Source organism: Rhyacophila brunnea, unplaced genomic scaffold (assembly GCF_057557595.1).
Source record: "Rhyacophila brunnea isolate RB1 unplaced genomic scaffold, BYU_Rbru_1.0 scaffold_13, whole genome shotgun sequence".
In the NCBI taxonomy this organism is placed as follows: Eukaryota; Metazoa; Arthropoda; class Insecta; order Trichoptera; family Rhyacophilidae; genus Rhyacophila; species Rhyacophila brunnea.
In genome coordinates this window covers 18,364,672-18,436,760 of record NW_028232785.1, presented here as the reverse complement: position 1 = coordinate 18,436,760, position 72,089 = coordinate 18,364,672, and the positions used below count along the sequence as shown (strand labels likewise).

Genomic DNA, 72,089 nt, shown 5'->3' with positions numbered 1-72,089 from the left:
ATCGACAGGTTGCATGATAACTTGTCTCGCGTTGGTTTGAAAATCAACGCGAAGAAAACGAACGTTTTATGCAACAGCACCTGTATCGGTCCAAATTTCCCTCTGATAGCGAGGGGCAAAGCATCAAGAGCGTCGACAGCTTCAAATACTTGGGGGTACACATCACGGGAGAAGGCATTTTGCAGGGAGAGCTCGCTATCCGAATAAGAATGGCTGGAGCAACATTCAACTCAATGTGGAGTGTCTGGGACTCACGATTGTAATCGGTCAAAACCAAATGCCGCATATTCGACGCTTGCATTCTGACGGTGCTGCTTTACGGTAGCAAATCATGGCACCTTACGAAGACTCAGAGCAACCGTATACTGAGCTTCGAAAGCAGATGTTTGCGACGGATACTGGGTGTGCGGTAATATGACTAGTAGCTACGAGGAGATAAGAGAGCGTTCCAAGCAGCCTCTCATCACGCTGAGAATAAAGAGGCGGCGTTGGATTTGGCTCGGCCACGTGCTGCGGATGCCACAAGAGAATTTCGTCCTGGCTTGCTTGTTCTTCAAGCCAACGGATTCCGGCATCCTGGAAGGCCGCTAAATACTATCTATATAGTGTATACGGCGGAGCTACGGGATGCTAGTTTGACATAGAACGATGCAAGAAGACTGGCGAGCGCCACGGATTCTTGGAGGCGCCTCGTGGTGTCCATATGCTCCAACTAAGGGAAGGATATGGCCGAAAAAGGAAACATTATATAAACATAAATTTAAAAAAATCTTTAATAAACGATACAGTTTCCATAGCATAGGATAATAATATGATAAACGTAAATTGAACGCTTTACAATTCGCTGTATTTTTTTACATTTCGATGGCCGTATAAAACTGAGATTTTAAAAATAACACGTTTTTTGTCTGAGCATTGCAGACAGTAATGTTCGATTTTTTATTACAACATTTTTATTAGGTCGTATTCTTGTTTGTCCGGTGGTTGTTTATCCAGTACAAATCTTGCAATCGATTTTTAACTAACTTCCCAACTAGCTAGACATTTGAAACTTTTAGAATATATCGGACACGATGCCCAACGCATTCTTTTAATACTTTTAGCCATCTTTAAGTAGAATTGAATTCATTTTCAGTTAATTCTCCTTTGTATTCAAAGTAATTTCGGAAGAAATCCGTAAAAAGTAAAACACTATTATTGGTTGCTAGGGGTCTGGGGTTACTATGGAAATCAATATGAATATCTATATTTGAGGCGCCGAGTCGCTAAACTGGCTCCTGGCGATTTTTCGATAAAATGAGTTTTGAATGTACTTAGATGCTCTATCGATAGATCTATCGACTTTTCCAGTTGAGAGTTTCAAATTCCTCCCAATTTCATCAAAAAATCAAAATGAATATTGACGTGAGTCGCCAAGCGCGCTCTTTGAAAAAATATGGAGTCGCTAAATTGTCTCTTCTTAACCGACCAATCAGACGCCGCCATTCAAATACTGATTTCAAACGTACGGTAAAATCTCTATACAACCGCGTCAAACCGTTCGCGTCTGTGCAGTGAGAAAGCCTCGATTTTGCTTCGTCTATTTGATTGTTTTTACTAATTAATAATGGATGTTTCATTAGTAAGTGTAACGGAATCTCTACCAGGAGAATCAAGGAAGCATTTAAGAAATCCAGCTGGCTGGAAATGTAACGTGTTACGCCAAGAAAGGTATTTAAAAATTGACATTCCTAACATTAATTTTTGCTATAGATGTTTCAATAATCCAGTGGTGTTTCATAATATTATTTTTTGTTTCGTACGCTTTTTTTAAATTATGCCGTAGATACATAATATTGTATATTTAGCGTGATGTAATTATTATGAGATCTATAAGTACAGATTTTTAACATATTTTGCTTGTTTCAAAAAATAATATTGGGACCTTTAATAATTGGACATTATTTTTTAATCACTTGATGACTTATAATAAATTGATTTAAGATAACCGCCATAAATCTCATTATATATATAACATATTTTGCTTGTTTCAAAAAATAATATTGGGACCTTTAATAATTGGACATTATTTTTTAATCACTTGATGACTTATAATAAATTGATTTAAGATAACCGCCATAAATCTCATTATATATATTTACATAATATCTAAGTATAGTCATTATTTTATACTTTTGTATATATATTTTATTAACCTCTATCTTTACTTTTTATTTTCAAAGTTATTAATTATTGTATTTTTCATAATTTGTTGCAGATATTCATCTAAAAAATTGCCCGAGTATCCTCAGTGTAATCATGACACTAAGAACTTCAAGGGCAGTTCATTAACTGGAACTGATATTAGATATTTCCATACTGCATTTTATGGAAAGGCAGTGAAACTTGCTCAAGATACATTTATAGTGAAGTATTGTAAAGGAGTTTCAGTGATGTCACACAGTGGGGCTGAAAGAAAAAAATCTTTTTAATTTTATAGTGACCTACCTACTTATCCTCTATCCACCTTGGAACAACTAGATCATCAATGATTATGCTTTATATGTATGTGTTATTGGGACCATCACTTATTCACATATTTGGTATACTTGCGTTATTTCTTGCTCGCTTCTCATTATTAAACACGATTCTTTATTTTGAAAAAATGTTTTTTTTCTATGTACATACATACATACCTACCGCTATAAATGCTAAAAAGATGCAATGTAAAAAAGGATTTACCGTGTAGTAGGTAAGTATGGTGAGAAAATATTTGTTTGGCAAAATAAATTCTAAAATATCTATATTAATTGAAATAAATACGGCCCGCTACTGAACAGTCATTTCCGGCCGACCTTATTCCATAATAGTGCCAAACTCGACTCTATTGACATGTAACGTCAAAGTGTGAGTCACAAATTTGGCTCCTTGTGACAGCGAGTGATGCAAGTGTGCTCTCCGGACAATTAAAATGCATTTATTTGGAATATTGGCGCATATAAATTGAATTTGACGTATTAATTTACTATTCCATATAAACCGGAAACTAGAAAATAACTTAAATTACACTTAAAGTTATCACACTGCCCATAACAGTTTTTCGTGATTTACTCAAAACTCAAAAAACCCCCAGGAGCCAGTTTAGCGACTCGGCGCCTCATTTATTCAGTATTTCTATCAAGTACAAATTTTTTTGATCGTTTAATAAAAATGACACTCACTTTTTTGTCGGGTCTGCCGAATGGCATAATCTGTTCTAACGCCATTACAATAAAGGTGATATTGCTATAAATTCCTTATGCTTTTTGTTGGGTCTGCTGAACGGTTCGGTTCGAACGGGTTCGCTCAAATGAACATTGACACTAGAAACACTGTTCTAACGCCATTACAATAAAGGTGATATTGCTATAAATTCCCGATGCGTGATATCGCATAATGGAAATTTCGTGACGTATACATGTGCGAATGTCACTGTGCGTGAATTTACTTACTAGCTACTGTATTGAATGTCTTGTCCATTAATAATGTCATTGGTTTAAGCTAGTCAATTCAAGTATATATGATTCAACAGAAATTTTAAAAGCGTTGTATATAAAAAGTTCTTTTTATCTTGTATTTATTTAGATTGAAGATAGGAACATTAATTTTGATAGTGATTGGTATCCAATATCTGATAATAACTGCATCAGAGATCAGTTATTTGATAGGTACAACTTGATACTTACGATCGCCTACCATAATTTTATATAAATATATAATATGATATTATGACCATGGCCCCCACAAGGGGGGGCTGACAAGGCTCTAGCCTGGGGACCCGACGTGGCGAGTCGACCAGATATGTGAGATAAACACACATCACAAAGTTGCTTTAATTGTAAAAAAAGTCGCTACAGCCTAATTTTACTGAATACACCATTTAAAAAAACACTACTGTAAAGCGTCACACCTACTTTACCCGATAGATAGGGGGGCCTGCCAAAGATCCTAGCCTAGGGGCCAGCTTCAGGATGTGGGGGCCATGATTATGACTATTTCTAATTTATCTTTTCTTGCTGTGGTTTTGACTGTTTAATTTAGACATGAATTTGCCATCCATAGGCCGTATATTGCCGATATAACAACTCACAATTATTAATATTCTACGGCCAACTGCATACGTACACATTTTCGGACTCAAGTTATTAAGAGCGTACATAAGTGAAACGGCAAATAATTTTCAACACTATGTGGAACGAAATTTGGGCCATTCGGAGAGTTTAGTCGACGTTTTCGCACGTCAATTTCTTTTGTGATGGAATCGGATGAATATATTCTTAAATCGTGTAAAGATGACTAAAAAACGTTCCGCATGTACTTGAAAAAGAAAACATGTCAGTGAATATACTATTATTATTACGCATATAATAATAAACATAATATAAAAAGGACGCATGTTGAACTTTTATGATAAATTATATTTCGTTCGGCTCGCGTCATTTGCACAATCTGCGCATCGCCTAGTCACGATCTTTTTAGACCATGCCTCAGCTGAGGTATAAGTCTTAAAGAGAAACCGTCCTTATAATTGGATAATTAAAATATTTATGTAATAATATGCTTATTAATTCGTAAACAGAATTGAAATATCACAATATGTTGTATGTCGTTACCTCTGTAGTGTCCTGATTGTCATATTCCATGGGAAGCACTTCCTGTTTGACAAATAATACGTCACGTCGACTGACAATTGTATTATCTTCATTGTGGGTGTCATTACAATAACCCCATTGATTTTCCCTATCGATTGCTACTTCTGCGAGTTGATCGGATGACAGATCATCTGTAGGTTCTATTTTTATATCCATTTTGAGAGTAAATCACGTAATAATTACGTTAGAAGCTACCATGACATATGTGCACGTCCGATTCCAAGCTACAACTGAGACTGTCACTGAGAAGCAGTGTTGCCATATTTTGAAAGTGGAATTATAGTACAGAGCCTACAAAATTATAGTATTTGGAGATAAAATATAGTACGCGTTGTCATCTGTTGAAAATGAAAATTTTCCCAATTTTTCATAGTCGGCTCGTTTTTATTAGGAAAAATATTTCGTCGCGGGCCGCAGGTTCCCGATTTTTCATAGTCGGCTTGTTTTTTTTGGGAAAAATATTTCGCCGCGGGCCGCAGATTTCCAAATTTTCGAAGACCACTCGATTGCGAAATGGCAAATGCAGAATTATAGTACTTTTATATAAAATTATAGTACGATTTTCAAAATTATAGTATTTTGGGCGTACTATACCCGTTTTATATCGTACATAGTACGCGGACCAAAATTATAGTACAAATACTATAATTATAGTACGGTTGGCAACACTGCTGAGAAGTGAGAGGAGTCAGAGTTGCCATCTTTTCAAAGTGGAATTATTGTAGTACAAAGCCTCCAAAATTATTGTATTTGGGGAAAAAATATAGTACGCGTCGTCATCTGTTGAAAATGTATAGATTTTTTGTTTCTCAGAAAAAAATAACGGAGAATTTGAGAAACTCTGGGACCCCTTTTTATTTAGGTACCTCTTACAAACAAAAATGCTTACCATAGAATTCAAGAAATTTTCTTTTAAACCAAAATCAACGGATTTTTTTACGTTTTTCGAGCAATTTTTTTTTCAAGTTCTCCAAATCTTTTTATATTGTGAATTTATAGTATCTACTTTGCACCAATTTATCGAACGAAATTATCAAAATTTTAGTAGTTTTTACATAATAATATGTTTTCCGATTTTGGGCGTAGGTACTATACTTGTTTTATATCGTACATAGTACGCGGATCAAAATTATAGTACAAATACTATAATTATAGTACGGTTGTCAACACTGTCTGTGATTGTTCTTAGAGATTTGTTTTGTATGTTTTGCAGGATTAGCATACCCCCAGACGGGGGCAGGCAGCATATATAAATCATAATGGGATGCAGCGACGTCCCGTGGGGGTAGGCAGATTGAGCGTCACTTGGGGGCGGCAGTAAATATCTTTCCATTAAAAAAATCAGCTTACTGGTTGGAAACAAAATGTATTTATTAGGTACTAGAAAAGTTTTAACAGGACTCTTTTGTGCGATGTCTAGTTTACTTCCGTTGTCCTTGGACATCACGTTCTTGGTGACACGTGCATACCTAATTTAAAATTTATCCAAATATGTTTGGCAGTCACTTGCGAGTTTTGGAAGTTGTCAGCTGTAACCTATCTGAAACCATAGACTCGAAATATTATCTATTAAAGCAGAAATGGCATTCAAATTAGATTTCGTGGCATATATCTTGTTAGTAATGTATCTATACAACACATTTCTTAGATATTGGATTAACGAAATGATGATAAAAAGTAATGTAGGTATAAAAAAAATGTGGCGGTATTTTGGCACTGCCTAGGGGCGCCATATTGTCTAGGGACGTCACTGATGGGATGGGTGATCGCAGTATAGAGAATAAGTTTGCTTTTCTACCTATCATGGGGCGTAGCCTGACGTTCTTGACTTGAACTTGGCGCTTTTTGATTTCAAAATGTTTATTAAATCTAAATGTCAACATAGAGTTAAACCCTAACCCGTCTACATTGTACTTGCAGCGTCATCTGTGGGTTTCTTTTTGAAGTCACGCCGCTTTAATGTATAATTTGTTTATCAGGTTTGTCTAATCGCTGTTTTTCATTTAAAACATATTAGGCCGACTATAGGCAGACCGGCGCACTGAATTACGATGGTAGTGGTGGTTAGTGTTTATTTTCGAATCAATGAAATAAGTTCTTTGCGGTAACGGGGAAATGATGATATTCCGCTGTATATTTCGTTGAAATTAATTATTAACGTGTTACCATTTATTTCAATACCTACAATCGTCCCCTGATTAACACAAAAACGTATCGACAAAAAATGCGTTTTTGAGTTAAGTACTTATGCAGTTTTACTCAGAATTCTTTATTTTTACCATTGATGGTATTTTATATTTTTTATTTTTAACTTTATTTCTAAGAAAACTATATTAATAATAGCAATATATATAGTTTTAAAAATAAACAAACTTGAAATAAATAAATATTGATTATCATTTTTGAAACCTTATTGCTTATCCAGTGATGGACTGAATATTTGTTGGTAACACGAAAACGTAAGTCGGTCGACTTTTTTTAAAACCAGATTTTTAAATATATATGTATTATATACTTATATAAAAGAAAGCCGGGTTAGTTACACCATTTATAACTCGAGAACATCGGAAAAATTCACGGAAAAGAAAATTATGAATAAAATTAATTTTCTCATACATTTAGACATTTTGAACAATGAACCATTCGCGCATTCGAAAATAAAAAAAAATCACAAAAAATTTAAATCCGTATACAACGTTATCTCTGATACATGACAGAAACAACGAACAAGAAACAAACAAACAAAAGAAAGAATGATAGGTAGGTAGTCGAAATGTCTAACTGTCAATGGTGTAGTGTGCCCAACATTTCGTGCTTCATGTCAACAGCTCAATTTGCTTGAAAACGATACTCATTGCGATATGACAATCGCTGAAGCAATTGTTTCTGCATCTCTAAGTCAGATACGCACTTTATTTACTATCATTATTTCGACATGCCTCCCATTGAATCCACCTAAACTGTAGAACAAATACAAGGATGACATGTCACAAGACATTTTACATCGAATTCGTCAGTTCAGGGAATCCCGATCTCGAGGTGAATGAGGAGATACATAACCAGGCTTTGCTTTTGATCGAAGACATGTCCTCACGTGCAGCAATTTGTTAGTTAGGAATGCTAACGCCACATCGTGGAATGTACAACGCTTTCAATCGAGAATTGGAACGTGAATGTGATTATTACGATCGAGATGCATTGAACCAATCAGTTCGAACGAATGTACCACTGTTGAACCCCCAACAGAAAGAAGTGTACGATACATTAATGAAGGCAATTAATGATGGAAATGGTGGCTTATTTTTCCTCGAGGCGCTCGGTGGAAGTATGAAGACATTCCTCATGTCATTGATATTGGATACTGTTCGTGCGAGATCCGAAAATGCTGTAGCAGTTGCTTCTTCTGGGATAGTGGCCACGTTGCTAGAATGATGCCGAACGCCTCATTCAAAGTTGAAATTGCCCTTAAACCTGCAAACTACTGAAAAACCGACATGCAACATTGCAAAACACTCAGCAATGGCTAAAGTTTTGTTAGCAAGTAAAATCATCACCTGGGATGAATGCACAACGGCGCACAAACGCGCATTGAAAGCACTTAATCGAACTATGAAAGATCTGCGTAATGAGTCGAGAAGTTTTGGAAGCGTAATGATTCTACTATCTGGCGATTTCTGCCAAACACTACCAGTCATTCCAAGATCGGCCGTTGCCGATGAAATAAATGCTTGCCTCAAATCATCGACTCTGTGGCGGCGCTATGTGAAGAAACTTCAGCTGACGACAAACATGCGAGTTGCATTGGTAAACGATCCATCTGCCGAAAATTTCTCCAAGCAATTGCTGACTATCGGTAACGGCCGATGAATCGAACGGATTGATTTCGTTTCCGCTGAATTTTTGCAATTTCGTCTCAACTAAGGACGAACTCCTCAACAAAGTGTTACAACATCATTGCTAACCACAAAAATCACAATTGGTTGAGTGAACGAGCAGTCTTGCGGCAAAGAACAAAGATGTGGATCACTTAAACTGCACAATTCAAAATCAAATCGTTGGTCCACTGCATTCCTTTAAATCTATCGACTGTGTAACAAACGAAGACGAAGCAACCAACTATCCAACTAAATTTTTAAACTCATTGGATCTGCCTGGCTTGCCACCGCACAATTTACAACTGAAGGTTGGCTCGGTAGTCATTATGCTTTGAAATCTGAACCAACCAAAACTATGTAACGGAACGCGTTTGGTGGTGAGAAAACTCATGGGCAATTTGATTCACGCGACGATAATTAAAAGAATGTTCAAAGGTGAGGAAGTTCTCATTCCGAGAATTTCGATGAACCCAACCGATATACCATTCAAGTTTAAACGAATTCAATTTCCAATTCATCTTGCATTCGGCATGACGATCAACAAATTACAAGGCCAATCCTTGAGTGTTTGTGGCCTGAATCTATAAAATGAATGTTTCTCTCACGGTCAATTGTACGTAAAATGTTCATGTGTCGGAAAACCATCTGCTTTATTCGTTTTTTCACCTGACAACAAAACGAAAAATGTCGTATATCACAAGGTGTTTCAATGAAGGGAATCGACCTGAGTGCAACCCATCCATTTCGTTTTCGCTGAATTTTTGCAATTTCGTCTTCATCATCATCATCAGCTGGGGTCAATCCACTGCTGGATGAAGGCCTCCCCAAGCTTTCTCCAACTCTCTCGGTCCTGTGTCGTTCGCTGCCATGTATTTCCGCCAAACTTTACCAGTTCGTCAATCCAGCGGCTTTTTTTTTTAAATTCGAAAGCAATTCGTCAATTCAATTCAATTCGAAAGAAATTCGAAAGCAATTTCGTCTTAACTAAGGACAAACTTATCAACAAAGTGCAACCCATCCAGCAAATAGTTTAACAGAAAGTAGTGCAACAATGCTACGCGAATCATTTCGATTCGCTTCAATAAAGCAAATGCCTTGCTGCCACGTGAATTACATTCTTTTTTTTCTTTTGATAATGTCCGATCCTAATAGAATCATATGGGCCTCCACAGAGTGGAGGTTTGTATTAACAGATTTTAATTTTACGAGAAATGGATGTCAGCCACTTGCTCAACGTATTAGGACCATACGCTGACTCATGCACAAATTGAAAAACAATATGTGAACTTGCCAGACCCAGGATTCGAACCTGGGACCCTCGACACTATAGACCGGCGCTTAATCCACGCGGCCATCGTGGGTGTACAGTTCAATGTAATTAAAATACTTTTCATTTTAATTTGATTTTTGCACATTTATTGAACTTATTCATTTTGAGTATTCATTTTAACTCAATAAAAAACTGAATTTAATTCAGCTAATAAGTTAACACAAGATTATTGATTCTGAGGCGGTACAAAGTTCGCCGGGTCAGCTAGTAATGAAATAAAAATAACATAAAAAATTTAATTTATAGAGAAATGATCATAGATTAAGACAACAAAAATTTCAATTCTCTACGATTCTTAGTTTTGCTAAAAACCTTGTTTGAAAAAAAAAAAAGTTTGTTTTGCCTCCTGAAAAATCGACTTTTTGTTGATACGTTTTTGTGTTAATTAGGGGACGCAATAATCATTGTCATTCGCAATAAATGCCTACAGATTTTCGATTGTATATTTCTTTCAAATTAATTAAGTTACAACATGAAACAATCATCATTGTCTGCCATCAGTTCACCATATTGCATATTAAGTACGAGCAATAACGATTAGGTACCTATTACCACGTTTGTTCAGCTAGTACCAGTAATAAATTTGAATTTAACACGAATTCAAAATCTAGAAACCTCTCTAATCGTGAATATGATCAGTCTCCAACCATTTCCCGTAAAGTACCATACGTGGAATACCATACATACCAGAAGTGGAAGCAGCTTGAAGAGGCCTTCATCCAGCAGTGGATAGATTCAGGCTGATGATGATGATGATACAAACGCGAGTACATACTACAGATGACGAGGATAACAGGCCGTTTGGCATTAGTGCCTCATATTACACCTATACATAATTGAATTGAAATTGTAATTGATATCTCTCACAGATCTCTGTCTTACAGCCAGTCCGTTTAGTCTGATTAGCTCTGACCCTTTTGATCATACAGGTCCTCTATTTTGAGAATAAGCACCTTACACTATCAAGATTGGTTTCTAATTATAAGTGTGATATCTAGATGTCAAATGTGGTACCTACCTGAACTGAACTAATCCTTTGCCAAGTTCATATGGTTATTTGGTCGAGCGAGTCATCTTATATCTTATTAATCTGTTTTCGTGTACCGTTTGGAGTATTCTCTCTTATTCAGTTTAATTTTCAATTTTAAATTTATTTATTTTTAACATATTGTGGACATTACAAATTATAAGTTTAAGAGTTTCACAACATGACATTTAGAAACAAAGATATATAAAACAGTATTACATAAAAAAGCGATAGATCAGTAGATAAATTAGATAGGTACAAGGAAGTACACCAGATGAGTTAAGCAGACCCTATTTTAAGAATTTATAAAACAGCGTCCACCTAAACTCATTCTCACGTAGGTGGAATATATCAACACCCGAAGCAATTTCGTTGAACATAGTTATCGCCCTCCCAATTGGCATTACCAGTAGCAGGTTGGTTCTGCACCTTGGGAGAATAAACAACTGATGGTCTCTATTTCTAAGATAGTTATCAGGGACACACAGGTCAACACTGCCCAGAATGGCAGAGTTCTCATTTATTACCTCGTAGTAATAATACGTAGCTAAATAAAGATTTCTTGTAAATTGCAGACTGCAGTATGTAAGCATGCCTAAGAGAAAGTCAATTGGATAAAGCCATGAATAGTATCCATACAACCTCAAGTAAAGGAGTCTCAAGAATTCTTCTGTACCCTCTCCACCATAAGGCCATACTTCAACTGATGCGGTGCCCAAATAATAGACCCACTCTCAAGTTTTTAAATTCTCAAGAATTAAATAAAAGTTTTAATTAGTGTTGGTGTATCTCTGTGATTTCGGAATAAATACTAAAACCCGGAAGGGTGTCTATTTCATAAATAAAACATACCATAATTGGCGACCAACGTAGGCACAAAGTATTTCTATTTTATAAATAAAACCATCCTTAAAAATCAAACATTATATTATTTTTGTATTTTAACCAATGAATAAAAATGGTGATTTTAATTCTATATTATTTACAAGTTTTATTTCATAGAAAGGCATCCGTGGATTCTGTTAACATAGGTTCATTTAAATTTGATTGGATCGATGCGTGCATTTTCATTTTATGTCTATTCAAATCGCTAGACTGTTTGCATTTATAATCACAAAAATTGCATTCAAATGGTCTTTCGCCAGTGTGAAACCTTTCATGTCTCTTCAATTCGACTGATTGTTTGCATTTGTAATCACACAATTTACATTTAAATGGAGTGTCGCCTGTATGAATAAACATATGTCGTTTTAAATATCTGGGTTGGTTGCAGATGTAATCACACAAAGTGCATTTAAATGATTTTTCGCCACCGTGAATCATTTTATGTATTTTCATCGAACTAGACGTTATGCTTTTGTAATCACAAAAATTGCATTGAAAACTTTTCTCGCCAGTGTGAATCTTGCTATGTCTCTTTAAAACAAAATCTTTATTGCATTTATAGTCACATAATTTGCAACTAAATGGTTTTTCGCCACTATGAATTAATTGATGTCTCTTTAAATGACTGGGTTGATAACATTTGTAATGGCATAGATTGCAACTAAGTGGTTTTTCCCCACTATGAATAATTTTATGTATTTTCATCGAACTATACGTTATGCTTTTGTAATCACAAAAATTGCATTGAAAACTTTTTTCCCCACTGTGTATCTTGCTATGTCTTTTTAAAACAAAAGCTTTATTGCATTTATAGTCACAAAATTTGCAATTAAATGGTTTTTCGTCACTATGAATCAATTGATGTCTCCTCAGAAGACTGGGCTTATTGCATTTGTAATCACATATATTGCAACAAAATGGCTTTTCGCCACTATGTTTGATTTTATGTATTTTCAAAGAACTAGATGTTATGCATTTGCCACTATGAATTTTGTTATGTTTCTCCAACTCACCGTAATGATTGCATTTGTAATTACATAACCTGCACTTCAGCGGTTTTCCCTTACTATGAATCATTTTGTGTCTCTTTAAAAGAAAGGCGTGAATACATTTGTAGTCACAAAGATCGCAATAAAATTGTTTTTCGTCAACCGTTCTGTTTCTCGTGCCTTGTATCAAGTTACATCGCTTTTTGTGGTGAATTAATATGTTTTCAGCTGAGAAAACTGAAATGCACAAATTACATACAAAATTTCTCTCGTGAAAAACGGATCTATAAATTTCCAGTCGAACTTCTTTTTGGGATGATACAACTATCTCTTGCTTTACGTCATGTCTGTCAATTTGAATTTCTTCATTTGATCGCGTGGATTGAAATTCGGATTTGTCATGTTCTTTACCACTGTATCCAGCAATTGATGCACCAGTCGATGATATACAATCATAACGGTTCGAATTGTCCACAACTTCAACCTTTATATGGCGTGATGCACAGTCAACATCATAAAAAGGCGTTTTTAAATCGGCATCACCCGCATCAGAAGTCATATTACGGTTTATGAACGAATCCTGTAAAAAACAATAGTTTTTTTTCAAAATTTTACCTATTAATATATAACTAGGAGCTTAATGTATTGGCTAATTTATACATATACATATCCATGGGACACGACATGGGACGTTGCTAAGTATATCCTCATTTTGAACGCATAATATGAACATTTCCGTCACCTCTTCCTGAAATATCTTTAATCCAATTGCTAAGGTTACAGGATAAGATATGTGCTGTTCAGAGGAAGCATTGGAGGTCTCAAACTGATGCAACGATGACATCCACCATTGTGTATCGGTGCATTGTTTTAAGATATTGTCAGGAATTGTTAAATTTTTCACGTGCACCGTGGGTTCTTGTATCAGAAATAGATGGTCGTATAATATTGCAATCATATGTATCAAATAGGACCATATCAATTTATCAAAAACATTACTGAATAAACAATTTTTATTTCAATGCAACAATGCCATCTCTTTCAGCAACGACATCTCGACTTGTGCTTGGAATCAATGTACCTACCTACCTAATAGATTGAACAAGTGGCTAACATCCATTTCTCGTAAATACAAACCTTCACATGTGGTGGCTTTCTTATGATCTTATTAGGATCGGATATGGACAAAAATATCAAAGAGCTCGGCGCGCCACAGCGTACAGTTTGAATACAACGGATTTAATCTAATGTTTTATCAAAAATTTCAAATTAATTGCCAATGGCGAATAAAGCAAAAAATAATAATATTTGAAAACTGAGTCTGAAGGGAAAAAATAATGTTTTGTTAGTGTCATAATTTTATTACAGGTAATAATTATTATCTCGGGCCATGGGACAAAACTATAAAACACGTACTCACATCCAAAATTAAAAATTAAGCAATCACTTACGTGACTCGTTGAGGCCCCTCCAGAGCATGAGTAATCCGGACTATTTTTAGTTACGTTATCTTTGCTGTTTTGAAATTGACTTTCGACTTCTGATTTGATGTATTTCGTGTCAATGAAAACATTCTAAAAACATAAATTTAAAAATCTCTAATAATATGACGAGCTTCCGTATCTCTCCAATATATGATACCAATGTCTGATGCCATCATTTTTATCAGTTATTTGATAGATTCGTCTCAATACTAAGGTACGAGTCCCCCAACTCAATTTTATATAGGTACCTAAGTAAATATAAATACCTAAGTATATGATATAATTGTTTTATTTACGTATTTTCTTCACACGCTTTCCCTTGTAATCGGGTGGTTTTAATTGTGTATTATAAAGTACCTAATTAATTTAATCTCAATACTATAATACATACAGCCATATATTTCCAAAATAAGAGGTCACGATTAACTGTGATTAGGGATTCCAATCCCGGGATCCCGAACTATTTTCGATACCTATGAATCCCGGGATTGGTAAACATAATCAAGAAATTTTCGGGATTGATTTTTTTATTTATGATTTTTTTTTTAAATAAAATAAAAACGAAAATATCAAAGAAAAAAATACTTTTAATAACATATAACTACATTATAAATAAACTGAGTTTGAATGAAGTTTGATTTATTACCCCTGTGTAGCCAATTCATTTTATTTTTTCACATAAATTAATAAAAATAAGAAAGATTGGAAAAAACAATGCTTCGCAGTAAACCATTGAACCAAACCAACCAAAAAAATGCTATTCTTGGAGACCCAATTGTCACGGGGGAATAACCAGATGAAAAATAACCATTTTTGCTGCCTTACGCAATCGTAACAACATCAGAAAAATTATAAATCAGTTTATTTAAATGAATTTAGAGGACGAAAAATATTAAAAAGGAAAAGTAGAGCTCGTTTAAGGTTTAATGAAGGTAAGATACATTAAAATCTGAACTCTATCGTAACATCCGGGGAAATTATTGCATTTATAAAAGTGTCATTAATAAAAACATAATTAAAATTATTATGTCTCTTTTTATAATAATAACAATTATTTATTGAAAATATGACGAATCAACAAAAAATCACACACTGCCTGATACCAAATTGAGATCCAGCTTAAATGACGAAACACTTGATGCTTTGGTATTACTTCGGGAATATTATTTTTCCTTATCTTTAATTTTTTTTATATTGTATTATTTTATTGTCAACACAATAGGTTTTTTTTTATTTTAATTGAACTTGTATTTGTTATCTTTTCATAAATAAATAAAACTGTTATACTTTCACATTATTATTTATATTACAATATTATTTACTCCATTAAACTTATGTATTTCCAAGATTGAACGTAGGTACACAATATTAACAATAAATGTCTTAAGTAGTATAAATTATACGAGATTTATTTGTGACCGTTTTTATCAACGTCATTTTTTTGTAAATATAACAAAATTTAATATCAACTAGGTATTGAAAAAAATGCCAAACCCGAAATCCCGGGATCAAGATTTTGGCTCGGGATTGGATTCCCTAACTGTGATACGACCAACTGCATACGTAGGTAGGTACACAATTTCTGGACACGAGATAAGAGAAACCGTCTTTATAATTGGATGGTTAAAAAAAAATTGTACTTTTAATTCGTACACATAAGTAAAATGTCACAATAATTAATAATTGTACCTGTGTAGTATCAAGTTTGTCATATTCCACGGGAAGCTCTTCCTGTTTGACAAATACATCATGCCCACTGACAGTTGTATTAACTTCATTGTGGGTCTCAGTACAATAATCCCATTGATTTTCACTATCGATGGCTACTTCTACGAGTTGATCCGTTGACAGATCATCTGTAGGTTCTATTTTTATATCCATATTGAAAGTTTATTTCGGATTTAATTAAAATATTACGTTGCCAACTACCATAACGCCTATATATTATAAACGTCAGATTCCAAGGCTACAACTAGGATTAGGGTGGTCAAAAAAGTATTGATATTTTTTAATCAATACATTGATACTTTTCATCCGATACTATTACGGTATCAATACTTTATCAGGTACTGTTCGGTTATACCGGAGGCAGCGGAAAACGCATTTTGAAAATAGCCGATAAACTGAATTATTTGTTAGGTTAACCTAACCAAACCTAACCTAACCTAACCTAACCTAACCTAACCCAACCTAACCGAACCTAAACTAACCCAAACTAACAAATAATCCAGTTTATCGGCTATTTTCAAAATGCGTTTTCCGCTGCCTCCGGTATAACCGAACAGTACCCTTTATCATTATTTCATCGATCCAGCGGCCTCTAGGTCTACCTTGCGGACGTTTTTTACTTCTTGGATACCACTGGATGACTAGATTTTGTCCAACGATTGTCTCTTCTTCGAAATGTGTCCAGCCCATCTCCATTTAAGGCTTTTAATAAACTCTATTACATAGCAAACCCTTGTCTGCTTCCTTATCTACTCTTTCCTCTTTTTGTCCTTTCGCGTTATGCCTAGCATGCACCTCTTCATACCACGTTGTGCTACTCTAAGTTTCTGGATCTCTCTTTTACTTAGGGTCCATGTTTCACTATACTTTTATATCAATATCTAATCGACGGTTTCTATTTCCTAATTGGAATATTTAAATAGGTTTATTGTGGGCCATATTAAAATAGTAATATGTGAAATTAATAAAGAGTATCCTACGATTGATCGCTGCCTTGAATACTGTTTCGCAGTGACGTCCCTAGACAAAATGCCGCCCCTAGGCAGTGCCAAAATGCCGCCACATTTTTTTATACAGTACCTTTTATCATCCTTTCATGACTCTAATATCTAAGAAATGTGTTATATGGATACTGAATTACTAACAAGATATATATCACTAAATTTATTTTAAATGCCATCTCTGCTTCAATAGACAATATTGCGAGTCTACGGTTTCAGATAGGTACATTTAAAAATACACTTGACAACTTCCAAAACTCACAAGTGACTGGTAAATATATTTATATAAATAATTTTAAATTAGGTATGCACGTGTCATTGCTGTTCACAAAAAACGTGACGTCCAAGGACAATGGAAGTAAACTAGACATCGTGAACCCGACAAAAAAAATAAAGTCCTCTTAAAACGTTTATGGTACCTAAGTACCTAATGAATACATTTTGTTTCCAACCAGTGAGCTGAATTGTGTAATGGAAAGATATTTCCGTTATTACTAAGTTTAGGTACCTAGCTATTTATACCTAATGATTCTCCTCGATTTGCCTCCCTTTGGGTAACTGCCGCCCCCAAGCGACGCTCAATCTGCCTACCCCCACGGGACGTCACCGCTGTTTCGCCTAGCCTTAAAAATAAAGTCCTCTTAAAACTTTTATAGGAGTACCTAATTAATACATTTTGTTTCTAACTTTACTAGTGAGCTGAATTTTTTAATGGAAAGATATTTATTTTCCGTTATTACTAAGTTTAGGTTGCTATTTCTATAAATACCTAATGATTCTCCTCGATTTGCCGCCCTTTGGGTAACTGCCGCTCCCAAGCGACGCTCAATCTGCCTATCCCCACGGGACGTCACTGCTGTTTCACCTAGCCGAGAGAAATCTTTAGCTAGGGCTGGCATTTTCTATAATACATATATATTATTAGGGGGCCCGAGTCCAATCTCTTTGGGTGGCCTGCAAAAATCTTTTTTTTAGTGTAGTTACTAAAAAATAATAATAGGTAGGTAGGTACTCTTTTTGGTTGCAAAACCATTATTATTTTCATTAAAATCTATTAGTAGAAACACATCGGGTGTTATTGACATTTATTAGGACAGGTGAAATAAAATCAATAGATTATTTCCAATTGTTTCTCATTTTTTATAGTACCTACCTACCTACCTACATATACTTACTGAGAAAATTAATTCTTAAGGGGGGACATGCTCGTCGAAGGTCAAAATTGAGTTTTTATTGTATTTTCAAACCATGATTCTGGACACTCCTTAAACGTTGTAGATAATCTATTTATATAATTTTGAAGCCTTATTATCTTTTATAGTTATTTTGAACATTTGATGACTGCATAAAGTATTTTTGTTACATAAAATAGTATTCTTTTAAACCTCTCGCTCTAATGTTTTAGAATATAGTCATATTTCGGTACATAACTGTGCAGTGGTGTTAAGATTTTTTACATTTATTAATTTTTAAACGCATTTATGAAACCATTAGTATAATTTATTACGAGATAATTTTTGTAAAATATTCACGATAAAAAATTATATTGATAATCTCTGTGATCCCAAATTTGACAAGAATTAGGCATTTTATTATTCAAAAAATCGGCAAGATTAACACATTTGAAGATAGTTTTAAAGATATTTTTTATAAGCTATGTTTTTGACCATTCAAGTGTGATAAACATCTTATGAATAATGATTGCTTTATAATAATTATTGACCTAAGAATAAGGTAGTGTTTTTTTGAAATACGCCATTTCTTTTGTCATTCCCCAGTAGTTAAGCTACAACATACGGCCGTAGCCATAAATTGACAAACTATAATTAAAGTAGGGAGTAAAATTATGTTAACGCGCGTGTTTGAACATGTACCTAACTGATTTTTTTTTAATTTTTTTTTAAATGGTACATGTTCAAACACGCGCGTTAATATCATTTTACTCCCTATTTCAATTATAGTTTGTCAATTTATGGCTACGGCCGTATGTTGTAGCTTAACCACTGGGGAATGACAAAAGAAATGGCGTATTTCAAAAAAACACTACCTTATTCTTAGGTCAATAATTATTATAAAGCAATCATTATTCATAAGATGTTTATCACACTTGAATGGTCAAATACATAGCTTATAATAAGTATCTTTAAAATTATCTTCAAATGTGTTAATCTTGCCGATTTTTTTGAATAATAAAATGCCTAATTCTTGTCAAATTTGGGATCACAGAGATTATCAATATAATTTTTTATCGTGAATATTTTACAAAAATTATCTCGTAATAAATTATACTAATGGTTTTATAAATGCGTTTAAAAATTAATAAATGTAAAAAATTTTAACACCGCTGCACAGTTATGTACCGAAATATGACTATATTCTAAAACATTAGAGCGAGAGGTTTAAAAGAATACTATTTTATGTAACAAAAATACTTTATGCAGTCATCAAATGTTCAAAATAACTATAAAGGATAATAAGGCTTCAAAATTATATCAATAGATTATCTCCAACGTTTAAGGAGTGTCCAGAGTCATGGTTTGAAAATACAATAAAAACTCAATTTTGACCTTCGACGAGCATGTCCCCCCTTAAAGCGATTGAAACTGTTTTGAATATACCCTTAGAAATCGGTTCAGAATCTAGAAGCTTACAGCTTTGCACATTTCTCTGCTGCAAGGCTTTTTTTGTAATCATTTCAAATTATTTAAATACTTCTGGTTGGGCCAACTATGGTGACCGTCATTCTTTATTCCCCACTTGCCTCACATCCTTATTTATTACTGTCACACAAGATCAGACGAGTCATAAAACAACCGCCATTGCCAATAACATTGAGTTATATTTATGGACAACAAGAAAGCGGTCGCGCTGCGGGTTTGTTACAGCTTAGCCGTCGTTAACTACTGAGTGACTCAAAACGCATGTTTGACCTTCGTTCCACTAAATCTGTTACGGTTTGAGTGAACGTCGCGTCTATATCATAAATCATGAACTTATCATCATTCATCAATCTCATATAGGTATCATCCATCAAAAGTGTATCGTCCGTTTACCAATGCGTGAGTGCGTGAACACCAAACCGGCCCCAGTGCGCGCCAGCCCTCTCAACACAAAGGTCAGTGTCTGGCATCATGTGTGAACCTCTCCCCCCTCCTAGATCCGTAATCCATCGTCCACCATATCTTCAAATTACAATCCACTGTTCAAAGCACCACCAACTTCTCATCCTTATCATTTACTGCCCGGAGTAACTCAGTGAAGCTGCGCTCGTACCAATCACAGAAGCTCATATGCTTCAAATTGCTGCGTCGTTCACTGCTTCACTCACTGTTGATTATTCCTTGTAACTATGACATATTATGCTATAAGTACTTATTTGTCCTCGCATAATATAAATACTATAAAGATTTAAGATATTATTACATATTCCTATTAAAAAACAATGACAGTAGTGTAGTGAAACAGTAGTACTTAGTAATAGAAATGATACAATCACAAATAACCTGTCTATATGAAAATAACATAAATAAAATATTGTGCCCTCATCTGGAATCAAATCCTGAATCCAGAATGAAAATCCAGCGCCTTACGCACTGACTAATGTGGCCGAGGTACCTACAGTCAATGACATTATTAATGGACAACGCACTCAGTACAGGAGCTAGCAAGTAAATTCGCGCATAGCGACATTCGCACATGTATAGGTAGACGTCACGCAATTTCCATTATGCGATATCAGGTATCGGGAATTTATAGCAATAACACATTTATTTTAATGGCGTTAGAACAGTGTTTCTAGTGTCAATGTTGGTTTGAACGAACCCTTTCGAATCGAACCATTCGGCAGCCGACAAAAAGCATCGGGAATTTATAGGAATATCACATTTATTGTAATGGCGTTAGAACAGATTATGCCATTCGGCAGACCCGACAAAAAATTGAGTGTCATTTTTTTTTCCAGATGCTTCTTCCATATTAATGTCATTGTCTACAGTAGTTTTCTAGTGTTGATACTACGCAAAAATTCTCGGTCCTTTCCGGAGAACTTCAAATTTTTTTTTCATCCGGTCAGTCTAACGAATTTTGAGGATGCGTCTATCCAGCCACATCTCAAAAGCCTTAACCCTCCCTGCCTCCATACTATGGTAAAGGTTTGATATAACATAACAACGAAACATACGCAGTCTCTGACCGAGATTGCGGTCACGATTGCTAAGGGGCATCTCATTTTGATAAAGGAACCCATTGCGATCTTAATTTTAGTTTTTAAGTCCTTATTCTTGAGACTGGTCGCATTTCTCTTTGACGTAGGTATATTCTTAATTATGAATAGTGGGCCAAACTTTCAATCAGTTCAATGCTTAATAATAATATTTGTATTGGTTTTTATTGCACTACGTCATATAAATAAATGAATATCACTTATATTCGGCTAGGTACCATAAATAAATTTGAATTCTAAATACGAATTCAAAATCTAGTAATATAGGTACAGACCTACAAACTTATCTGAAGAATGGGATGGAGGAGCCACTGTCGAAAACTACCCAATCAAGACTTGTAACTGGACAAAATCTGACATTTTTAAAATGGCGTCCTATGGTAGTTCGTAGTTCCATTTTAGACTATTCAACAGATAAGTTTGTAGGTCTGTAAGTGTTTTGAGAATGTTCCGCCGTCGTTAATTGCACAAGAACCATTGTGTAAGTATAGACGATTAGTTTGAGAAGTAAAAAACTTAGATCTCTTCATCGTAAAACATATCGATAAAACATGAGAGTCGATCGATGTAGTATTGTAATTATTGTAGGTTTCTAAAGCAAAAGTGACTATTTCCATTTTTGCACTTTTTCAGGAATAAACATTTTCTATGAGAGACCTTTAGAATTAAAATACACATTCAATTTAAAGACATTGTGTAGGTAGAGTAAATTTTAATATTTCCTAAAAAAAATTAGACCAGTCCATCAAACGTATTAATAGTTATTTAAGAAAAATCATTTTTTTTATTTCGAATTTTTCCAAAACTCACTATTTCCAGGAAATAGTCGGTTTTAGAATATAAGATTTCGTACTTATGCTCATAGTATTTTAACATTTTGGAATTTAATAGAGACAGTTGGTAGTAAAATAAGAACACAAAAATTACAAGGGTAAGTTATTTATGCTTTATTAGGAAAAATACAAAAATTAAAAAATGGCTTAATTATGATGAAAATAAAATAATTAATCTTCGTCTTCCGTCTTCTGTCTCAGGTAGTTCAATGTCAATTGGCGCAAGCCCCAAGATGTCATCATAAAATTAGTTCGCATTTGGAGGGATGGTGAAGAAATTCAGTTAGTAGCTTCATGACATCATGACAATATCATATTTTTTAACCTTCTTTACATGTCTTATTTTATTTAATATTTGAGCAGTATTGGTAGTCATAGTTTTGTTTCGTTTTAAAATCGTAGCTCCAACACAAGACCGAGCATACGTCTGTGAAACACCAACAGTCGACTTTTCCCCTTTAATATAACCATCACTTAAGAGCGTACCTACTTCAGTGAAACGGCAAATAATTTTCAACAGTAGGTGTGCGACGAAATTTCTCACTAGTCGCTAGTCGGAGACCGACAGCCGAGGTGTCCGCACGTCGATTTGTTTTATCATGGCGTCGGATGAAAATATTCTTAAATCGTGTAAAGATGACTAAAAAACTTTACGTATGTACTTAAAAAAGAAAACATGTCAATGAATACACTATTATTATTAGTAATATAACAATAAACATAACATCAAATGGACGCATGTTGGATTTTTACGACTAATTATATTTTCGTTCGGCACGCGTCATTTGCGCAATCCGCGGATCGCCTAGCCACGATCTTTTTAGACTATGCCTCAGCTGAGGTATAGCCTTAATGCTCTGGGATTTTGAAAGGGAACTTATTTAGAAGAGGTTTTATTGCAGATTTGTAGTCAAAAAAAAAATCTTTGCCATACACTTTCAATGTAGGTACAGTATTTTTTTTAAAACTCCGATTCACTCTTATTTGTATTTGATATGGGTGGCAGAATAACAATCGGTTCATTATTAGACGTAAGTATTTAATTGAGCACTGTCGAAAAGTAAAGGTATGTTCATATTTTCTATTGTGGAACTTCCTCCAACCAAACATCCAATGCATAATACGAAATGATTTCATCATTGTTAATACCTTGGTCAATATGGCTTGCCACTCTACTAAATTAAAAACACTTTTACTGACGAATGAACGAAGACAAATAAAATTTCGAACAATACTTTTATGAATCTGACGTTTCATAAACGAGGAATTAGTCAATTTTGAAGGAAATCTTTTTTCTATGGAATTAGTGCACTATGGAATAAATCGCGCGCTCTTAATGTTGTAGTTTAATGGAAAATAGTCAGTTTTGGCTACAAACACAAATAGTCATTTTTTAAATAAAACAGAATAATGTTCATACTAGAAATACCTAGTTCGTTTTGAAAAAAATCGCAATTTTCAAACAGCAAAATCATATGAAAATATCGCGATTTGGTCGAAAACAAATATGCCAATCGATTCCTGGCATACCAATGTATAATCGTGCATACTGAACTCATTTTCGTCAATAATATAATATATCATCATCATCAGCCGGGGTCAATCCACTGCTGGATGATGGCCTCCCCAAGCTTTCTCCAACTCTCTACGTCCTGTGTCGTTCGCTGCCACGTATTTCCGCCGAACTTTACCAGTTCGTCAATCCAGCGGCTTTTAGGGCGACCCTGTGGCCGTTTCGTACCCCTTGGGTACCACTGGATGACGGCATTTGTCCAGCGGCCGTCCTTTCGGCGAGCAATGTGCCCCGCCCATCTCCATTTCAGCTGTTTGGCAACGTCTATTACATCGCGTACTCTTGTCTGCTTCCTAACCCATTCGTTCCTCTTACGGTCCTTTCGTGTGATGCCCAACATGCACCTCTCCATGCCTCGCTGTGTGACTCTTAGCCTTTGGACATCTCTCGTGTTGAGGGTCCACATCTCGCAGCCATACGTGAGCACGGGTAGCACACATTGGTTGAACACCCTACGCTTAAGACATAATGGTAGGTCACTCTTGAAGATAATATTCTGACGTCCGAAAGCACTCCATCCCAGCTTTGTTCTTCGAGCAATTTCATCGTGCATGCTTCCGTCTATGGACACCTGCTGTCCGAGATAGACGTAGCTGCTGACTTGCTCGAGTTGGGTGCCAGAAATACAGATAATCGCAGGGTCCGAAAAACAGTTCCTCATCACTTTTGTCTTTGAGACATTTATCTTTAGACCGACCGTTTGACTGACATCCGCGAGTTCTTGCATTCTACCTTGGAGGTCTTTCGGGTCTTGTGAGAGTATAACAATATCATCTGCAAAGCGCGGGTGACTGAGGTGCGCCCCATTAATTGGAACACCTTTTTCCTCCCAATCAAGTTTCCTAAATAAGTCTTCAAGAGTAGTGGTGAATAGTTTAGGTGAAATGGTATCACCTTGCCGGACACCTTTGTTAATGGGGAATTTACACGACCGTTTGTGGAGTTTCACGCATGCTGTGGCATCACTGTATATACTGTTCAATATGTTTATATAGCGTCTAGAAATTCCTTGGTTGCTAAGGGCGTCTATAATTGAGAATTTTTTGATGGAATCAAACGCCTTTTCATAGTCTATAAAACCAAGATATAATGGCAGTTTGTATTCCTGGTAGCGCTCTATGATTTCCCTGACGACCTGTATATGATCCATAGTACTGTAGCCTCTTCTGAATCGGGCTTGCTCTCTTGGTTGGTTCTCGTCTAGAACTGTTTCGAGACGGTTTGAGAGTATTTTCGTGAAAACTTTATACAGAATTGGCAGTAGACTAATTGGTCGATAGTTTTTTAGATCTTCAGTGTCTCCTTTCTTATGGAGAATAATAATGGAGGCATTTTTCCATGACTCTGGGATGTTCTCTTCGTGCAGACAAGACGTGAACAGACGTGCGAGCACATCGCTCACCGTCCTCCCGGCCCGTTTGAGAACATCGATAGTCAGCCCATCTTCTCCCGGGGCTTTCCCACTCTTCATGCACAGAGGTGGAATATATATATATATATTCCACCTCTGTGGTAGTAACCTCGGGAAGAGGATCTCCATATTCTCCGTTCACCGGAAGATCTGAGTTGATGTCAGTGTCATTTTTGTATAGAGTGCTGTAAAACTCTACAACAGTGTCCAGTAGATGATCCCAGTTACGCACGATACTTCCATCTTGCGCTTTTAGTGTCGTGATCTGCCGTCTCCCTATTGACAGATGCTGCTTGTTCTTATGTAAGCTCCTTCCTGACGCAACAATTGATTATACAAGGTTCATATTGAACTTACGAAGATCTTCTCGTATGTTTTTACGTAGAGTTTTGCACAGCGTGGAGTACTCGAGATCATTTGCAACTTGTTGTTCGCTTTTCGTACTCCTACGCAGCTTCATAAGATCCAACGTTTCCTTTGAAAGTTTGCTTACTCGTTCAACCACAGCAGCAACTGTCTCTTCCGAAGATTCTATAATGATTCTATAATGATGATAATATAATATATAATATAGGTATTTAGTATTATCGGTAGGAATAAGGAGTGGAGAAGTAGGTTTGGTTGACTCCAAGAATGAGAAGGCTTGGTTGCGCGATTACAAATTTTATTATACACCATTTATTAATCCCCAACAATAAATAATATTTACAGACAGTGTTACAAGTACAATGTTATTTATTTTCTAGGAAGTTACTAGACCGACCGGACAAGGTAGAGCGGTTACCCGATGGTCGTGGTTACGTTGATTGACTGTAAGTGCCAAGTGATAAATGATTGGTTCAATTGTTTCAAATTCAGATTTGTTTCAAAGATACAATGTAATAGGAAGTCGCGAATTAAGCGATTTGATAAAAAATATGCATACTGGCGTCTGAACCAATGGTCACTTTGTCTAGATGACGACAAAGGTGACTTCTGGCGTACGTGTTAAAACATGATTTGATAAAGGGTACATATACATACATACACATACATGCATAAGGGGATATAGTTTACATTGTAAGTTAAGGTGACGCATCAGTGAAACGCCAAATAATTTTCAACTGTACGCGCGATGAAATTTTGTACTCGCTTCGCATTCATTGAGTGAACGGCGAGTCAGACATACGTCACTTTGCTGCGTGATGGCGACGGGCCAATTAATTCTAAAATCGTGTAAAGATGACTAAAAACGTTACCCATTTACTTTAAAAAGAAAACATGTCAATGAATATATTATTATTGTTACTAATAGAATAATAAACAGAACATAAAATGGACGTATGTTGGATTTATATGAGAAATAATATTTCGTTAGGCAGGCGTCTTTTGCACCCGCAATCCGCACATCGCCTAGCAACGATCTTTTTAGACCGTGCCTCAACTAATGCATGGCCTTAAAGAACATTGCTATGTAGGTATTAATTAAATGAATTAGGCATGTTTGAGATTGACGATGGGCAGCCACAGTATTATAATAGTGTTATCTCATTAAAAGGAATCCCGAAACTCCGTTAACAGGGGTTCTTTTAAATTTGAATGGGTTGGTGAATGAATTATCTTTTTATGTCTCTTCAAATCGCCAGAGTATTTGTATTTGTAATCACATGAGTCGCATTTAAATGGTTTTTCACCACTGTGAACCCTTTCATGTCTCTTCAGTTCAACGGATTGTTTACATTTGTATTCACACAAACTACATTTAAATGGATTTTCCCCACTATGAACCATTTTATGTATTTTCATCGAACCAGACGTTATGCTTTTATAATCACACAAATCGCAGTAAAAACTTTTTTCGCCACTGTGTATCATGCTATGTCTCTTCAAAACAAAAGCTTTGTTGCATTTGTAGTCACAAAATTGACAACTAAATGGTTTTTCGCCACTATGAATCAATTGATGTCTCTTTAAATGACTGGGTTGGTTACATTTGTAATCACATAGATCGCAACTAAAAGGCTTTTCGCCACTATGTTTGATTTGATGTATTTTCAAAGAACTAGACGTTATGCATTTGTAGTCACACAAGTTGCACCGAAAACGTTTTTCGCCACTATGCATTTTGTTATGTTTCTTCAACTCACCGGAATGTTTGCATTTGTAATTACATAAACTGCACTTGATAGGTTTTTCGTCACTATGAATCATTCTATGTCTCTTCAAAAGAAAGGCATAAATACATTTGTAGTCACAATGATCGCAATAAAATTGTTTTTCTTTATCAACCGTTTTGTTTCTTGTGCCTTGTATCAAGTTACATCGCTTTTTGTGCTGAATTAATATGTTTTCAGCTGAGAAAACTGAAAAGCACAAGTTGCATACAAAATTCCTTTCATGAAATACAGATCTATAAAGTTTCAGTCGAACTTCTTTTTGAGATGATACAACTATCTCTTGCTTTACGTCATGTTTGTCAATTTGAATTTCTTCATTCAGTCGCGTGGATAGAAATTCAGATTTGTCAGGTTCTTTCTTTATTTTCATGACCTCATGATCATCATAACCACTGTATCCAGGATTTGATGCACCAGTCGAAGATAAACATTCATCATGGTCCCCATCGTCCAAAACTTCAACCTTTATACCGCGTGATGTATACCCAACATCATAAAAAGGCATGTTCAAATGTGCATCACCCGCATCAGAAGTCATTTTATGAAGTCGGTTTGTAAACGAATCCTGTAAAAAAACAATAGGTAATAAATAATTTAAATTTTATCCATTAGGTTGAAAGAATACCTTCTTCCGACTAGATTGAGCCAAATGTATTGACAGATCGATAAAGTTGTAGGCGCAGATTTTGACGACTCAAAAGTTATATTATTCGCAATCCATCTTCTAAGCAATGCATGACCATTAGGTCACATGGGACGATACTAAGAATATACTCATTTCTCCAAGAATTTTTGGCTAGGAGATGAAATAAGGAACAGGCAGGGTTGGTTGGTTTGACTCCCAAATGAATAACTCAGAATTTGGTTCGTGAATGAAATGAATCCTGGTTTTATTATCTCCTTCCAAATACATATCAATTTAATTATTACAGATAAGTTTACAGATTATAATTTAACTGGGTGAAATCACGATTATGCGTTCTGATGGATTTTGGAGATCAACCGGGCGAAGCTGAACGATAACCTTACGGTTAAATCTTTGATAACTGACTGACCATGTTGCTTTCTTCTACTGAGTGTTTTATATTGATTCGATACAATAGAAAAATGCTGCTATCGGCTACTTGAATATTTTTGATAATCATGCATATGCGATTTATTATGCAATGCATGATTGTTTCGTAAATTATAAACAATTGATTTTAATTTGAACAATTATGCAGTTTTAATAATTGGGCAAGATTGATTTTCATATAAACAACTTTTGTGCATATCATGGTAAGCTTACGTGGCATTTATTATTTATTAGTTTGCGATATTATTGATTAATTGAATTATTATATTATTTGCTAAATTAGCTTTCTGTTGAAATTTGATTGACTCGCATAAATCGCTTGTTTTGCAATGTTAACAATATTATGTTGCAAGATACATTATAGTTATAAATTAATGGTTTCCTGCCAAGTTTTGCTGGATGGTAGGGTATTGACCCTACAAATTCATCACAAGATTTTGAAGCCATAAATGCACTTTTCCATAACTTCTTCGTGAAATATTTTTAAATTCAATTGCTAAGATGGCAGGATGGGATAGTGCTGTTCAAAAACAATTATGCATCGTGAGAGGAAGTATTGGAGGTCTCAAACTGATACAACAATGATGTCTACCATTATGTATCGCTGTGAATTGTATTAAGATAGGTAGATACCTAACGTCAGGAATAATTATCCAATTTTTCACGTGTCCGGATATTTGTATTTATGAAGTTAACCGTATCATATTTCAACCTGACCTGTTGTATTGGAAATAGTTCGTTGTATAATATTAAGATCAGAATCATGACTAAAACGTACGTAATAAAAAAAAACTGAAAAGTATGAAGAAAATAAGCAAATTATAATTAAAATCGCATCTGCTTAGTACCTTATTATATATTATGTAGGTATATAAAACACCGATGATTCAAAAGTGTTAGTAAGTTTCAGTATTAACAATCAATCCAATCAAATGGATACATTACTGAACGAACAACGTGTCACTTATTTGTTTCGATGCTATAATGCCATCTCTTTCCGCTACGACAGCTCACCGTGAACTGCGGTGTAACGAAATATAGTAGGTACGTATAATTTACATGTAATTAATTTTTCAAACAGCCTGCAGCGCCGCAGTGAATAGTTTAAATACCACTGGTTTAATCCAATGTCTTGTTAAAAATTTCAAATCACTTCTCATTGGCGCTATGAAATAAGATCGCAAATCTGAATCAGGAGAGAAAAAATAATGTTTTATTAAGTGACGTTATTTTATTATTGTTGGCAAATTTAAAAGCGGGCGATTCAGCTACTGCGATTGTGATGATGACACACAAAACTTTCCATTCGCTGAGAAGACATCAAGCTAGCGACTATTTTGACAGCACGTAGTTTGTTTTTTTCCGGGAGGTCGCTACTATGCTCTATTGCGCAGACGCAGTAGGGCCCACACGCCAGCGTTTAGCGTGTAAAGTTGACCGGCTGTTAACTTTTCTCGGTAGATTGTTTACAATCTGCTTATTAGCTTGTTCGTTGATGACACTGGGCGACTTTACAGGTAGATTGTAAGTTCGCCAACAAGTAGCTCAATGCTATTGACGCATAAATAATTATAATCTCGGATTGTAGGACAAAGCCAAATAAAAGCATGTAGGTATAGTAAAAAAAAAAAAACACTTACGTGGCTTGTTGAGGCACCTCCAGAGTATAAACAATTCGGACCATCTTCATTGACGTTAGATTTGCTGTTTTGAAATTGAATTTCGACTTCTGATTTGATGTATTTCGTGTCAATGTCAACATTCTATAAACATAAATTTAAAAAAAAAAAAAAACAGTAATATGACACTGCTTTGAAAGCATACCCATGTTATATAACATAAACAAACCATATTCCTTACATAGGTACGTATTAGATCAGGCATGCCTATCCCGCGGCCTGAGGCCCAATAATTGAAGTTTTCAGCTTTCTATATTTTGTTTTTTGGTATTCATACAATTAAAAATTCTCCTAAATTTACCACATTTATATGTTGTGAAATTAGATATGTCTTGTTGTGCTGCATACTAGTACCTTTTTGTATGCTTTTGTCTTGGCTCCACACACTCTGAACTAAATAATAGTGACCGTAAAGATTTTTTTAAATACGAGGGTGGGTCAATAAGTCCTTAGAAAAGCCGACAGGTGGCGCGACTAGTACTGTAAGCGGTTTGTTTTCATGCAGCGGTACTACCGATTCAGTATGCTGCGAAGTTTCAATCAGATTGGTCGGGTTGTTGTGTGTTTCTCGTACATTTAAAAAAAAAATTGGATGGGGAAAATGGAAAAATGGAAAATGGAGAAAATTGAGTTTAGAGCTGTTATTAAACATTTTAATATAAAAGGGTTAACAGCAAAGGAAATAAAAAATGAGTTGGATTTAGTTCACGGCATATCTGCTCCTTCACTTGCAACTATTTATAACTGGTTAAATGAATTTAAACGTGGTCGTACATCAACAAAGGATGAACCACGCTCAGGACGTCCTGTAGAGGTGACTACACCAGAAATGATCAATAAAATCCACGATATGGTGTTAAGTGACCGAAGATTAAAGTTGAGTGAGATAATTGAGGTTACAAGGATCTCAAAAGGTAGCGTCATTTCTATTTTACATGACAAATTGGGCATGAAAAATATTTCTGCAAGATGGGTGCCGCGTTTGCTCACAGTCGACAATAAACGCAATAGGGTGGTGGCCTCTAAAGCCCTGTTGTCGCTCATGCAACGCAATCCGGATGAATTTTTTCGTCGCTTTCTGACTGTAGATGAAACATGGATACACCACTATACTCCCGAGACGAAAGAACAGTCAAAGCAGTGGATTGCGAAGGCAAACCATGTCCAAAGAAGGTGAAAACCGTAAAATCAGCTGGTAAGGTTATGGCTACTGTATTTTGGGATGCACGTGAAATTATTTTCGTTGACTATTTGGAAAAAGGAAAAACAATAACAGGGGATTATTATGCATCTTTATTGGACCAGCTAAAAAACAAAATTGAAGAAAAACGGCCTCATTTAAACAGGAAAAAAATCCTCTTTCATCAGGACAATGCCCGTGTTCACACATGTTTACGATCAATGGCTAAAATTGAAGAATTGAAGTTCGAATTGGTCGACCACCCACCGTATTCGCTAGATTTAGCCCCCAGTGACTTTTTCCTTTTCCCAAACTTAAAAAAATGGCTAAGTGGACAACGTTTTTTTTCAAATGAAGAAGTCATCGATCGGACAAATGCTTATTTTGAGGACCTTCCGAAAACTTATTTTTCTGACGGTTTAAAAAAAATTGAGAAACGTCTAACCAAGTGTATTGAGCTCCAAGGAGATTATGTTGAGAAATAAAAAAAAAATACAAAAATAAAAACTGTTTTAATGCTTTTTTCTAAGGAATTATTGACCCACCCTCGTATTCTAATGAAGTCACAAAATTCAATAAAGAATTCGATACATAACAGATTCGCATTTATGCAAAAGCATGAGAAAATGTTCAAAATATTCTTAACTCCATTTAACGTTTAGGTGAAATCAGCGCCTCCAAATTTACAAATGGAGCTAATAGAACTGCAATCGAGCATTTAAAGATCATGTTCGAAGGGAATAAGCTTGAGTTTTATCAGAAATATATCCTTGAAGATACATTATTTCCAAAATAATTACAAGATAAAAAGAACTTTTTATAATATAGGTACTTAAGTACAACGTTTTAAAATTTTTTGTTGAATCATATAAACTTGGCTTGCTAGCTTAAACGATCAAAAATAATTGTACTTGATAGAAATAATACTGAAATGTAATTTTGATTTCCATAGTAAAGCACGTATATATTAATTATTTAGTTGCTAGGACCATCCACTTAGCATCCAATAATGGTATCGAAATAACTTTTCATACAAAACAGAATTAACTGAAAATGAATTCAATTCTACTTAAAGATGGCTAAAAGTATAAAAAATGCATTGGCATCGTGTTCTGATATATTCTAAAAGTTTCAAATGTCTAGCTAGTCGGGAAGTTAGTTAAAAATCGATTGCAAGATTTGTACCTACGGGACAAAGAACCACCGGACAAATAAGAATACGAGCTAAGAAAAATGTTGTAAATAAAACTACTAGCAATGTGCATTACAGCAGCATTTGGGACTACATATCGCTACGAATCGTTCTTTTTGAAATGAAATGTAGTAAAAACGAAGTGTCGAAGCAGGCTGCTCGGTGAAAATACGACCAACCAACTGCGATGCGCGTCGGCTAAATTACCAGTAGAAATGAAAAAGATATCAGACAATATACAAAAACAAGTGTCACATTAATTATTAGGTAGGTAATAAAATAATTTTGAATAAGTTCTTTGTTTTACCTAGGTATTTTATTATTGTGTGGCCCACCAAATGATTAGGGTTGGGTACCCCTGTATTAGATCATTAAAAAAACTAAATTATACTAATTATTATCAATTTTATTGTCACAATAATATGGTGATGTTCTTTACCTGTGTAGTATCCTGATTGTCATATTCCACGGCAATCTCTTCCTGTTTGACAAATAAATCATGCCCACTGACAGTTGTATTAGCTTCATTGTGGGTCTCGTTACAATAATCCCATTGATTTTCACTATCGATGGCTACTTCTGCGAGTTGATCGGATGACAGATCATCTCTACATTCGATTTGTATATCCATTTTGAAAGTTAATTACGGATTTAATCGAAATATTACGTTACCAGCTGCAATGGCGCTTTTAGAGACCATTACAACTAGCATTAGTGTGGTCAAAAAAGTAACGATGCTTCTCGACCAATACTTCGATACCAATCAATACTTTTTAAGTAGTTAGAATACCTACATCATTTTTTAATTTTTATTATTAGAATGGCAATACTGTCCAGTAATGCCAACGGTACTATAATAATTATAGTATTTGTACTCTAATTTTAGTCCGCGTACTATGTACAATATAAAACAGGTATAGTACGCCCAAAATACTATAATTTTGAATATCGAAAAAAATATGTAAAAAGTACTAAAATTTCGATATTTCCATTCAATAAAATTGGTGTAAAGTCAAAGAGATTGCCAAGAGATCCAATCTCTTTGTGCATAGTACTATAATTTCGCAATATAAGAAGATTTGGAGAACTTGGAAAACAAAATGCTTGAAAAATGAAATTTCTAGAATTCTTCGGTAAGCATCTTTGGTTGGAAGAGGTACCTAAATAAAAAGGGGTCTCGGAGTTTCTCAAATTCTCCTTTATTTTTTTTCTGAGAAACAAAAAACCTATACACTTTCAACAGCTGATGGCAACGCGTACTATATTGTTCACCCAAATACTATAATTTTGAAGGCTCTGTACTATAATTATACTTTGAAAAGATGGCAACACGAAATTTATCTTTCGTGAAAGGCTACTGTCATTAGCTGCTAAGTTATAATAAATAAAGGCTTAAATAACCAAAATGAATGCTAAACATGAACCAGATGACTTGGAATCTAGTGCTAGAAGACAACATTGGTTCGAGGTACCCGTGAAACCTCCAAACAGCCCGGAGCACCTTAGTTATATAAAGCAAGAGGTTGCCGCTAACATCGGTAGCGATTTTGAGGTTAGTTTTTCATGCCTTTCGTCATGGACCCTACATCCTGAAGCGGGCCCTCTACATATTGCTAAGGTTAAAACACAGTCTGACGCTCTACAGTGGCGTTTTCCAAATGATGTTCAAGGTCAAATGAAATTTAGTGTATTTTTGGCGATTTTTTAACATATCGAATAAAAAGATGGAGTTGTCGAGTTTCAACACACAATAACCAAAAATTGCATCGCACAACTATATATTTTAAAATAGAAATAACCCTGAAGTAAAATAGCACCGCAGGTGACTTTTTTTATTATTAGAGCAAATTTACGATGTATGTTTATATCATTTATCTGGTTGACCCGCTACGCCGCCCCCCTGAGGCCGGGCCCTTAGGCTAGAGCCCTGTCAGCCCCCCTTTGTGGGGGCCATGCATTTCGTTCATGGAGAAACTGAAATCCGACGAACTATAATATATTGAGATTACATAAAAAATGTAATAGGTAGGTATTGCATTGGGAATTTTAATACAAATATACAATAATAACATCAAAATATAAAACAAAACAACGATGCGCATTATGTAAGTATATAACTCACGATAGCCACGCGGCTTAATGCCTCTTTCAGACGGGACACCGGTGTTGCGTTCGTATATAATAAGGAGGCCTTTGTTTTCGTATAGAGGGGCCATTGTATTATGTTTATGAACGCCCCAAACCTAATGAGTCAACACGTGTCCGGTACACTTTTCCGTCGGCCGCTACATTCTCAAGCAGCCGATACACTTGTTTTTATTATCGCAGCCTGTTTTATGTTCTTATTTATAACGCGAAATTATACGTTGACTTATTAGCTCTGGGACGTTCATAAACATAATACAAAGGCCCGTTTATTCAAATACAAAGGCCTTCCATATTATATCGAGCGCGACACCGGTGTCCCGTCTGAAAGGGCCTAAGCGCGACCTATAGTGTCATAGGTGCCAGGTTCCAATCCTGGGTCTGACAAGTACACGTCATATTGTTTTCCAATTTGTGTATGAGTCAGAGTATGGATGTATTAGGAATATGTTGAGCAAGTGGCTGACATCCATTTCTCGTAAAATAAATTCTGTTAATACAAACCTCCACTCTGTGGTGGCCCATATGATGTTATTAGGATCGGACATGGTCCATCCACGGAGTACATAATATTTATAAAACTTTAGATATGCTAGGTTTCCTTGAATATGCTTATTCGCTGCCCATGGTACTTAGTTGAACAGCGCTCACTTGTTTTATCTTTTCTACATAGCAGTGGGTTCCCGGGAAACCCAAAGGACAGAATATAATAATTTAAGTGACAGTCTTTGGCTGTGTTTGACTTAAAAGAACCGCTGAATGATTGAACTAATTTATTTATGTGAGATGCTGCGACTATATCTACCAAAGTGGCATCCCAAACAATACCTACATCGCCTGTCACTCCATGGAATGGTCGTACCATCAGCCGGTTTGCCATCTTGTTCACAGACACCTAGTCTAGTAAAAAATATTATATTTATATGTAAGATAGAGCTGTGGCGAAGGGTGGAGGTGGGCTATTAAGATCCGCCATAAATAGTACACACTAAGCTTTGACAGTCTACGTATTTGTTTTCATTGAAATAAGACTACAATTTACAATTAAATTAACTAAACCTTGAAAAACCCGAGCCAAATAGATAATAGTCAAAAAATACTCATATATTTATAAAATACCTAAAATTATGCAATTAAATCATACCTAACTTTAGATATTATATTGATTGAATAATATATCTTATCTTGGCTTAGGCAGGGTTTAATGAATTTAAAAAAATGAACCAACAATAATATGTGTAATATGTATTCTTAATCCAACGATGTATGAATAAAAAAGTGTTGACAATTTTGTCATATTGCCCAAAGTATACCAAAACTATTATGGTCTGGAGTAGGCAGGGTTTAAAAACTAACTAACACCATCTGTAAATTGTAGTCAGAGTTCAATAAAAACAAATACGTATGACTAACAGAGTTTAATATGCACGATTTATAGCGGATCTTTACAGCCTACCCCCACCCTTCGCTACTGAAATAGAGTGAGTATATTTGTGCTTCATAACTTTGCACCCCGGCTCCAGGATAAAAATAATGTAATATATTATAAAAATATTTTCTATTATTATCTATTTATTTATCACAACATAATATATTCGTCACTGATCTGGCAGAAAACACTAATTCAAAAAAATGACATATTGAGTTAGTACCAAAATGTTCCTTATTTCAAACTTTACCGTCTGGAAACCTTCTTAATAAATAAACAGTCTTTATTTTAAAGTCATCCTTTTTACAATTACTTAATAAACTCACATGATAGACCATTTCAAACAACTTCAAAGTCAAATTACTCAAAACTAGTATTTTCCAGTTAGTGTGTTCTGCCAGAACAGACATGTATTAATACAGGTTGGTTGGGCCATTTATGTTCCCATTCCACTCCTTATCGCCTCACCCACCTCCTAATCCCCAGTGTTATTGTCACCAGACAATCAATTAGCAATTATGGGTGATGAGAGACGGTGTTACAAAGAACATTCAGTTGCATCTCGATAGCGGGCGTGAGCGGGCTTCTAATAGCTTTCCGTCGCGAGTGATTGACTCAATAGATACAGACTCATTCAGAATCTATCATCATCATTCATACACCCTCGCATATAATCCATAAAACTGTGTCACAAAGTGTGTGAGTGTACGAACCGGGTGACCCAAACCAACATTACCGCGCGAGTGACAGTTGAAACCAGACCACGGAGCCATCAAACATTATCACAAAGGTCAGTGTCTGGCATTCTGTTCCATTGCCCCCACCCCTAGATCCGACCTCCTCATCTTCCCACAAAATAATTACAGTCCACTTAAAAAGCTCAACCACAGATAAATATCTTTTAATTTAATTGTATGCGAGGTAATCAGGCGAAGAGGCATATCAGTATAGTAAATATAATATCGTAATAAAATGTATACTCTACTAAACCAATACGAACAGGGGCCTTATGTTAGGACTTGCGAGTTGAAGTCGCCCAGTCGACATGACGTCATATGACATCATTGTGACATACTACCGGAGTGATAATAGCATTCGAGACATTAACGCTACTAAAATACTGGCGTTATCCATTGTCCCTATACACAAATAGGTGTTTCAGCATAATAATATCTATGGTGAGCAGTGTGCGTTGGGCGGCTTGCCTCGAGCGTGTATTGGCTTACGTCACAATTACGTCATGTCGTCGGGTGACTTCATATCACCAGTTATAACATAGGCCTGCTGGTGCTATTCAGTATGTTAAGGCTACTGCTTTGGTGGAACGATTTTCTTCAGTGTAGGTAACAATAATAATAATAATATAAGTAATGCAACATTGTTTCAGAACTGTGCTCCAGTCCTCACTCATATTAAATCAGAGACAGTTTCTCATCCAGTCGGTGATGAAGAAGAGATCGTTGAAGACGCAATTCAACCATTCAGTTACGATGATTCTGAACCCGGATGCTCGTATCCTGATTGGAGACGAGTCAGTCAGGTAGACTCAGTTGGATTATTATTATTCACCATATAAAAGACTTCAGTCCGATGGACAATGTTTTTATAGTGTTCCTGAATTCTTCAATTTTAGCCCAGCGGTTTCCAAAGTGAGGAGGCGCGAAAAGTTTAACACAATTAAGGCCATGCATTAGTTGAGGCACGGTCTAAAAAGATCGTTGCTAGGCGATGTGCGGATTGCGGGTCGCGGGTGCAGATGACGCCTGTCAAACGAAATATTATTTCTCATATAAATCCAACATACGTCCATTTTATGTTCTGTTTATTATTCTATTAGTAACAATAATAATATATTCATTGACATGTTTTCTTTTTAAAGTAAATGGGTAACGTTTTTAGTCATCTTTACACGATTTTAGAATTAATTGGCCCGTCGCCATCACGCAGCAAAGTGACGTGTGTCTGACTCGACGTTCTCTCAATGAATGGGAAGCGAGTACAAAATTTCGTCGCGCGTACAGTTGAAAATTATTTGGCGTTTCACTGATGCGTCACCTTAACATAGCCACAGGTTTGCAGCTGCATAGTTTATAAAACGACATAAATATAATACCTCTTTATAATACCTCACTTCTATACTATTGTGAAGTGCGATGGCTATCTCGTGAAAAAATTAAATAAAAGGGTCAAATCGTAATGTTAAAATTTTAGGCAAATTTGTTTAGGAACGATAATATTGCTTCTAATGGATTCAAGCTCTGTACTGTTCCATTTAGTCGTTTTTTCGACCCGGGTTTCGCCTTTCGGTTTCTTCGGGCGTCGTGTACACTCGCCAAAGGTAAACACATACTGACAACGAACACTCTTAACTCTACCTTATATAGTAAATCAATACAATAAAGTAGGTAAAAACTCCATTACCTACCTATCTAGTAGCCTAGATACCTATATGTTGATTGATATACTTAAATGATAACTCCCGTGTACAATTTAGGAAACACTACATTAGAGCACCACACTACCCTTAACCTCAGCGATAGGCCCGCCAAAGATCCTGGCCTGGGATCCCTCTTCAGGATGTGGGGCCCATGATAGAATCCATTTAATTTTGAATCCATCCAATGAACGATGATGAATTTGGATTGACTACTATTGAAATTGGTAGTGCTATTGTGTGTGTAGCACATTCATCACATGAAAAACAAATTAATTTTAAAATGAATATAATATAAGTAGTAAAACCTTGTTTATATTTATTTTTTTTTTTTCTTTTTTGTATTAGCACATTGTTGACTATTGAAAAAGGTATCTGTATTATTTAATGAAATAAAGGGGGGGAGGCGCCAAGATTAGATTTTTTTAAAAGGGAGGCGTAGTAACATAAAGTTTGGAAACCACTGTTTTAGCCCATTGTTGCTCATAATTTTAGAACAGCATTATTATCTAGTGGGGTTAGTTGGTACTGTAAGCAGGCATCTCTTAGTTATTTCTACTTCTGCTATTCATGGCCATATTATCTTCTTTTTAAACAAACATATTAACAATGAGTACATTTTATGTTATGGAACGGTGGTATCAATTTCATATAAACACCTTTTGTAGTTAAACTAGTTTTATTGGAATGTCATCATCATCATCAGCCGGGATCAATCCACTGCTTGATGAAGTCCTCCCCAATCTTCTTGGTCCAATCTCTCTATACTCTAACTCTCGGTCCTGTGTCATTCGCTGCCACGTATTTCCGCCGAATTTTACCAGTTCGTCAATCCAGCGGCTTTTGGGGTGACCCTGTGGCCGTTTCGTGCCCCTTGGGTACCACTAGATGACGCCATTTTTCCAGCGGCCGTCCTTTCGGCGAGAAATGTGCCCCGCCCATCTCCCAATCGTCGCCCAACATCGCCAATCGTTTCTCTTACGGTCCTTTCGCGTGATGCCCAACATATACCTCTCCATGCCACGCTGTGCGACTCTTAACCTTTGGACATCTCTCGTGTTGAAGGTCCACGTCTCGTAGCCATACGTGGGCACGGGTAGCACACATTAGTTGAACACCCTACGCTTAAATCATGATGGTAGATCACTCTTGAAGATACTTTTCAAACGTCCGAAAGCCCTCCATCCCAGCTTTGTTCTTCGAGCATATTCATCGTGCATGCTTCATGCATTAACATGTAATATATATATAATATATTATGTTTGAGTTAGTTAGACAATAACAGTCTTATTTCATACAATGATTGCATACAGTCGATGCGTCCTTCTGTAAGGTTGAATTAAAACTAATTTGAAAAGCTATTTTGATTCTATATATAAAAAAAACTTAAATAATATTTCTCATAGCATTCTCAGACGTTTAGTTCGATAACAAAAGTGGATACCTATAAAACAATAACCGTTAGAAAGAAGGTTTGAAACAATAAGCGATAAAGATACATTGCATTCCAGACGTTTAGATTGATAAAAACAGTAGTGCGATAAAGCAAATAAAGCAAATATAACCAGATATTCATAATGCATGCTTATTAATACTTGATAAGAATACAAAGAGATAACACCTATATCGATTTTTCAGCCTCCTGTAACAGACTTGGTCAAAATAAAATCTGAGATTGATTTTAAGCGAATTAATATCAAAGACGAGATTCCAGTGAGCTCAATCAAATGTGAAGATCCTCAATCCACCTTTTCTTCTTCAGAATGTAGACCATATAAACAGGTACCTAGTTAAATAAATACCTATTTATTTATTTTAAATGATGAACAGTTTCGTTAATTCTCTATTATATATATCCCCTTTCTTGAAACATAAATCTATCTCATTATTAGATGATATTATAAAATAGGTATACAACATTTCGAATGAGACTTTTTGTGTGACCTCTTTATTCCGAGTATTTATCGATTATATTAGTCGAGTGACAACAGGCGCTCTGGCGATTTATTCTACTTAAGAAAAAGTCATAAAGAACCGTTTCTACTTTATACCTACCAGTGGCGAAGGGTGTAGGTAGGCTGTTAAGATACGACATAAATAGTCCACACAGTGTTGCCATCTTTTTCTATGCCGATTATAGTACAAAAGCGTATAAATTATAGTATTTATGAAAAATATATAGTACAGGAAAATTTTTCGTCTTGAATCCTTTAAAATTATAGTATTTTGGTATATTTGGCGTAAAATTATAGTATTTTACATTTTTCGCAGAATTAAAATGATAGTATTGTACTATAATTATAGTACGGTTGTCATTACTGAGTCCACAATAAACTTTGTCAGTTATAAATATTTGTTTTTATTGAACTAAGACTACAATTTGCAGATGGTGTAGGTTAGTTTATAAAAAAATCAATTAAACACTGCGACAACCAAGCCATAGTAGATAATAGTTAAAAAATATTCGTTTATCTATAAAATATCTAAAATTATGCCATTAATCCATACATAATTTTAGATATATTTTAATTAGAATAATATGTTTTATTAAGTATGGCTTGGTTTAGGCATTTTTTAATGAATTTAAAAAAAAATAGCCCACAACATGTATAATATGTATTAATTCAACGAAAACAAATAAAAAAGTATGAATAACAAATTGTGCCAAAAAAATACCAAAACTTTTATGCTTTGGTTTAGGCAAGGCTTATTTGAATGAACGGGTACCTCTACCTACCGCTAACTTTAAATGCAAAGTGGCACACCACATTCAAACTGTGTTTCAGCTCAAATTAAGGGTACCTATTCAGTGTATTTATTATTAACGATTTTTATCTATTTTTAATACATATTATACTTTAAACATGGAGTTATCGAGTATTGACACACAATAATCAAAAATTAGATCGTTCAATTATATATTAATACTATCGACTGAAGGTACTTGATGGAATTTGAATTTAAATTCTAATGGATTCAAGCTCTGTACTATTTCATTTAAGTCGTTTTTTGCGACCCGGGTTTCGCCTTTCGGCATCTTCAGGCGCCGTGTACACTCACCAAAGGTAAACACACACTGACTCTTAAACTCTGAAATAAACACTTCAGTGTGTGTTTACCTTTGGTGAGTGTACACGGCGCCTGAAGACGCCGAAAGGCGAAACCCGGGTCGCAAAAAACGACTTAAATAGAATAGTACAGAGCTTAAATCCATTAGAGATCAATTATATAATTTAAAATGTTAATGGTTACTTTTAAATCAAATTTTTGATGTGTGTTTATCTCATTTATCTGGTCAATCCGCCACTCCGGGGCTCCCAAAGCTCTGTCAGCCCCAGGTCTATGCTGGATGGTAACCACTATCTCCACTCGATGTAGACATAGTCTGAGGGCTGAGACACATGAAACTGCAGTCAAGAATCAAGTAAGACCTCCGTCGATTCACGCCAATTGCAGTGTCGTGTGTTTGAGCTCTAAGAGATGAAATATATTTTAATTATTATTTATTTTTTTAGTTTATTACTGCAAAGACTACAGATGACATTTTTGTAAGTCTCGAATCTTCGTTGGATAAATCAAAAGTGATCAACGATGGAATACAAATTGAAGAACATAACATAAAAAAAGAACTTGGAGGAATCAGTAAATGTTTTACTATCATTGGCAATGTAAGTCGCAGTGATAAACGTGTTTTTACTCAAGCTGATGACCCAAATCCTGGATTGGTAGCTGTTATAAAGTTGAAAAAAACAAATTTTTATGACAACAATTTTGTATGCTGTATTTGTTATGATTTTTTTGAATCATTTGTTCTACTGACGCTTCACAAAGCGTGTCATAAAAAAACAACTAATAAAATGTCCAATTCTATAATAAAGTCTTTCAAGTGTGATGAGTGTAATTACTCTTGTATTCGCAATGCCAGCCTTATATTACACAAAATGAGACATTCCGGCGAAAAGCCTTTTAAGTGTTCTGAATGTAACATCGCATTCAGAAGATCACATGACTTGAAAACGCATATAATTAATCATTCCGGTGAAAAACGATTTAAATGTGATAAATGTAATTACTCATCGATGCTGCCTACTACCTTGAATAAACACAAAGCTACTCATTCTGCTGTTAAGCCATTCAAGTGTGATGAATGTAGTTTGACATATAAACAACGTGATAGTCTGAAATTACATAAAATGACTCATTCAAAAGAAAAAATATACAAATGTGATGAGTGTGAATACTCAGCAATGCGGTCTAATGATGTGAAAATACACAAAGCTACTCATTCTGCTGTGAAGCTTTTCAAGTGTAGTAAATGTAATTGCTCATATAAAAGCGCTGGTAGTCTAAGAATACACAAAAAAACACACTATGATCAAAAGCCATTTAGTTGTGATGAATGTAATTTTTCTTGTGTGTACAGTAGAAGTATGAAATTGCACAAAATGATTCATTCTGGTGAAAAGCCATTTAAGTGTGATCAATGTAACTACACATGTAAAAGATCCAATGACATGAAAACACACAAAGTGACGCATTCTGGTGAAAAACGGTTTAAATGTGTTGAATGCAATTACTCATCAATGCGGCTCAGTGACATCAAAAGACACAAAGCGACTCATTCTGCTGACAAGCCATTCAAATGTGACGAGTGTAATTACTCATGTATACACCCTTCTAAGTTGATACCACACAAGATGATGCATTCCTGCGAAAAGCCATTCAAGTGTGAGAAATGTAATTACGAATGCAAAAGATCCAACGACATGAAAATACACAATAAAACTCATTCTGGTGACAAACTATTCAAATGTGTCGAATGCAATTACTCGTCGATGCGGTTTAGCGACATGGAAAGACACAAAAGGATTCATTCTTCCGATAAGCCATTTAAGTGTGACGAATGTGCTTACTCATGTACCCGGCCTGGTATGCTAAGAAAACATAAAAAAACACATTCTGGTGAATTGACATTAAAATGTGATGAGTGTGATTACTCATGTAAACGATTTAATTACATGAAATCACACAAGGCAACTCATTGTGGTGATAAAAAATTTGAATGTGGTGAATGTAATTATTCATCAATACGATTTTGTGACATGAAAAGGCACAAAGCGACTCATTCTGCTGACAAGCAATTCAAGTGTGATGATTGTAATTACTCTTGTAGACAGCTTAGCAGTCTTAGATCACATAGAACTAAACATTCTAGGGAATACCCATTTAAGTTAGATGACGTAAATAAATCGTGTTAAAGATTCAATGCGTCGGCTTATATTATATCGAGGTTCGAATCCTGTGTCTAGAAAATTCACATATTGTTTTTCAATTTGTGATTAGAGTCAGAGTGTTGACCTAATAGTGTCATCAAATATATCCTCCCCCCCCCCAAAGTATGCCCCAAATCACGCATCAAAACTCCATATCAAGTCAGCTCTCTAACTAATAGTTTAGCTTCCCTGCCTTACAAAATAATATTATTGCAAAACGCATTATACCTGAAACGGTCGAGGCCAAGGACATTTTACAAACCCTTAGTAAAACGTACGGTCAGCCAGCCAAAAACATTCCCTTTGCCCCTCTCCCGGCCATCTCATACCGCCCTTAGATTTTTGATTTAGATAATTGTGGCGCAGTGTAAATTCTCCGGCGAAAGCGGAAGGTACCTCGGACCACGTGTTTGGCGTGTCCACGTGGCCTTTCTCAACGCAAAAAGGCGGGCCGCGGTTGTTCCATATTATAAATCAGTGAACCCTTTGGACCGTTATTGCGTTAATAATAATCATTTATACAACTACCCTAAAAATGAATCGCGCGTCCGACAAGTGCTTCAGTGTAAATCCAGTTAATGTGCTCAAACAAAGAATAATGTCAGTGTCGAATAAATTAAACATAACGCGATTATGGACCCGTAATAATAGTGTGTCGTACTTCTCATTGCTGGCCATATTCAAATCCAGAAATGTCCACAGAAAAACTAAGACGCGGCTCTATAAAACCGTCATACGCACAGTCGTTGCATACGGGTGCGAGTCATGGACGCTAAATGTGAAAGCAGCTGAAATGGTGGATTGCTTTGAGAGAAAGATCCTTAGGCGGATATACGGACCCATGAATGATGGTGGGGAGTGGAGAATTAGGTACAACACGGAACTATACCTCTTATACCAAGATTCAAAACTCTCCAACTTCATAAAACTCCAGAGGCTAAACTGGGCAGGCCATGTCCAGCGCATGCCTGAGTCACGGATACCGAAGAAGATCCTCGAAGGAAACCCGGAGGGAAAAGGCCAGTGGGAAAGCCACGCACACGATGGGGTGATAATGTTACAAAAGATGCCAACCAGATACTAAAAATCAGGAACTGGAAAAGACGTGCGGAGGGCCGTTCCGGCTGGAGGACAGCGGTGGAGGAGGCCAGGGCTCGACTTGAGCTGTAGCGCCATCGAAGTAGTAGAATAATAATGTCGCGAGTGGAGAACTACAAAGTTCTAAGTGTTTGTCCTTGACGAAACAAAAGTAACAATGTGGCAGCTTAGAATACTACTTCATTGTTGAGTTTGTTTTTTCAAGGACGAACACTTAGAACCTTGTAGTATTAGGCTCTCGATGTATCTCCTCCTTTGCAGGTAATATTGTAAAATTATCAATGTTAATCCTAATGTAATTACTACCCATGCTTGTATAATTTAGTGTAACTAAATATTCTCCGCGCGGAGGTTTTGAATCGAATTTCTGTGTTATCAATACTAAAGGTATCCACATGATGTCACACATTTTTCCCAACCTGAAGTGATGCTGGATGAAGGATTCTACCAGCATACAAGTACATGTGAGACCTTCTTCCCGGTATCAATAGGTAGCTAACATTCATTTCTCGTAAAAACAAAAATCTGTAAATACAAACCTCTTCTTTGTGAAGGCCTATTTGAGGAGCAACTTATCCAATCATGTTTTGTTCACATTTTCCCATTCTTCAGAAAAAGGGGAAAACTTATCTCATTATTCAGGTAATATAAAAGAATTTATATATATTGATGCTATCCGAGAGTGTGTCTAATAAAGGAATAAATCAATTAGGTGAATTGTATGTTTATTTAGGAAATATTAAATCAGTGGAAAGGGCGGATGCGAAGCGGAAATAAAAAGGCGCACACAGATTGCAAAAAATGCGTTGACACGCTTTACCACCATGGATCGGCGAATTTCGATTGCAACAAAAATGATGCTTGTGCAAACATTAGTGTTCTCGTTATTTCTATACGGAGTCGAGTCGTGGACCTTGAAGGCAAGGAAATGGAAGGCAATTGATGCCTTTGAGATGTGGTGTTGGCGACGAATGCTTCGTATTTCTTGGATGGAGCACAGGACGAATCAGTCAATCGTCCACAAACTGAAGATAAAGGAACGGCTCTCAACAATATGTCTTAGAAGAATTCTGCAGTTTTTTGACATATTATCAGGCGAGGACCGGACAACCTGGAGAAACTTATTGTTTTGGGTGGCATCCAGGGAAGGCGAAGCAGAGGAAGAGCGTCTGCGCACTGGAGCTATCAAGTGAAAGAGCTGACTAAGGGCACCATTCATTCTACTCTGAGAGAAGCGGAAGATCGAGAAGGATGGAAAGTCTTGGTCGCTAAAAGGATGGCGAAATTCAAATGTGGTCACGATCCTCAACCATGAGTGCAAGACCAATAAGAGAGGAAATATCAATTTAATAAGTATGGACAAAACTCGATTTCATGCAACCATGTGACGCTCTCACTCAGCTGACAACTTATAGTGGTGACTCTATAGTAACATAATATAACACTAGCTGAATTCCGCTAAAATGTACATAATTTAGGTGTGTTGAATGTATTAATCCACCGCCATCTTTAGATTAATAAAGCCTGAGCATAACTTTTTGCACAAGTGGTCCACTGCCATACCATATATCGATAACGTACGTGCAAGCAGACTTTGGTATTCTATAATGACTGAAGAATATAAATAAGTTATTAGTTATTGTCGTTTAGAATCGACTGTCACATTGACAAACGTCCTAGTGTATTATGATATTATTATACACAGAAGAAGTTTATTTACTTTGATCGTCACTTCCAATTATTAATTACACATAACCACTAAATCAGATAAACTCCAAGGTCTCCAAGATACGTTAAAATAATCTTAAACTGAAACTAAGAATACTCCGACAAGTGAATACGACAGACGCGTCAGTATGAGCACTCTACAGACAATGACAGGTCATCCATAGACAACGGGATGGGCGAAAAGTAGGACCAGTCTTGTAATGTATCGGCTTCCTTCTTCAGTTGGCAATGATTAATCTCATATTTATTTTACCGTGGTAACATGAAATTGCACATTATTAATCATTTTCATGAGGATAATTTTAAATGTGATATTTTAATTTACTCATGTATTCAATCTAGTACTATGAAATCACAATATGATAAGTTATATTGTATCATCAGTTTATCCCAATGTCAGGAACGTAACCGAGTCTATGCCTTCAGCGAGTTATCTCGCTATATAAGGCCGCACATACATCGCGAGTTATCTCGTCCGACTTTAACCCTTAGGCTGCTACGATGTTGTGCAAAATCCGGGCGAGGATTGCTACCAATAATTGTCGATAAATTAAAGTATTGTATTATTTTTAGACACCTTACAACTTAAATTGATTCTGCGAAATCGGAATATTATGAAAACACATTTCGTAATTAATTTATCGTTTTGAATAGATAACGAGGCAAGTAATTGACATATCTCTTTCTCGCTCTATCATACGGGCGATCGCGAGAGCGAGCGAAATGCACGATCCTCGCACAGAGTTTTGATTTTTATCAGTTATTGGAAACAATTGGTTGTCCCACACGAGGGATAATACAAAGTAGTGGAATTAGGAAACTACCCGGCTGAAAATAAAAATTTTGCATGGTGGCCTCGTCAAAAGATCGCGTACAATATGCGTGATTTGTGAAAAAGGTCTTCATGGTGTTTGTTTATTGGAACATTTAAAATATGTATTGCAAATGATTTTATTTCATTATTTTTTTGTAAATGAAACTGTTTTTATATAGCACAAATCCACTCTACTTTAAACACTGAGTTGATTAAAAGTCTTTCCCATTATTTCAAATGCATAAAATAAAATAAAGCATTGTCCTTCCACCAAGAATTTGACTGTAAACAAAATTTTATATGGTAAACTGAAATTTGTATTTGGAATTGTTTTTATTGTAAAAAGGGTGATGCCATGAAAAAAATACAATAGTTATAAGTTCTAAACCTACCCAGTCACAAAACATATATGAATCGGGTTATATTACACAACAATAAAACTAAATAGATAAAACAATGTTTCGTACCACTGGTGCAGTAGTATGTTCCCAAATTAACGTAACATTTCAGGCATCAAAAGCAAAACGACGATCGTTGTTAGCATTTTTGGCCATTATCAAAAACAACGATATATCGTTGCGTAGCATTCTAAGGGTTAAACACAAATCTCTAGCCACTGTCGATTGATTTGTATAATCTAAAAAAATAAACAGGGACATCTATTTGAATAATTATGAAATACTAAACCACAAATTATCGCTATTACAGCAATTGTATAGATCTACCATCATAAATTGGCATTTCAGCGAGGGCGCTAGTATGACATTGAGAATATTACCATAACTAACAAAAAAATGGTAATTTATAATTTTTTATTGGTAGTAGATTTCTGTACAAATATTATGCAATCCATAATTCGAGAAACATGTTGTAAAATTAAATGGCATTTGTAACAAATTTATCCTCGATAGACAATTTTAGTTTCAAATTCGACCGGCTGCCAACTTACGATGGTAGATCTTTAGTAAGAGCTTCCGTATTATATCCAAAATGCGTTCCTATGTTAATAATATATTGTGCAAAATGTCTAAAGTTGAATAAATTGTAATAAGTAAATATTTTAGTTAATTTGAATCGCTTTTATGTTCGTGTTCTTCTGTTTTAAATAAGTAAAAAATTAATGCTATACTTACTAAAGTTTTCTTATGTTCCTAGATAGCACTACAAGTATACACTAGGTATTGTGTTTTTCACACAAACAACAAACAAAAACATTGTTTTTTATAATTAACTATTTCTTTTATTCAACGAATAATTCACAAGATTTAAGAATTTATCATTTAGTAATCGAAATAATAGGTATCTACTTTGATTTAAGAAACAAAAAACGACTGCCAAAGTAGCTTGATTTGGAAGAGCGCTGATGAGTAGGTATTAAAATTGACCAATAGTTAAAATTTGTCACAATTAGTATGTCATTGCGTAGTATATTGGTAAATGCGACGGATGGGGCGTAAACCCGGGAGATACAGGGTTCGATTCCCCGTCGGGGTGGCTTACTTTTTTTCAAAAAAGATTTTTTCTATTGGTTCTAATAAACTCTTTCAGAAAGTGTTTTTCAAAATTATGTATATTCTTTTTTTAAATTTCCAGAACTACCAACCGTAAAAAATCCGTATTGTAGCTTTATTGAAACCTTTTTGACAATGCCACGAAGTATTTTTTTTAATTTCCATTTATGGTTTTCACAGTTTGGCAGTTTTGAAGGTGGATGACTTTTACTTAATTATAATTCATTGTATAGGTAGGTACCTGTTTAATAACATTAGTGAACTTTCCTGCAATTAACCTCTAATTAAAAAATAGCACACAATATTATCTGATGTCGACTTTATTAGTTGTAGGTAACCATTTCCCACTGAAGAAGGAAGCCGATACATTACACGACTGGTCCTACTTTTCGCTCATCCCGTTGTCTATGGATGACCTGTCATTGTCTATAGAGTGCTCATACTGACGCGTTTGTCGTGTTCACTTGTCGGAGTATTCTTAGTTTCAGATTATTTTAACGTAGGTATCTTGGAGACCTTGGAGTTCATATGATTTAGTGGTTATGTGTTATTAATCATTAGAAGTGACAATCAAAGTATGTAAACTTCTTCTGTGTATAATAATATCATAATACACTAGGACGTTTGTCAATATGACAGTCGATTCTAAACGAGAATTACTAATAACTTATTTATACTCTTCAGTCATTATAGAATACCAAACTCTATTTGCTAGTATGTTATCAATAAATAGTATGGCAGTGGACCACTCGTTGCTTGTGCGAAAAGTTATGCTCAGGCTTTATTAATCTAAAGATGGCGGTGAGGTAACCCATAACATTTTGGTAGTGATGGTGTTGAGAAGTGATCACGTTGGGGGCACCTCTTTGGGGGTGATGGAGATGAAAGATTGGTTGGAGGGTGCTCTAGTGAATCTAGGAGAGTTCATTTTACCTAATGAAGAAATAGAATGATACAGAATACAGGTGCGAAGTGCCAGACACTACGCGTCGACACATGCTCAGTCCGGGAAGTTATGATAGAGTGAGTACCACGCCCGAAGCGTGTTGGTAGTGCCATCTTCTATCAATTATGACTCGCTATCTATTGAAATGAAGACTCGATTAATTGCAGCAAGCTATTATTGATGCAGGGTAAGATAACACTGACTGTCGCCTTGCTGCTATCTCGCAGCATTTCGCTGACAAGACTTGGGGTTGTCATCCGTCACTGGCGTATGTCACACTTGCATAATGTGCTGACCGTAGATCACGTGACATGCGAAAATTGGTAAACCCGCTAATTACCGCGTTGTTGTAACAACGGAGCATTTGCTGACATGGCCTGGGGTTGTTGACGCACACAACATTAAAATAAATTGCGCCGATATTTCAAAAAAATTAGCTTATTTTCTCCACTGTATATTAGCATAAACATATATTTCTTTTTGATTCATTTATTATTTATATAATACTTAAAAATATATATATATATATTGTTGATGTATAGCCGTTTAATATAACAACATAATTAAATATTATAAGTAATAATATAAGAATAAAATAAATGCGTGTTAAACTCTAGCACTGGCTGCGCGACGCTGCTAAATACTAATTACTGTTTTATGTTCACTTGTGTGTACGGCGTGACACCAGATAGTACTCGAAGGTATATTGTAACGCGCGCATAACTCTGTATATTATTATTCATGAAGTTGATAATAAATAAAGTTAATCACATATATAAAACACCGTTGATAATTTACGATGCTTAAACGATCCACTATTCCCAACATATATATATATATATATGCCAATAAATAAAAATGGTAAGTTCTGTTCAACTCTTTTATTAAAAAAAAAAAAACACCTAGGTACAGGATTTCTCTTTAATTTGACTGTGTATGTCTGTGAAGTATGTGATGTCTTTTCAATTCACAAGATTTTTTGCATTTGTAATCACACAAATCACACTTGTATGGTTTCTCGTCACTGTGAACCTTTTCATGTCTCTTCAGTCCGATGGCTCGTTTACATTTGTAATCACATAACGTGCATTCAAATGGTTTGTCGCCACTGTGAACCATTTCATGTATTTTCAATGAGCCAGACGATATGCTTTTATAATTACACATACTGCAGTGAAAGCTTTTTTCACCACTGTGTATCATGCTATGTCTCTTTAAAACAAAAGCTTTATTGCATTTGTAGTCGCATAAGTTGCAACTAAATGGTTTTTCGCCACTATGAATCAATTGGTGTCTCTTTAAATGACTGGGTTGGTTACATTTGTAATCACATAGATCGCAACTAAAACGGTGTTCGCCGCTATGCTTGATTTGGTGTACTCTCAAAGAACTAGACGATATGCATTTATAGTCACACAAGCCGCATTGTAAAGGTTTCTCGCCACTGTGCACCATGTTGTGTTTCTTCAAATCGCCGGAATGTTTGCATTTGTAATCACATAAATTGCACTTAAAAGGTTTCCCACCACCATGAACAAGTTTATGTATTCGTAAAAGAAATGCGTGAGTGCATTTGTAATCGCACAAATCGCAATGAAAGGATTTTTCTTTTTCAACAACCGTTTTTCGTTTCTTGCTTGTAATGCTTTGCGTCTTGTCACATTGCTTTTTATGGTTATTTAAAACATTTTCTGATGAGAAAAAAGAGAAGCAAATATTACATACAAAATTCCTGTCGTAGAATACAGATCTATATATTTTTAACTGGACTTCCTTTTGGGGTGGTAGCGTTATCTCTTGCTTTATGTCATTTCCGTCTATTTGAATTTCTTCATTTGGCAACATGGATTCTCTCTTTGTATTCAGGATATCATGATTTTCATTACGATTGTATCCAGTATCTGATACACGAGCCATAGGTATACAATTTAATTGTTTCCCATCATCGAAAACTTCCACCTTTATATCACGTGGTGCATTCCCACCATCAGAAAAAGGTATATTTAAATGTGAATCACTCTCAACAGAAGTCATATGACGATGTATGAATGGTTCCTGTAAAAAGATAATAACACAATTAATTAAATTGTATCAAAAGATGTTTAAAAAAAACCTTATTTTAATTATTTAATAAACTATCTCTTTTAATACACGAATAAGACACTAGATTTCAGAATGTAACATTCTATATATAAGTACTGAATACACATTATTTGAAAACATTTCATGCATATTATACACGATAGAAGAAAATATTTTGCAGAAAAAAATGCAACACCCGACGGGCCTGAACCTGTATCTGCAGGATTCGCGCCTGTATGCTTTTACATATTAAACTACGGGCATCTTAGTTTTAACTATTAGTTGTTACATGAAATTATTCTAATTGGATGGAGCTTAACGTAATGTACAGACTTGCAAACTTATCTAAAGAATAGATGAGGGAGCCACAGTCGAAAACTACACAATCAAGACGCGCTACTGGACAGAATCTGACAGTCGAATGACGTTTTCAAAATGGCGTCCATATGGTAGTTCGTAGTTCCATTTTTGACCCTAATTTAGATAAGTTAGTAGGCTGTAAGTAATGATGGCATTGACGCCAGAACTCAAAATGAACGAGGGCTGACCGTAACGCTATTTTAATATATAAAATTATCAATACTATCGATCCGTCCTCCAGAAAAATACACTGACAAGTCGTAAACCCATATTTCTACAAGCAAGAATAAGCTTTTATAATATTTTGCCACAAAGAACTTTCAGCGAACGGGCTATATAACCGAAAAGTTGCATGCCCTTTACCAGAGTTGACATCTTAATGTTTTTCTTGCCATGTCAAACTTACAATTCCATCTACTCCATAACATGTTTTAGAAACTTGCCAACTCTTGGCAGTAATCGTAGGTATAATGTGTTTCGTTGTGACCATGCATAATAGCGCATGTACACATGCATGGAATTACTGTCGGCCATTGTGCTTATTTTAAATTGTCATAACAATAACTGTTTACACGTAAAAGTGTTGACTGTCTCTCCAATCTCATTCTTCAAGAGTAAGCGAGACGCGAGGTTGTCATTTTATACTACTATCTGATAGGTCGTATTGAAAATCAGAGCTCAAAATTAGTAGTTCGTTTTTAACCGTCATGTTCTCTATCGCTATCTTGCTCTCTATCGCTCAACTGCGCAGATCCAAAATAATCTTACTTACGCGCAATAAATCATCAAAATTTGGAATCTTCCAATCTTGTTTGATTTATGCACGCACTCTTGCCAACTGCAGGATAATACATATTATGTCCCCATATATTTCTTACTGTGCACAGCACATCCATGCACGTGTAAACGGGGTATAAGTACGTTGTACTAATACAATGTCTTAAATTATTCAATATTCATTTGTCAATACGTGATTTTGACATGACATTCGAAAAGTGCAGGCATGTGGAATATGATAAAAAAAAACGTTAAAAACGTCATGCAGGTGCCGATGCAGTGCGGTTCAACGTGAAGTGACCTCAATGTTGTTTTAGTGATTACGGCAGATTTTACCAACTGACAATGTTCGTTTAAAGGTTCAAAATGTGCTACGGGATGGGAGCATCAGACTGATAACATTTTAAACACCAAGAACAACGACATTACACACATTTTTTCCCCGTAGAGGCAGCCCGTGACAGTAGGCGACAAGCACCGTGACATGCACCTCAATTTGGGTCGCGCTTTACTGTCAAATGGATTGTCATTGGCAAAGCAAGCAAATAACATAGTTTTTAAAATCTGAATCTAGCGGGGAGATAGTGGTTTCTTTTTTTGCGTTGTTTTACTATATGTGGTCGTAATCCGCTGGTCTCGGATGATGAGACAAAACACCGCCATCTTTAGATTAATAAAGCCTGAGCACAACTTTTTGCACAAGCAACGAGTGGTCCACTTTTCAGCTGTCAAAATCCCAGATTGCTTGACATATTGATTCGCCCTTTCTCGTTTCAAATTGAATTATAAAATATTCTCACATCAAATATATTCACTATCAGTGTTATTTATAAATAATATACATTCCTGTTATTCATCAGCTGTCAAAGTCAGACTAGTCCTTCACACAAATACCGGTGGTAATATCGAGTTCCGAAAAATATGTAGCATTGATCTATGTATTACATTTGTAGAAAGTGTATTAATGCTAGTGTATTATTTATCATTTAACTCATCTATCCAAATCAAACCACTCCATGTGTCAAGGCAGCTGGAAATATCGATTTGTAATAGCATTTTAATACTCATATTTTTATTATCAGTGTATCCATATGTTAGGAATAGTGAAAGAATACTCCAACAAGTGAACACAACAGACGCGTCAGTATGAGCACTCTATAAACAACGACAGGCAATGATAGATCATCCATAGACAACGGGAGGGGCGAAAAGTAGGACCAGACGTGTAATGTATCGGCTTTCTTCTTCAGTGGGCAATGGACAAAACCAATAAAAACAAAACACAACTTACATGGCTCGTTGAGGCACATCCAGCAGTAATATTTTCAGAGGCGTTATATTTGCTGTTTTTAAATTGAATTTCGACTTCTGATTTGATGTATTTGTTGTCAACGAAAACATTCTATAAACATAAACAAAAAAATCTTTTATAATACCACGTACAACAACAATGCTCACGAAGCATAGATGTTAAAAGCACAACATATTTATTATTAGATCATTATTATATAAATTAAATTATAAACAGAATTGTAATGTCACAATAATATGTTGTCTGCCTTTACCTGTGTAGTATCCTGATTGTCATATTCCACGGCAACCTCCTCCTGTTTGACAAATACATCATGCCGACTGATACTTGTATTAACTTCATTGTGGGTCTCGTTACAATAATCCCATTGATTTTCACTATCGATTGCTACTTCTGAGAGTTGATCGGTTGACAGATCATCTGTAGGTTCTACTTTTATATCCATTTTGAAAGTTAATTACGGATTTAATCAAAATATTACGTTGCCAGCTACAATGCCGTTCATACGTCAAGCAAGACGTCAAGATGCCCAACTAGTACTAGGGCGGGGCGTAAAATGTATCAATATTATTTAACCGATACTTTTCTTTCGATACAAAGCCGGTATTGTTTCTATTTATCTAATAATAATAATATTATTATATAAACATGCATTATAATCCATTAGAATATTCATGCAATTATTAAGCAATTTTATTTAATGTATTTAAGTACGTATATAATAATATGTAAATGCGAAATATATACCTAGGTAGTATTTTATTTCAATATTCATTCTTCGTCTGCTAAAAAATATTAATAATTATAGGTATCGCTGAATGATTACACTGTTGAATAAATATATAAGTTTACAGTGGAATTAATAATTTTGAGTCGATAATAATTCAGTGGTTATTTTTCACTGATCATGTCCACTATTCACTCCTTAGCGATAAGTGAACTTTTCAAATAAAAACACAGAGCTAAAACACGCACGCGACAAAAACCAAACTATCAGATTGTATGACAACATACTTGGTCACGTGACTCAATACAGTCCCGACACTGAAAGTGACATGTCTCATGTCGAATGTCAACAACGTTGGACGTGTTCCTATTTGAATGTCAACCTACTTTTTGAAACCTCTTTTGAATATGAAATTGGTGTTGTGTGGCTATTTATTAAAGTCAACAAAGTGTGTATGAGGTTATAGAATGATATTCCGATAATAACTCATTTTCGGCTTATATGGACATGTCCAGTTTTGAAAGTTAACCACTGAATTGTGTCAAAAACATCCAGCCTCTGCAAAGTCGAAATTATGTACGTACCGTTAAATGGGTAGAGATTAAACCAATATTATTTTTAAAACTTTTTTCACTCAATTAATAAAATTTTAAGCCTCGACTTTTGCTAAAAAGTCATGGAGCATGATTATTGTTTTTCAAGAATACCTACAAAGATTGTTTGTAATATTTACAAGTTTCAATACTTTTCTTCCAATTTCGTATCGACTCTAATTATCGATTTTTCTTTCAATACACAGCCTTAGCCGTGATGACAACTCTACTTAGTGTTGCCATTATAAAAATCTTACTAAAATCGATTTCATTATAATTGTGCTTGCAATAGAAATAAAGAATGCTTTTTTAGAATTTAGCTGTAGACCCCCCAAATCATTTTTTTTGTGCAAACCTGCCAGAACCCAATGCAGATTTTTTTTAATAGGTAGGTAAGTTGTTGAGGTGTTTTCAAATTAGGTACCTATATGTACAATTTTTTAATATAAAATAAATCTTTTGTCTATGATAAAAAAATGTCACATCACGGCAAAGTATAATATTAGTCTATGAACACGGCTGTCAAATATTATTCTCTCTGTAAATGGCTGGGTTTTTGAATTGCCACGATACTCTTTCACGAAGAAAACGAAAAAATGGACGTGAAGCATGAACCAGTCGATTACGAATTCGATGCAGTGGAACAGCAATGGCCTGATGTGCCCATAATATATCCAAATGACCCGGATTCCAGTATTTATATAAAGCAAGAAAATGCCGACAATTCCAGTTGCGCTTCTGGGGTAAGTTTTTAAAGACACTCACATTACACCGGTTTACCTAGGTATCCGTTTTTCAGTGTTGCTAAAATACGTGGAAATATAATAAATACATTTACTGATAATTATACAATATTGGGTAGAGATACAATAGGTAATCAATAATATCGTGATTGTGGATGTGGTATTTCGAAATCTAAAGCCAAACCTAACACAACTTATTTATTTTTGGGATTTTTTGTTAGGATTAGGTTATGCTAGTTTTTTATTTTGACTTTTTCTCTCAAAAGACATTATAGCGCCTGTACACATGCATGGAATTACTGTCGGTAATTGTGCTTATTTTAAACTGTCTTGACAATAACTGTTTACACGTAAAAGTGCTGACTGTCTCTCCAATCTCATTCTTCAAGGGTAAGCGAGACGCGAGGTTGTCATTTTATACTACTATCTGACAGGTCGTATTGAAAATCGGAGATCAAAATGAGTACTTCGTTTTTTTACCGACATGTTTTCTATCGCTTGACTGCGCAGGCGCAGATAGAAAATAATTTTACTTGCTTGCAATAAATCATCACAATTTGGAATCTTCCAATATTGTTTGATTCATGCACGCAATCTTGCCAACTGCAGGATAATACATGTTTCCCCATATATTTTCTTAGTGTGTACAGTACATCCATGCACGTGTAAACGGGGTATTAAATTAAGTACACATTTTGTTCTTATTTTTTATTGGCTTACCAATTCATTAACAATCAGGTAAGGATACTAATCAGGGAACTCGGAAATAATGGGAACTGAAATAAAAAATCTATTGCGATGACTAATATAATATTGTTTTTTTCAGAGCCCTTCAACAGAACTCAATATTGTGAAATCAGATACTGATTATCAGTGTATTAACATCAAAAATGAGATTTTCGAACCCACAACACAAGACCAAATCAATTATAATGACCCTCAGCCAGGATGTTCTTATTCGCAAGATGGGCCGGCAAATCAGGTATCTAGTGTTATACCCCGTTTACACGTGCATGGATGTACTGTGCACAGTAAGAAAATGTATGGGGAAATATGTATTATCCTGCAGTTGGCAAGATTGCGTGCATAAATCAAACAAGATTGGAAGATTCCAAATTGTGTTGATTTATTGCGCGCAAGTAAGATTATTTTCGATCTGCGCCTGCGCAGTAGAGCGATAGAGAGCGAGATAGCGATAGAGAACATGCTGGTAAAAAAACGAACTACTCATTTTGAGTTCCGATTTTTAATACGACCTGTCAGATAGTAGTATAAAATGACGACATCGCGCCTCGCTTACTATTGAAGAATGAGATTGGAGAGACAGCCAGCACTTTTACGTGTAAACAGTTATTGTCATTACAGTTTAAAATAAGCACAATTGTCGACAGTAATTCCATGCATGTGTACAGGCGCTATTATATTAAATGCCATAAGTAGTTTTTCTATTAGTATTATTGTATCTTAAAAAAATAGACTATTTACTGTATAATTCAACCAAATATTAAATTGTAGATCTATCATTTTACCTCTTAATTTTATATTGATTCAAATCCTCCAAATTCGGTCATCTAAAAACGTATAAGACTGCACATAGGTACATTTTTGTCCAATAAAGCATTAATGTTATATTCAGTATGAATTTGCGGAATACAAGCCACAGACTTCTGTCTTTTGTCCGATTTTAAGTAATAATACGCACTAGGACAGCCTCAACAGAGGGCGGCAAAGCAAAAAAAAACTGTCAATATAATATTGTGTATCATTTAATACATGATTATTTTATGACCGCATTCAAACTTATTCATTAACGATGACTATCTAAGGCATATTATTGCGTATTGATTTATTCACACAAGGGCATATTATACTTACATACATCACGCATCTACAGATTTAGCGATATATATCGATACTGACATCTAGTAAAAGCAAAATTTAACAATCGTCTCAGAAAGTAAATCAACGACACTCATTCCCGTTGATGCCTTTAGTAGACGTAACTTGTCATCTTTCATATTTTTTAGCTTTAAACTGTCTACAAATTCATTAGATATCTATTTACCAATGACGATGGGTGGATGTAGGCTGTGAAGATTCGACGTAAATAATGCACTCTTGACTTTGTCAGACAGATTTATTTGTATTCCTTGAACTAAGAATATAAATTTCAGTTCTTGTTGGTTAGTTGTTAAAATACAATTTAAAGTCTTCCCCACCTAAGCCATAATCAATAAAAGAAATTATATATCTATAAAATATGTAAAAACTACGAGTAGCAACACGTAACATGGAAACGTGAATGTTAGGCATAACGCAGAAAGACCACAAAAAAGCAATAAATAAGTAGGCAAACAAGAGTATGCAATATGACAGAAGTCGCTTAGCAGATGAAATGTGAATGGTCTGGACCACCGCCATCTTTAGATTAATAAAGCCTGAGCATAACTTTTTGCACAAGCAACGAGTGGTCCACTTTTCAGTTGTCAAATCCCAGATTGCTTGACATATTGATTCGCCCTTTCTTGTTTCAAATTGAATTATAAAAAATTCTCAAATCAAATATATTAACTATCAGTGTTATTTATAAATAATATACATTCCTGCTATTCTTCAGCTGTCAAAGTCAGACTAGTCTTTCACAGAAAAACAGGTGGTAATATCGATTTCCAAAAAATATGTAGCATTGATCTATGCATTATATTTGTAGAAGGTGTGTTAATGCTAGTGTATTATTTATCATGTAACTTATCTATTCAAATCAAACCATTCCCTGTGTGAACACGACCGACGCGTCAGTATGAGCACTCTATTTATATAACAATGACAGTTCATACTTAGACAACAACGAGAGGGGCGGAAAAAGTAGGACCAGTCGTTGTGGATGTATCGGCTTTCTACTTGAGTCGGCAATGTCTGGACATATCGCTTGGCGATTGAAACCGCTGAACAAATACTGTCATGGACATCAAAGGTCGCCCTTTAAATCCCTTCGATAGACGAACTCATAAATTTGAATAGGGATCAAAATGAGTGGGAAAAGTTAGGGAAGGCCTTCATAGTTTGACAATGACAACGATAATACTTTAATTCATTTGTTTTTAGGTTACATCTGCCAGCGGTACAATGTCAACCATGCCGAAGATCGAATCGACTTGGTGTATGACAAAAATAGAAGAAACTTACGATGATAATATAAACATTGATGAACATGATAATAGAAAAAAACTCGTGAGAGAGAACGAAAAATCGGCTATAAATAATTGTATAATTAATTCTAATATCGTTCAAACTGACCCCGAGTTAGTGGCTGTTATTAAGTTGAAAAAATTAGATTTTTACGTTAATAATTTTGCATGTAGTATTTGCTTCAAATTCTTTCCATCGTTAGATTTACTAGGGCTTCACAAAGCGTTGCATAAAAACACAATAGAAAATATCAATAATACTGGCGTTAGATGGTTAAAATTCAACGAATTTAATTTCACTGTGACACGTTCCGGTGAAAAATCATTTAAATGTGATGATTGTGATTACTCATGTATAAAATCTGATGACATGAAAAGACACCGAATCACCCATTCTGGTGAAAAGCAGTTTGTAAAGTGGTTGAAATGTGATGAATTTAATAACAGAATGACGCATTCTGATGAAAAAGCATTTAAATGTACTGAATGTAATTATTCGTGTATAAAATCTAATGATATGAAAAGACATCAAATAACTCATTCTTCCGCTGAAAAGCAGTTTAAATGTGATGAATGTAATTACTCATGTACAACATCTAAATATTTGAAAAGACATAAAAAAAATCATGGTGTAAAACCGTTTCAATGTAATGATTGTAATTACTCATGTGTACAGTCTTATGACATGAAAAAACATGAAATGATTCATTCTGGTGAAAAACCATTTAAATGCGATGAGTGTAGTTTCGCATGTCTGCAATCTTCTTCTATGAATTCACACAAAATGACCCATTCTGGTGAAAAGCCATTTAAATGTTTTCTATGTAATTACTCGTGTTTAAAGTTCGCTAACTTGAAAAGGCACAAAATGACGCATTCTGGAGAGAAACAATTTAAATGTGATGAATGTACCTACTCATGTATCACATCGACTTCCTTGAAAATACATAAAAAAATTCATTCTGGTGAAATTCGATGTAATGAATGTAAATACACGTGTCTACAATCCAGTGACATGAAGACACACAAAATGACCCATTCTGGTGAAAAACGATTTAAATGTGATGTGTGTGATTACTCATGTATGGCATCTCGTCGCATGAAAATACATAAAAATTTTCATTCCGGTATAAAACCATTTATATGTAATGATTGTAATTATACGTGTGTGCAGTCTGGTGATATGAAAAAACACAAAATGATTCATTCTGGCGAAAAGCCATTCAAATGTGATGAGTGCGGTTTCGCATGTTTGAAATCTGCTTCCATGAAATCACATAAAATGACTCATTCTGGTGAAAAACCTTTTAAATGTGATCGTTGTGATTATGCGTGCATAAATTCAAGCAACATGAAAAGACATAAAAGGAATCATTCTGGTGAACATGCAAAATGATGTTAATCACAATTATATTACATATTTAAAAAAATCTTTTCTAGCAATAATTATCATTAATTTTTATATTATCTAGGTTGTCTCAACCTAATCATACATTTAATAGCAGTTAATTTTTTGGTTTTATCGAATTTGTTAAAGAAATAATTACAAGATAAAAAGAACTTTTTATGTTCAACGTTTTTCAATAGTCTGTTGAATCATATAAACTTTACTTGACTAGCTTAAACGATCAAAAAAATTGTACTTGATAGAAATAATATTGAAATATCAATTTGACATATCATATTGATTTCCATAGTAATGCACGTGTATATTAAAAATTTAGTTGCTTAGACCCCAGACCCATAGCAACCGATAATGGTGTCGAAATAACTTTTCATACAAAACAGAATTAACTGAAAATGAATTCAATTCTACTTAAAGATGGCTAAAAGTATTAAAAGAATGCATTGGCATCGTGTTCTGATATATTCTAAAAGTTTCAAATATGTAGCTAATCGGGAAATTAGTTAAAAATCGATTGCAAGATTTGTACCTGACAAAGAACCACCGGACAAATAAGAATATGAGTTAAGAAAAACGTTGTAAAATAATTAATTAGTACAAATTCTCTACCGTGAATTATTGTAGCCCGTGAAAATTAAATAAATATATTTATGTGACTCATGTTAGTCTTATATTATTTGTTATCTTTCCAAAGAACGTCTTAATCTTCCGTGTTAACGGACATTCGTCCTTGTTCTGGCAGAACACACTAACTGGAGAATACTAGTTTTGAGTAATTTGACTTTGAAGTTATAAAAATGTTTGAAATGGTCTATCATGTGAGTTTATTAAGTAATCGTAAAAAGGATGACTTTAAAATAAAGACTGTTTATTTATTAAGAAGGTTTCCAGACGGTAAAGTTTGAAATAAGGAACATTTTGGTATAACTAACTCAATATGTCATTTTTTCGAATTACCGTCTTCTGCCAGAACAGTGACGATATTATAGGTATATATTTTTTAAATAACTTGTGTGTTCTGACAACGAAAGCGAAATGAATCATACACACCTAATAATGTAAGCATATTGCTTAAAATGTATTAATCCCTCTGCTGCTGTTACTGCTTCTTGCGAGAGTAATATAGTGGTGTAGTATGGGAGATATTTAGCTTATTTCACGATAATAAATTATCAAAATGTGTTTGACCAAAAATTATTTTAATCGAAATTCAATGAGATTATCAATGTGGACACAACATAACGCAACATGACGCAACCGATTTGTGAGAAAATTTAAAATCAGGTCTCCTAATAATTAAAACCTGCCACTCCTATAAAATGATACGCGAAATAACAGCCGGGACGCCGGGACCACTGTATGAAACCGGGACGTATGGTAAGCATGGCCCCCACATCCTGAAGCAGGCCCCTAGGCCAGGATCATCGTCGGGCCCCCTACGTTCCGAAACGTTTCTAAAATGGTATTCCAGGTAAAATTAAGGTTATTCAGTGTATCTTTAACGATTCTTTGTATTGTTCAATAAATTCATTTGTGTAAAGAAGTTTTTGAATATCGACACAGTATTCAAAATCTACATTACACAATCACATATTTTAAAATGGTAATATTCTCAAAGTAAAATAGCGCTGCAGGCGACTTTTTTACCATTAGAGCAAATTTGTGATGTGTGTTTATCTCACTTATATTGTAGACGCGCCACGCGGGGCCCCCCAGAACCCGGGCCCCCCAGGCTAGAACCCTGTCACCCGCCCCCCCCCTTGTGGGGGCCATGATGGTAAGCCTATATAATATAGGTATTAGGTACTAAGTAAACTATTACGGTGACATCACCTAAAAGGACTGATTTTTATAGTATCGTAAAGGAAAGGTTAATAAAAAAACGTTACCTTACTTTGCAAAGGTTCTAATTGCACTTGACCAGTTTTGAGCTATGATCGTTTGAAATTTGGAATGGTCATATTTTGAATATTAAAAGCAATGACATTATTAATGGACAACGCACTCAATACAGTAGCTAGCAATTAAATTCACGCACAGCGACATTCGCGTCACGCTATTTACATTATGCGATATCACGCATCGAGAATTTATAGCAATATCACCTTTATTGTAATGGCGTTGGCGTTAGAATAGTGTTTCTAGTGTCAATATTCATTTGAGTGAACCCGTTCGAATCGAACCCTTCGGCAGACCCGACTAAAAGCATCGGGAATTTATAGCAATATCACCTTTATTGTAATGGCGTTAGAGCAGATTATGCCATTCGGCAGACCCGAAAAAAAAATGAGTGTCATTTTTATTCCCAGATGATTCTTCCATATTAATGTCATGATAGAACTTAGGCATACTGCTAATTCCCATATTTGACAATAGATGACTCTGAAATGAACGTATATGATAGAATATGGCTAATGGAACCTTTTCACATCAAAAAGTTATTTTAGGACAAAATGTCAGTTAGAACCTTTTCAAAATAAGGTAACGACTTGTAAAAATGTCACAATGGCCTATGTTTTACTGGGAATTCCTTTATTTAGAATATTGTATTTATTTTACACCACTATAATATTAGGTAGGTGTGTTTCCTTATTGGGGAATTTGTTACTCCTAGAGAGCGTGTCTCCAGATGGCATATAACGAAATACTCTTCAGATAATGAAGAAGACGTGAAAAATCTTCTTTAAAGCAACATGCATTGCCTTCTAACTTGGAAGACCGAGGGCTAAACCACCCACGACAATTAAAAAACAATCGGTTACGAAAACGATTCGATCATGCCTCGGATATGTGGCAAACCATTGCCCACTGAAGAAGGAAGCCGATACATTACACGACTGGTCCCACTTTTCGCCCCTCCCGTTGTCTATGGATTACCTGTCATTGCCTACATCGTCTATAGAGTGCTCATACTGACGCGTCTGTCGTGTTCACTTGTTACTTAGTTCCAGATTTCTTTCAGATTATTTTAACGTATCTTGGAGACCTTGGAGTTCATCTGATTTAGTGGTTATGTATTATTAATAATTGGAAGTGACGATCAAAGTAAGTTAACTTCTTCTGTGTATAATAATATCATAATACACTAGGACGTTTACCAATGTGACAGTCGATTCTAAGCTACAATTACTAACAACTTATTTATACTCTTCCGTCATTATAGAATACCAAACTCTGCTTGCAAGTACGTTATCAATAAATAGTATGGCACTGGCCCACCCGTTGCTTGTACATAAGTTATGATCAGGCTTTATTAATCTAAAGATGGCGGTGGGCAAACTCATCTTGTCAAACGGATTAATAATTATTAGATTTTCGAATATGCCTAGGTATGCCAAATAGGTTCAGCACAAAACCTAGTGGAAGAGCTTGCCGAATATAAGCTCCATATTACCGATATACTGGAAATCAGCTGATACACAACATCCGCCATAGGATCAATAACGCAGAAATTTATTCCAAACATAAACTGTGCCATCACTCTTGCCAGGAATTAAAAAATATCACACGAACTCACACAGATACTAACAGGTCACGGAGCGGTGCGAGTTTATCTATAAAGATTTAAATTGAGGGATGACGACTGTTGTCCGTGTGACGGCAACACATCTCAAACTGTGTGGCATGTCATCAACGACTGCCCTATACTAGAAAGGGAGCGATGGACTCTCAGGACTCGATGTAGACAGCATAATTACGAAATTGACCTCCAAAAGCCTCACGAAGCACTAAGCGATAGAACAAAACAAGAACACTACACAAAATATTTAATCCTGGCCATAAAGAAAATTAAAGATATAAATGGAGGCACCTAATTAGCCCCACATCAATGCAACTAGCCCACCCAACCACCTTGTACGAAAAAGCAAGGGCATGGTTATTATTTAAAAAAAAAAAAAAAAAAAATCAGCTGGCCAGATAGCGGAGAGCTCAAAATTTGATGACACGTCCTATACTAAAGTTGAATCTCAAAGGACAAAATATATTATATTTGGTGCAAATTTCGTGATTGCTAATGAAACAGAAGAAACTATGTACTTACATATAATATGCTTCCTTTTAAAGCCTGCGCATTATCTGTGCTACGAATCATTAATTTAATCATATAGGTACAACCAGTGGTGGCTCGTTTGTAAGATATTCGGGGGTGTGCGGTTGATTAAAAATAAAAATAAATGTTTATTTGGATTATATTTTACTATTATCGTCAAAATTAAATTTAAATAATTAATTATATTAATTGATAATTAAAATAAAAAAACTTTGGATAAATTGCTTGCAGAAATAAATTTTAACAGTGTTAATAAATCATTATAGCTATATTATTTCTTTCCTCGCTGTGGCGGCAACGCAGAAACAGAGAAATACTGAAAAAGGACTGTCTGACCGGCAATACGAAGCTGCGAGCACCGCTGCCCGCGCCCCACCGTCGCCCACTCGAGAATATTCTATTGAAATCGGTACTGTGCAAAATCAAGTACCTACCGCGGTGTATGCTAATATTATTGAACATTGGATGTATCGATGCTCGGGCGAGCTGATTACATGCTTAGTAATATTGATATTTTCATATAATATACATAAATTCATGTAAGTACATTATAATATTATTACATTTGTCCCAATTTGCTTGGGATGCTGCAGTACCGCAGTGCATTATGGATGAGCCGCCAACGGAAGGAAGGAGAATCAAAAAAACTTGATTGCACGAAGCTAGAATTTTCCTCGCAAATGTATAATTTTATTGTCATCGGTGGATTTTATAGACAGTGTTCATGATGTGGTCATAAATGATTTCCGCGTTCGTGAATCAGCAGCTTAAAATAATACATTTTTTTAGTACTAACACACTTATATTGTACTATAGCAACACTTTACATAATTATTACATAAATTTTGACGTTTAATTTCCAAGATAACTAAAATTCGGTTAATCGTCCAAATAATTAAATGTTCCTTCAATAATTCATTTGCTGTAGTAAATTCAGATAGGGTTTTGCATAATCAAACTATGGATATTAAAATGGAACCCAAAGAAAATCAACCTGACGCAGAAATCGTAAGTTGATAACACTATAAGACGTATAAACATTGACCTAGTAATAAGGTTATACAATAACCATCCAATCTTCTTCTCATGTCGACGAGAGACGGACGTAGACTCTTCCAAGCCATGATTTATCCATAGCCGCCGCTCAGAAACGGAAAAATACCTCCCTACAAATTATATACCTAAATAAACCATAAAAATAAAATAAAAACACATCTATTTCAAGAAAAGCATGTTTTTGTGACAACCCTAAAGCCAGGGTTAGGAACAAGTAGTTCACAAAACATAGCCTGACATTGCATACTCAAATTATTGATATTTTATTATAAATATCGGAAATCGCACGTTACATTTGGCAAGCAGACTATATCACTATATTATATTAAAAATATGAAGAACCTACCTCTACATGATTCGTAGAAATCAGCAAAAGTTCAGAGGTATTCCGAAAAAATCTATTCAAACCGGACTAGAAAATACGGCACTAAGACAACACGGCGAAAATAATGGCGGTTTGAAAATGTTGTGGTGACAGGACGAATATTATCTTTAAAATCGCGATAGTGGCTTAAAGTGATGCGATAGTAAAAACATGAGTTTCTAGTGTTTAATTGATTTAGGTGAAGTTAGGTATATTTGGCGAAGTTAGGGAGTTTTACGGTAGTTAATTTGAATATTACTTCATAGTCTTTGTCAGGACCTCATGACTGAGGTTCGTAACCTGGATAATTGGGTTGTCAAACAGCCTAGGTATAAAGGGTTTGGTCCCGTCCAGGCACTCATAAATTGCCGTTGAGATTGTGTATAGACTATTTTAGCCTGTAGTTCAATGAATACCTACATTGAAAATTATAAAAAACTGTACCTAGTCAAATGATCTGTCTCATATTGTGACAATACTTACTTAATAATAATTGGTTGTACAAAATATAACAGAATACACTAGTGTAGTATTCATGGCCCCCACATCCTGAAGCGGGCGGCTCCCAGGCTAAAATCTTTGGCGGGCCCCCTACCTATCGCTAAAGTTAAAGGCAGTGTGACTATCTACAGTTGTATATTCCAAATAGTGTTCGAGGTACAAATTAGGGTATTTTAATAACTTTTAATGCACCCACTTGAATTATGGAGAGTTATCGAATATTGACAAACAATAATCAAAAATTGCATCGCACAACCACATAATTAAAAAAAAAATTATGGTTTAAGTGAAAAAGCGCCGCAGGCGTCATTTTTTTACAATTAGTGCAATTTTGTGATGTGTGTTTTCTCAATTGGCTGGTCAATTCGCCAGGTCGGGCCTCCCAGGCTAGAGTCCTGTCAGCCCCCCCCCCTTTTGGGGGCCATGGTAGTATTTATTTAATGTGCCAGTGTGCTATATTTATTGAATTGGAGCTGACATGAATGTCAATATTTTATATCATTTTATCGACCATGTCCGATCCTAATATGATCATCCACAGAGTGGAGGTTTGTATTAGCAGATTTTTGTTTTTACTAGAAATGGATGTTAGCCACTCGTTCAACCTATTAGGTCCATTCCTCATTCAACATACCCGGACAATAAATTATTATTGCAAAGTGAAGTGTTCTCAAAATGGACAACTTCAATCATAAAAATGCCAACAACCCACCGTGATATAACAGAAAATTAATCTATACCTGCCTGCCAATAATAAGATTATTCCAATCCCCGTCCTATGATTTATAAATATTCGGGTTTTGACATTAAGTTTTATAAGTATTTAATTAATAAATAGATTCCACAAAAATGAAAGTTTTATTTTTCCAACTGGCTGTTCTGTGTTGTCACTGTTCTGTTTTGTCATGGAACCCAAAATACAGTTGTTTTAATATTTTGTTTTACCTGTTATCGAGTTGGTGGGTACAGTTCGGCAAGGATTCACGTGCACTCAGACGCAACCGTATGTGGATACATTATTACATATTTATCAGTGTATATGACCTGTATAGTTTAAAAAGTTGTCAACTTCATGTATGACATGAAGTTATTCTGCTACCAATGCCAGTGTTCGACAGATGTTTAAAACAGAACGTGTTAACTCAAGAAAGCTTGATTACTATCACATGATCTAAGTTTCCATAGTATGTAGGTACATTAAAATGTGTGATTTTTCAATAGTTCGTTTCGAATTATGTCAAATTGTTTATTATATTTTGTTTTTTTCTTTCCCTGCTACTTATGCGGTTGATATTTCCTTCAGTAAGGAACTGGGCAATGATGTTCTGTTGTCCTCTCGTAATTTAACCCAAGTTCTCTGGTTTTCCAGTGACGCTTTGCAGAACTGGTTGTGTCTTTCCGATTCGTTTTTAAGACATTAACATTAGTGACCAAGTACACTGTGAGTGGCCGTGCGCGCATCGCCCGGTGCCTTACATTGTGCTCCACCACTCAGTTGCCCCATCATTCCAAGAATTTTCAAAGAAACATAATATATCAATTGGTGCTTTCTATTCTAGGATGTTTCTTTTGACTCGAAGAACATAAAAACAGAAATTGACTGCTGTGAAATTGTCTGCGATGAACCTAATAATTCTAAAAACATGACTTATCCAATAAAATATGAAGAATCTAGAGACCAAAAGAATGTTAACGATATAAATACAAACGGACAATCAAAAAATGAGGTATTTGTTTATATATTATTCTATTTAAATTTTATTAATGGTAATTATAACAGTTGGGATCGATTTAATCGCGGTACTATATAGTTCAAATCGCAACATATGTTGTACCCATTTCATTCATATGTGCGGTGCCCAGTTGTCCGTCGTCCAATAGGGCGAAGCTAAATTGGCTTATTCCCGTACTGGTCATGTCATCCAGAACGTAAATGTGATGTCTGGTTTGCAGTCTGAGTAGGGCTTTTCATAGTGGGAAGATGCTCTGCTGGCCATATACATTCATCGAGATAGGAGACAGGTCAACTTGCCATTTGGACAGTCTCTAGTTGTTTTTACAACATCGAACATCTCCAGAATTTAAGCTTTGTTTTTGCTTTGTTGTTCGGTAATAATTGACTAACTAATTGTACATTTTTTGCAGGTTGCTACCTTACAAAATATATCATTGCTAGATAAAATAAATGACGTCCATCTGAACATCGACAAACCAATTGATAAGAATGATTTATTTATTGAAAATATTGACCATAATGAAAGTAATTCTCGAAAATCAGATATAACCATAGACGAACAAAACGTAAAAAAGGAAGTACTGAAAAGTTTTGTGAAAGAAATTCGAATCCATTTAAAGAAAGTTCAACACTTCGAAAGAAATTTCGTATGTAGTATATGCAATAAAGTTTTTGGAAATGTTAACACATTAAAAAGTCACATTTATTTCCATTACCAGCACAGCATCAACGCAACCTCTGACGGCCGTTTGCGACAAACATTATACAAATGCGACGTGTGTCCTGCCGAATTCACAACTACCGGATCACGAAATAAACATAGAAAAGTTCACTTTGATTATAAACCTTTCAAATGTAATAAATGTGACTATAGCTCTGTACAGAAGGGCGCCCTAACCAGACACAAATTGACCCACACTGGCCAAAAGCCGTTTGGATGTGATGTATGCAGCTTCAAAACAAACCAGTTGAGCGTACTGGCGACTCACAAAAACAAGCACACTGGGGAAAAACTATATAATTGTGATTTGTGCATTTACAAATGTACGTCGAACTTCCGTCTTAAAGTTCACAAAATGATACATACAGGTGAAATACGCTATAAATGTGATATATGTGAGTATACATGTAAGCAGAAAAATCATCTTAAAAGACATATGATAACGATACATGTTGGTGGAAAGCCTTTCAAATGTAAATATTGTAATTATAAATGTTCAATAGTCGGTGATATAAAACTTCATGAAATGATTCACGGTCAGAAGACATTCGCATGTGATTTATGCCCTGATAAATTCATAAGGCGTGCCCATCTGCAGCAACACATGATGACACACACTGGTGAAAAACCTTATAAATGCGATTACTGTGATTATAGATCCACAACTAGTTGCAGCATGAAAAGTCATACTTATATACACACTGGCGAAAAGCCCTTCGCGTGCGATATTTGTCCTTATAAATGTACGCAATTGAGCTCGCTGAGGACTCATAAAAAGAACCATGCCTTGCCTCCGAAGGAGTATCTTTTCCATTGTGATTTGTGTGACTTTAAATCTAATTCCACCAAGATAATGAAACGCCACAGGCCAAGTCATCGTAGTAAGATAATGCAGTTTCAATGCGAGTTTTGCAAGTTTCAGAGTAATTCGGTAAAAGTTATGAAGCGCCACAAACCAAGTCATCGCGGTGAAGTTAAAGTGAAATTAGAAAATAACAGTAGATAATAAATTATTCTAATCCTATGACTAAAATAAGCTTTAAAATGAACAACCTTTTATATTCAAAAGATGTGTTGGTATGAGAAATATAATATCAATATCTCACCACCTCAAAGCTCTAGTGGTTTTAGCTAATATTGTGACCTTTTTGTGGCCAGTACTTTGGCCGACCATCTTATTCACTTTTCACAAGTGGGTAAGGATATTCGATACAGCAGGGCAGCGCCATCTTTAGACTAATAAAGCCTGAGCATATATTTTTGCACAAGCAACGAGTGGTCCACTGTTCAGCTGTCAAAGTCAGACCCCAGATTGCTTGACATATTGATTCGCCCTTTCTCGTTCCAAATTAAATTATAAAAAAAATCTCAAATCAAATATATTAACTATCGGTGTTATTTGTAGTTAAATAATATACAATCCTATTATTCATCAACTGTCAAAGTCAGACTAGTCCTTCACACAAAAACCGGTGGTAATATCAATTTCCAAAAAATATGTTGCATTCTATGCATTACATTAATGTAGAAGGTGTGTTAATGCTAGTGTATTATTTATCATGTAACTCATCTATCCAAATCAAACCATTCCCTGTGTGAACACGACAGACGCGTCAGTATGAGCACTTTATAGAACAATGACAGGTCATCCATAGACAACAACGGGAGGGGCGGAAAAAGTAGGACCAGTCGTGAATGTATCGGCTTTCTACTTCTGTCGGCAATAGTTGTACCCATCTCATTCATATGTGCGGTGCCCAGTTGTCCGTCGTCCAATAAGGCGATGCTAAATTGGCTTCCCATACAGGTCATTTCATTACAGAACGCCAATGTGATGTCTGGTTTGCAGTCTGAACAGAGCCCTCACGTAAACGGAACGGTCGCCTTCTTAGATGTTTATCACATGTTATATTTATTTAAATTCGAGTATTTATTTATTTATTAAAAAAATTGCAATATTTTCAGTTTTATAATAAGATTTTATTCATTAGGCAGATTATATAGGTACATTACTAGCTTTGTAATAATCACAAAAATAGTTGTAAAAAAAGAATATAATTATAATATATCAGTGCGAGGGTTGGAGGCAGGCTGTTAACATTCGACATAAATAGTGCACACTAAACTTTGTCAGTCATACTTATTACAACGTTTTTATTAGCTCGTATTCTTGTTTGCCCGTTGGTTGTTTGTCCGGTACAAATCTTGCAATCGATTTTTAACTAACTTCCTGACTAACTAGACCTTTGAAACTTTTAGAATATATCAGAACACGATGCCAATGCATTCCTTTACATTTTTAATTTTTAGCCATCTTTAAGCAGAATTGAATTCATTTTCAGTTAATTCTGTTTTGTATCTAAAGTTATTTCAGAAAAATCCGAAAAAAGTAAAAGACTATTATTGGTTGCTAAGTGGGTGGTCCTAACAACTAAATTATTAATATATACGTGCGTTACTATGGAAATCAAAATGAAATGTCAAAATGAATTTCAGTATTCTATTTGTTTTTTATTTACTTCATATCAAGTACAAGTTTGAGCATATTGAGCATAATAATTCAACAGAAAATTTAAAAACGTTGTATATAAAAAGTTCTTTTTATCTTGTAATTATTTGTTTTCTTTATCTTTTTTATTCAACTAATAATTCACAAGACTTAAGAATGTAACATTATTTTTATTGAACATACTCAATTTGGAAAGCTCTTCAGAGGATATTGTTAGAGCCATCAGTTAAAATTTGTCGTAAGTAGATAAGATACCTATAGGATTGTGGTCAATCAA

The 72,089-nt window shown here is 35.2% G+C and overlaps 1 protein-coding gene and 4 long non-coding RNA genes across 5 annotated transcripts; 2 read left to right on the top strand and 3 right to left on the bottom strand.

Annotated features, from left to right (window-relative positions):
• Positions 1 to 11,761: 11,761 nt before the first annotated feature.
• Positions 11,762 to 16,240, bottom strand: LOC147076765 (uncharacterized). Its single transcript, XR_015069701.1, has 3 exons — positions 15,950 to 16,240; positions 14,228 to 14,350; positions 11,762 to 13,356 (listed from the first exon to the last, which is right to left on the bottom strand). It is a non-coding gene; the product is annotated as an uncharacterized LOC147076765 (long non-coding RNA).
• Positions 16,241 to 25,683: 9,443 nt separating this feature from the next.
• On the bottom strand, positions 25,684 to 33,007 carry LOC147076764 (uncharacterized). Its single transcript, XM_085941349.1, has 3 exons — positions 32,750 to 33,007; positions 29,900 to 30,022; positions 25,684 to 27,749 (listed from the first exon to the last, which is right to left on the bottom strand). Exons 1-3 carry the CDS (start codon positions 32,939 to 32,941, stop codon positions 26,559 to 26,561), a joined length of 1,506 nt encoding a protein of 501 aa, XP_085797475.1. The 5' UTR covers positions 32,942 to 33,007; the 3' UTR covers positions 25,684 to 26,558.
• A 644-nt stretch (positions 33,008 to 33,651) lies between these two features.
• Positions 33,652 to 45,051, top strand: LOC147076763 (uncharacterized). The gene is made up of 6 exons (XR_015069699.1): positions 33,652 to 33,862; positions 37,272 to 37,424; positions 39,957 to 40,100; positions 41,834 to 42,971; positions 43,016 to 44,241; positions 44,924 to 45,051. It is a non-coding gene; the product is annotated as an uncharacterized LOC147076763 (long non-coding RNA).
• A 5,505-nt stretch (positions 45,052 to 50,556) lies between these two features.
• LOC147076762 (uncharacterized) lies at positions 50,557 to 54,729 on the bottom strand. The gene is made up of 3 exons (XR_015069698.1): positions 54,473 to 54,729; positions 54,199 to 54,309; positions 50,557 to 51,743 (listed from the first exon to the last, which is right to left on the bottom strand). It is a non-coding gene; the product is annotated as an uncharacterized LOC147076762 (long non-coding RNA).
• An 11,014-nt stretch (positions 54,730 to 65,743) lies between these two features.
• On the top strand, positions 65,744 to 70,841 carry LOC147076761 (uncharacterized). The gene is made up of 3 exons (XR_015069697.1): positions 65,744 to 65,934; positions 68,407 to 68,574; positions 68,993 to 70,841. It is a non-coding gene; the product is annotated as an uncharacterized LOC147076761 (long non-coding RNA).
• The last annotated feature ends 1,248 nt before the right edge of the window (positions 70,842 to 72,089 follow it).

Bases quoted from the DNA above. Each gene is read 5' to 3' on its own strand.
- LOC147076764 (XM_085941349.1), bottom strand. From the start codon at position 32,941: ATGGATATACAAATCGAATGTAGAGATGATCTGTCATCCGATCAACTC. The intron at 30,023-32,749 runs GTAAAGAACATC...TTATGTTTATAG, and splicing joins ACAATCAGGATACTACACAG to AATGTTGACATTGACACGAA. The intron at 27,750-29,899 runs GTAAGTGTTTTT...GTTTTTTTACAG, and splicing joins GAGGTGCCTCAACAAGCCAC to GATTCGTTTACAAACCGACT.